Source organism: Triticum urartu, chromosome 2A, assembly GCF_056163025.1.
Source record: "Triticum urartu cultivar PI428250 chromosome 2A, HENAU_Tu73, whole genome shotgun sequence".
NCBI classification, from domain to species: Eukaryota; Viridiplantae; Streptophyta; class Magnoliopsida; order Poales; family Poaceae; genus Triticum; species Triticum urartu.
This window is the reverse complement of record NC_141874.1, coordinates 432,221,371-432,293,459: the sequence shown is the minus strand read 5'-3', so window position 1 is coordinate 432,293,459 and position 72,089 is coordinate 432,221,371. Positions and strand designations below refer to the sequence as shown.

At 43.9% G+C, this 72,089-nt stretch overlaps 1 protein-coding gene and 1 long non-coding RNA gene across 10 annotated transcripts in view; both read left to right on the top strand.

Annotated features, from left to right (window-relative positions):
- Positions 1-46,617: 46,617 nt before the first annotated feature.
- On the top strand, positions 46,618-66,984 carry LOC125537868 (oligoribonuclease). Of its 9 annotated transcripts, none has more exons than XM_048701189.2 (10): positions 46,618-46,789; positions 46,960-47,128; positions 47,896-48,006; positions 51,639-51,715; positions 56,575-56,652; positions 58,549-58,630; positions 58,737-58,792; positions 63,150-63,236; positions 63,546-63,636; positions 66,613-66,984. In XM_048701189.2, exons 2-10 carry the CDS (start codon positions 47,005-47,007, stop codon positions 66,732-66,734), a joined length of 828 nt encoding a protein of 275 aa, XP_048557146.2. In that variant the 5' UTR covers positions 46,618-46,789; positions 46,960-47,004; the 3' UTR covers positions 66,735-66,984. The 9 variants fall into 9 exon arrangements, with proteins under 9 accessions (XP_048557146.2, XP_087400174.1, XP_048557143.2 ...); XM_087544048.1 differs by having other exon boundaries at positions 63,546-63,718; XM_048701186.2 differs by having other exon boundaries at positions 63,546-63,760.
- A 2,900-nt stretch (positions 66,985-69,884) lies between these two features.
- LOC125555467 (uncharacterized) overlaps positions 69,885-72,089 on the top strand; it is a 17,416-nt gene continuing 15,211 nt past the window's right edge. Inside the window, exons 1-2 of the long non-coding RNA XR_015616664.1 lie at positions 69,885-70,032; positions 71,525-71,644. This is a non-coding gene — a long non-coding RNA (uncharacterized LOC125555467). The remainder of the gene's footprint in view (positions 70,033-71,524; positions 71,645-72,089) is intronic.

Here is a 72,089-nt window from a genome sequence, read left to right as displayed (position 1 = left end):
GTATGGGGAGTGTGCGATGATGATCATATCAATCTTGGAACCACTTCCAACACACATCGTCACTTCACCCTTAACTAGTCTCTGTTCATTCTGCAACTCCCGTTTCGAGTTACTACTCTTAGCAACTGAACTAGTATCAAATACCGAGGGGTTGCTACGAACACTAGTAAAATACACATCAATAATCTGTATATCAAATATACCTTTGTTCACTTTGCCATCCTTCTTATCCGTCAAATACTTGGGGTAGTTCCGCTTCTAGTGACCAGTCCTTTTGCAGTTAAGCACTTAGTCTCAGGCTTAGGTCCAGACTTGGGCTTCTTCACTTGAGCAGCAACTTGCTTGTCGTTCTTCTTGAAGTTCCCCTTCTTCCCTTTGCCCTTTTCTTGAAACTAGTGGTCTTGTCTACCATCAACACTTGATATTTTTCTTGATTTCTACCTTCGTCGATTTCAGCATTACGAAGAGCTTGGGAATCATTTCCGTTATCCCTTGCATATCATAATTCATCACAAAGTTCTACTAACTTGGTGATGGTGACTAGAGAATTCTGTCAATCACTATTTTATCTGGAAGATTAACTCCCACTTGATTCAAGCGATTGTAGTACCCAGACAATCTGAGGACATGCTCATTGCTTGAGCTATTCTCCTCCATCTTTTAGCTATAGAACTTGTTGGAGACTTCATATCTCTCAACTCGGGTATTTGCTTGAAATATTAACTTCAACTCCTGGAACATCTCATATTATGGTCCATGACGTTCAAAACGTCTTTGAAGTCCCGATTCTAAGCCGTTTAAGCATGGTGCACTAAACTATCAAGTAGTCATCATATTGAGCTAGCCAAATGTTCATAACATCTGTATCTGCTCCTGCAATAGGTTTGTCACCGAGCGGTGCATCAAAGACATAATTCTTCTGTGCAACAATGAGGATAAACCTCAGATCACGGATCCAATCCGCATCATTGCTACTAACATCTTTCAACTTAGTTTTCTCTAGGAACATATCAAAAACAAAACAGGGGAGCTAAACGCGAGCTATTGATCTACAACATAGATATGCTAATACTACCAGGACTAAGTTCGTGATAAATTAAATTTCAATTAATCATATTACTTCAGAACTCCCACTTAGATAGATATCCCTCCAATCCTCTAAGTGATCACGTGATCCAAATCAACTAAACCATGTCCGATCATCACGTGAGATGGAGTAGTTTCAATAGTGAACATCACTATGTTGATCATATCTACTATATGATTCACGCTCGACCTTTCGGTCTCCGTGTTCCGAGGCCATATCTTTTATATGCTAGGCTCGTCAAGTTTAACCTGAGTATTCCGCGTGTGCAACTGTTTTGCACCCGTTGTATTTGAACGTAGAGCCTATCACACCCGATCATCACGTGGTATCTCAGCACGAAGAACTTTCGCAACGGTACATACTCAGGGAGAACACTTATACTTTGATAATTTAGTGAGGGATCATCTTATAATGCTACCGTCAATCAAAGCAAGATAAGATGCATAAACGATAAACATCACATGCAATCAATATAAGTGATATGATATGGCCATTATCATCTTGAACTTGTGATCTCCATCTCTGAAGTACTGTCATGATCACCATCATCACCGGCGCGACACCTTGATCTCCATCGTAGCATCGTTGTCATCTCGCCAATCTTATGCTTCCACGACAATCGCTACCGCCTAGTGATAAAGTAAAGCATTACAGCGTGATTGCATTGCATACAATAAAGCGACAACCATATAGCTCCTGCCAGTTGCCGATAACTCGGTTACAAAACATGATCATCTCATACAATAAAATTTAGTATCATGTCTTGACCATATCACATCACAACATGCCCTGCAAAAACAAGTTAGATGTCCTCTACTTTGTTGTTGCAAGTTTTACGTGGCTGCTACGGGCTGAGCAAGAACCGTTCTTACCTACGCATCAAAACCACAACGATAGTTTGTCAAGTTGGTGCTATTTTAACCTTCGCAAGGACCGGGCGTAGCCACACTCGGTTCAACTAAAGTTGGAGAAACTGACACCTGCTAGTCACCTGTGTGCATAACACGGCGGTAAAACCAGTCTCGCGTAAGTGTACGCGTAATGTCGGTCTGGGCCGCTTCATCCAACAATACCGCTGAACCAAAGTATGACATGCTGGTAAGCAGTATGACTTATATCGCCCACAACTCACTTATGTTCTACTCGTGCATATGACATCTACGCATAAAACCTAGGCTCAGATGCCACTGTTAGGGAATGTAGTAATTTCAAAAAAAAATCCTACGCACACGCAAGATCATGGTGATGCATAGCAACGAGAGGGGAGAGTGTTGTCTACGTACCCTCGTAGACCGAAAGCGGAAGCGTTAGCACAACGCGGTTGATATAGTCGTACGTCTTCACGATCTGACCGATCCAAGTACCGAACGCACGGCACCTCCGAGTTCAACACACGTTCAGCTCGATGACGTCCCGCGAACTCCAATACAGTAGAGCTTCACGGGAGAGTTCCGTCAGCACGACGACATGGTGACGATGACGATGTCCTACCGTCGCAGGGCTTCGCCTAAGCACTGCTACGATATGATCGAGGTGGATTATGGTGGAAGGGGGCACCGCACACGGCTAAGAGATCCAAAGGATCAATTGTTATGTCTATGGGGTGCCCCCTGGCCACGTATATAAAGGAGTGGAGGAGGGGGGAGAGGGCCGGCCCCTATGGCACGCCCTGGAGGAGTCCTACTCCTACCGGGAGTAGGATTCCCCCCTTCCAACTAGTAGGAGTAGGAGTCAAGGCAAGGGAAGGGAGAAGAGAAGGAAGGAGGGGGCGCAGCCCCTCCCCCTAATCCAATTTGGACTAGGCCTTGGGGGGCGCCCAACCTCTCCTCTCTCTTTCCCCTAAAGCCCAATAAGGCTCATATACTCCCCGACGAATTCCCGTAACTCTTCGATACTCCGAAAAATACCCGAATCACTCGGAACCTTTCCGATGTCCGAATATAGTCGTCCAATATATCGATCTTTACGTCTCGACCATTTTGAGACTCCTCGTCATGTCCCCGGTCTCATCCGGGACTCCGAACTCCTTCGGTACATTAAAACATATAAACTCATAATATAACTATCATCGTAGCGTTAAGCGTGCGGACCCTACGGGTTCGAGAACTATGTAGACATGACCGAGACACATCTCCGGTCAATAACCAATAGCGGAACCTGGATGCTCATATTGGCTCCTACATATTCTACGAAGATCTTTATCGGTCAGACCGCATAACAACATACGTTGTTCCCTTTGTCATCGGTATGTTATTTGCCCGAGATTCGATCGTCGGTATCTCAATACCTAGTTCAATCTCGTTACCGGCAAGTCTCTTTACTCGTTCTATAATACATCATCTCGCAACTAACTCATTAGTTGCAATGCTTAGGTGATGTGCATTATCGAGAGGGCCCAGAGATACCTCTCCGACAATCGGAGTGACAAATCCTAATCTCGAAATACGCCAACCCAACAAGTACCTTCGGAGACACCTGTAGAGCACCTTTATAATCACCCAGTTACGTTGTGACGTTTGGTAGCACACAAAGTGTTCCTCCGGTAAACGGGAGTTGCATAATCTCATAGTCATAGGAACATGTATAAGTCATGAAGAAAGCAATAGCAACAAACTAAACGATCAAGTGCTAAGCTAACGGAATGGGTCAAGTCAATCACATCATTCTCCTAATGATGTCATCCCATTAATAAAATGACAACTCATGTCTATGGTTAGGAAACATAACCATCTTTGATCAACAGGCTAGTGAGGTAGAGGCATACTGGTGACACTCTGTTTGTCTATGTATTCACACATGTATTATGTTTCTGGTTAATACAATTCTATCATGAATAATAAACATTTATCATGAATAATAAACAATCAAATGACAACTCATGTCTATGGTTTGGAAATAAATAATAACTTTATTATTGCCTCTAGGGCATATTTCCTTCATTCCTTTGCTCATTTTCTCCTTAATAGAGGCAATCTCCTTGTCAGTCCTTTGAGCTTCTCTGATCTTATCCATCAAGGTAGACTGAATCTCCAATGTTGCTACATATCCTCTCGGAACTATCTCCAAACATAGCTCACGAAGATTTTCAGTTAACTCCCTTGGTAAATCTCCCGTCATTAAGGTGTTGACATGGCTTTTACGGCTCAACACGTCAGCTACTACGTTAGCCTTTCCGAGGTGATAATGTAATCTCATATCATAATCCTTGATGAGCTCCAACCATCTTCTCTGCCTGATATTCAACTCTTTTTGCGTGAAAATATACTTCAAACTCTTGTGATCCGTGTACACCTCACAATGGTTTCCAATGAGAAAGTGTCTCCAAGTTTTCAATGCATGCACTACGGCTGCTAACTCCAAATCATGCGTAGCATAATTTAACTCATGAGGCTTAAGCTGTCGTGAGGCATATGAAACAACTCTTCCTTCTTGCATAAGCACTACTCCAAGTCCTCGGCGTGAAGCGTCGCAATACACCTCATAATCCTTGGTCTGATCTGGCAAAATCAACACAGGTGATGTAACCAACCGTTTCTTCAACTCCTGGAAACTAGCCTCACACTCCTCAGTCCATTTGAACTTGGTATCCTTCTTCAACAACTCCGTCATAGGGTTCGCAATCTTAGAGAAATTCTCAATGAATCTCCGGTAGTATCCTGCGAGTCCTAGAAAACTCTGGATCTCTCCAACTGTTGTTGGCGCTTCCCAATTGGTCACGGTATCAACTTTAGTGGGATCTACTGCTATACCTTCTCCGGATATAACGTTTCTGAGAAATCCAACTTCCTTCAACCAAAACTCACATTTGCTAAACTTGGCATATATTTGATGTTCTCTGAGCTTTCCAAGTAGCAAACACAAATGCTCCTTATGCTCCTCTTCATTCTTTGAGTAAACCAGGATATCATCAATGAACACTATGACGAACTTATCCAGAAACTCCATAAACACCTTGTTCATCATGTTCATAAAATATGCAGGTGCGTTAGTCAGACCAAATGACATAACAATATACTCGTACATCCCATACCTGGTGGTAAAAGCCGTCTTAGGTATATCCTGTTCTCGAATCTTCAACTGGTGATATCCTGATCACAGATCGATCTTTGAAAATACCTTAGCTCCTTGCAATCGATCAAACAGATCATTGATCATCGGTAGTGGGTACTTGTTCTTGATGGTTACTTCATTCAATCCTCGATAATCAACAACCATCCTTAACGATCCATCCTTCTTCTCCACTAGAAGTACTGGCGATCCCCAAGGTGAAGAACTTGGGCGAATATATCCTTTATCCAGTAACTCCTTAATCTGCTTCTTAATCTCAATCAAATCCTTTGCGGGCATCCTATATGGTCTCTTTGATATTGGCTCTATGCCTGGCAAAAGCTCAATCAAAAACTCAATATCTCTATCCGGTGGCATGCCTAGCAATTCCTATGGAAATACATCCGAGAAATCCTTCACCACTGGTACTTCCTCTTGCACAACTCCTGTTAAACAATTTACTTGAGTCCTCTTTGGCACATGCCGGGATACATACTTGATCCTTCTTCCTTCTGGTGTTGTAAGCAAAATTGACTCACTGGCACACTCAATATTCCCTTCATACTTTGATAACCAATCCATGCCTAATATCACATCCAATCCTTGAGATTCCAATACTATTAGGTCTGAGGGAAATACGTAGTTAGCAATCCTTAATGGTAACCGATCACACCATAGACTAGCCATATACTCTACTCTAGGCGAGGTTACTAACATGGGTGACCTAAGGGCTTGGGTTGGCAGTTTATACTTATCCACAAATCCCCTTGATATGTATGAATGCGATGCACCAGTATCAAAAGAACGAGTGCAGTAAATGACTTAACCAAAAACTTACCTATTACTGCATCGGGCTGCTCTTCAACCTCCTCCACAGTAACGTGGTTCACCTGTCCCCTATTGAAAGGGTTCGGCTTCTTCCCAGAGCTTCCATTGCCATTTCCATTCTGGGATTCAGGACATTCATTAGCATAATGTCCGGTCTTCTGGCACTTAAAGCAAGTGACTTGGCTCAGGTCTTTCTTGGCTGGGGTTGATGGGTTGGTGCGGTTCTCACCGTTGCTTCCTACATTCCCATTACCATTCTTGGGTCCATTGTGATTGTGCGAGCTACCTCCTCCATGGGTATGCTGAAAATGGCCTCCCGGTCTAGGGGTAAAACGTGGCTTCTGCTGAGCTCCAGAATTGTACTTCCCTTGTCCATACTTCCGCTTGCGATTCTCAATCTGTTGCTGCTTCCCTTCAATCATGAGAGCACGATCTACTAACTCCTGGTAGTTGTTGAAGGTTTCTACCATCAACTGCATGCTCTGATACAATCTCACATCTGTCATGGATACACTCACCCAATCCACGTCTACTAGCATAGCATAGCAATAATAAGCAAACGTAGAGTAACTCCCAAAGGTTTGATAATAAATAGGTAATAGGTTCTACCTCAACTACTCCCCAAACCCACAATTTAATTAGATCCTAATCATGCAATGTGTGAGGATTGATCTAATGCAATAAAACTAGGTAGTAGGAGATATGATCAAAGTGTTACTTACCTTGCTGATGATCTGGGAAACCTAGCGATTCGAAGTAGCAAGCGGCGCACTCCGGGTACTCTATCGCAAACAAACAAGCACACAATAAGTACTCAACTAATGCATAGGTAAAACACGAGTAAGAGATCTAACCAGAAAGTTCAACTTAAGAACTCCGGTTGGCAAAAAGAATCAAAATGAATGAAGCAACGAAAGACAAACGGCAAAAGAAACAAGCTTCGTTTACTATTCTGGACCTAGGGCAATTTTTACAGTGGCAAAAACTTGTTTGAGTTGGTTAAACGGAAAGAGGGTTTCGAGACGAAACTCCAGGCGCTTGAATCTCCTGATTCCGATAAACGAGCGAAAAGTTAAACTAAAACGAACATCGGATCAGAGATCGCGATCGGAAAATCGCGAATTTAATCCGAGAAAAAGAAAAACGACGAACAGGTTAACGAACGAATGTTCATTAACAGGAACTAAACGTATTGCGCTCGCTAAACAAATAAACCGGAGAAAAAACGTATTGCGCTCGCTAAACAAATAAACCAGAGAAAAACTGATCTATTTAAAAAAACAAAAGCTAGGGTTTTCAAAAAAACGAAACGGCTTTTTCTCAAAAACCGGCCGGCGGCTACCTCGACAGCGGCGCTCTAGCGAGGCTCCGGCGGGGCGGCGGGTGGCGCGAGGCGGCGGCTCCGGGTGGCGCGGGACGGCGGCAGGCGCGAGGCGGCGGGGCGGCGGCGGCTTGCGGCGGCGCGGTAGCGGCAGGCGGCGCGGGGTGGCATGGGGTGGCGGCAGCGGCGGCTCGGGGCTCCAGGGGGGCATCCGGTGGGGTTATAAAGGGGGGCGGCCATGGCTTGGGGAAGGAGGCGACGGGCGGCGGCGGCTCCGGATCGGACTCCCGAGTCCGGCGGCTGCACGAGCGGCGAAGGCGGCGGCGGCTTGGGCCGGCCTGGCTCGGCTGGGCCCTTGGCCCAGTCGGGCGCGGTTTTTTTAAACAATTTCGCTGCGCCTAAAAAAATTCTAGAAAAATAAATAAAAATCTAAAAATTCCAAAACAAATTTTCTTCGTCTAAATAAAATATTTAGAATAGGATGAACATTTTTTTGGCTCTACATGCAATTTTTGAAAACGTGCAATTTTTCCTAAATTCAAATAAAATAGCAAATAAAACCAAAATAAAACCTTATTTGATTTTTTATTAAATCCTCAATATTTCTTTATTTTTGGGAAAGTCATTTTATACCCTCTCTCATATTTTGATAATAGAAATAATTGAAGATAAAATAAATAAAATCAAATGATCCTATTTTCAAAATTTGTGAAAAACTCAAATATGAAAATAACGAAATCCCTAACTCTCTCCGAGGGTCCTTGAGTTGTGTAGAATTTCTAGGATCCACCAAAAGCAATAAAATATGATATGCAATGATGATCTAATGTATAACATTCCAAATTGAAAATTTGGGATGTTACAAACCTACCCCCCTTAAGATGAATCTCGCCCTCGAGATTCGGGTTGGCTAGAAAATAGGTGAGGGTGGTCCTTCAGCAATTCTTCCTCTCGTTCCCAGGTGGCTTCATCCTCCGTGTGGTGGCTCCAGTGAACTTTGCAAAACCTAATAACCTTGCTGCAGGTGACTCGACTGGCATACTCTAGAATCTTGAGTGGTTTCTCCTTATAGGTCAAATCACGGTCCAACTGTATTGCTTCCAGTGGCACTGTATCTCTCAGCGGTATGTCAGCCATCTCTGCATGGCACTTCTTCAACTGGGAAACGTGGAACACGTCGTGAACTCCTGACAATCCTTCGGGCAATTCCAACTTGTAGGCTACTTCTCCCATACTGAAAGTACAACTATCCCTAGGTGGTTTTGGTAATTCATAACAACATATAGCTCATTGAGCTAATGCTATTCCAAGATGATTATTTCAGGAAAGCTCAATGATTGGCATGGCATGGATGTGAAAGTGGAACCCTCAAAATGCTAAGGACAAAGGATTGGCTCAAGCTCAAAAGCTCAAGACTCTTCATTTTATATTTTAGTGATCCAAGATCACATTGAGTCTTTAGGAAAAGCCAATACTATCAAGGAGGGATGAGGTGTTGCTTAATGAGCCTCTTGCTTCATGTGCTTAGTGATATGCTCCAAAACCCTCAACTACTTTCCCATATCCACTTATGACCTAAACCCTAAGCCAAACTCGGTCATACCGATTCTTTCTATCCGGCGCCACCGAGTTTCACTTGTCATAAGCCACTGCCAAACCCTAGCAATTCGGTTCTACCGGTAGGGATCTCGGTCTCACCGAGATGGGATTGCAAACTCTCTGTTTCCCTTTCGTAACTTTTCCGTCTCACCGAAAGAGCGAATCGGTCCCACCGAGATTGCAATGTAAATTCAGTGTTTCCTTTTTGTAACTTTTCGGTCTCACCGAAAGAGCAAATCGGTCCCACCGAGTTTGCCTGACCAACTCTCTGGTTAGCTAATTACCAAAATCGGTCTCACCGAGTTTGTGTAATCGGTCTCACCGAGATTACGTTATGCCCAAACCCTAACTATATCGGTCCTACCGAGTTGCATGTCAGTCCCACCGAAAATCTCTAATGGTCACTAGGTTTACATTTTCGGTCCGACCGAGTTTGTCGATTCGGTCCCACCGAGATTGGAAAACTGTGTGTAACGGTTGGATTTTGTGTGGAGGCTATATATACCCCTCCACCTCCTCTTCATTCGTGAGAGAGAGCTATCAGAACACATACAAAATTCCAACTCATATGTTCTGAGAGAGAACCACCTACTCATGTGTTGAGATCAAGACATTCCATTCCTACCATATGAATCTTGATCTCTAGCCTTCCCAAGTTGCTTTCCACTCAAATATTCTTTCCACCAAATCCAAATCCTATGAGAGAGAGTTGAGTGTTGGGGAGACTATCATTTGAAGCACAAGAGCAAGGAGTTCATTACCTACACACCATTTGTTACTTCTTGGAGAGTGGTGTCTCCTAGATTGGCTAGGTGTCACTTGGGAGCCTCCGACAAGATTGTGGAGTTGAACCAAGGAGTTTGTAAGGGCAAGGAGATCACCTACTTCGTGAAGATCTACCGCTAGTGAGGCAAGTCCTTTGTGGGCGATGGCCATGGTGGGATAGACAAGGTTGCTTCTTCGTGGACCCTTTGTGGGTGGTTGCTTCTTCGTGGACCCTTTGTGGGTGGTTGCTTCTTCGTGGACCCTTCGTGGACTCGCGCAACCGTTACCCTTTGTGGGTGGAGCCCTCCGTGGACTCGCGCAACCGTTACCCTTCGTGGGTTGAAGTCTCCATCAACGTGGATGTAGGATAGCACCACCTATCCGAACCACGGGAAAAACATCCATGTCTCCAATTGCGTTTGAATTCTCCAAACCCTTCCCTTTACATTCTTGCACGTTGCATGCTTTACTTTCCGCTGCCAATATACTCTTTGCATGCTTGCTTGAATTGTGTGATGATTGCTTGACTTGTCCTACAATAGCTAAAATCTGCCAAGAACTAAAATCGGGAAAAGGTTAAGTTTTTATTTGGTCAAGTAGTCTAATCACCCCCCCTCTAGACATACTTTCGATCCTACAAGTGGTATCAGAGCTTTGGTCTCCATTTGCTTTGATCTCCATAGCTTTTGGTGGTCATAGCCTTGGTTTCACAACCTAGGAGAGTATGGCGTCTAGCGAGGGGAATTATCACCGTAGAGGTCCTTACTTTGATGGTACTAATTTTGCTAGTTAGAAGCATAAAATGAAAATGCATATTCTTGGACATAACCCCGCCGTCTGGGCTATTGTGTGTGTTGGTTTGCAAGGTGACTTCTTTGATGGGAAAGAACCAAACCGTGAAGCTACCGCGGATGAGTTGAAGATGTTGCAATACAATGCTCAAGCTTGTGATATTCTCTTCAACGGATTGTGCCCCGAAGAATTCAACAAAATCAGCCGTCTTGAGAATGCAAAGGAAATTTGGGACACTTTGATTGATATGCACGAAGGTACCGACTCCGTCAAGGAATCCAAGTTGGATGTGCTTCAAAGTCAACTTGACAAGTTCAAAATGAAGGATGGTGAAGGTGTCGCTGAAATGTACTCTAGGCTTGCTCTCATCACAAATGAGATTGCCAGCTTAGGAAGTGAAGAGATGACCGATAGATTCATCATCAAGAAGATTCTAAGAGCCTTGGATGGAAAATATGATACCGTGTGCACATTGATCCAAATGATGCCCAATTACAAAGATCTCAAGCCAACGGAGGTGATTGGAAGAATTGTTGCTCATGAGATGTCACTTAAGGATAAAGAGGAACTTCACAACAAATCAAGTGGTGCCTACAAAGCCTCATGTGAAGCCCCTACATCATCAAGTGAGAAACAAGACTTCACTGAAGAATTGAGCTTAATGGTGAAGAACTTCAACAAGTTCTACAAGAGTAGAAGCAAAGATAGAGCTTCAAGTCAAGGTCCTACAATGACAAAAGATCTTCTAGTCGAGAGCGAAACTGCTACAGTTGTGGAAGACCCGGACACTATTCCAATGAGTGTACGGCTCCCTACAAGAGAAGAGAAGATTCTCCAAAAAGAAGAAGCAAAGAATCACCACCAAGAGAGAGAAGGAGTAGAGATGATCGTTATGAACGAAGATACTCACGGAGAAGCAAGGATTCGGAAAGGAAGGAAAAATCATCAAGGAGCTACACAAAACGAAGACATCAAGCTCATGTTGGTGAATGGGTATCCGGCTCCGACTCCGACAGCCACTCCGAGAGAAGTTATCACTCCGACTCCGAAGATACTCAAGATGAAGGTGTTGCCGGTCTAGCACTTGTGTCAACCAACTCCTACGACATATTTGACTCACCAAATGAAGGAATTGGAAGATGCTTCATGGCCAAAGGTCCTAAGGTAACACATCCCGAGTATGTTCATTTCAATAGTGATGAACATGACTTGTTAGGTGATGATTTGCTTGTTGACAACTCTAGTGATGAATACTATGATGAAACGTCAATTAATCATGCTAATCAAGATAAAACGAATGACAATGATAAGGAGAAGATTGAGGCTCTAACTAAAGAACTAAACACTCTTAAGTTAGCTCATGAAACTATCTTCGAAGATCATCGAGAACTTTTAAGAGCTCATGAGAAATTACGCTTTGAAAAGCTCAATCTTGAGCAAGAGCATGAGTTCTTAAAAGCAATCAATGATGATCTTCGCAAGAAAAGTTCTTCTTACATTGCCAAGCGTTTACTCTTATCCACTTACATGCCTCAAGTCAAGTCTAGTAACAAGAACAAGAAAGATTCTTCCTCTAGCAGTAACAATGATCATGCTAAATCCAATATTGTTGCTTCTAGTAGTTCTCTTGATTCCACTAATGATTCTCTTAGCCAAGTTACACTTGAGCAAGAAAATAGCTTATTGAAGGGAATTATAGAGCAAGGAGTGTACAAAAGCCTTGCCAGGAGTAAGCAATTCGAGGAAATTGTGTGCAAGCAAGGAATGCACCGGAAGAATCAAGGTGTTGGTTTTGAACGAAAGTTCAATGTCAATGGAGTTGAGTGGGAAGAAGATCAATACCCCAAGACAAAGTTTGTTCCTCAACAAGAGAAGTATGATACTTCTTTCAAGGGGACACAGGCTCAAGATGATCTTCCACCACAAGACTACAAGCAAAAAGGCAAGGACAAGCTTCAAGAGGAAATTGATGCATTTGAAGAAGCTCCTAACACCTTAGTCAAGTGGATTCCCAAGACTACTTCAAGTTCCACTTCATCAAGTACAACTACAACTCCAAGGATTCCCATCAAGATGGTGTGGATCCAAAAGAAGAAGAACTAGAGAGTTCTTGAGGGTGACTCCGCCAACATACTTCACTCTTATCATTTTGGCAAGGACAAGTGCAATCAACTTCCACATCTTGCACTAGTTCAAGGAGTCACAAACCCTCTTGTTGGTAAGACAAGGGACAAGGTAACCTAAAAGTTTTCATGGACATCATCTTGTGTGTGCATCACTCTATGTCTATGGATATCCTTGTTCGTTCCTTGTGGGACTAACCCATGTAGGTATTGAAAGTGCAATTCACTCAAATGGATAGCTCCAAGTGATCTACATCAACATTGAGCATCCACATCTTCAACATCTACATGAAGTCATCATCGACAAAACCCGAGGTTAGTTCATCCCTCTAAGGGGGATATCACATCTAGGGGGAGCTTTACTCTAAGACTTGAGCTAAAGCAACTCTAAAGATGTGAACACAACAATGCTTTATGTAAAAGTGGTAACCCCACTTGAGATTAAACGATGAGTATGACCTATGATCAAGTGTTCTCACTTGACTCCTAAGTCAATATGCTCATATATAGATGACCTTGTCATCGCAAATTGCTTGATAGATGCTAGAATTGGTTGTGCATGCCTTGTCACATATTTCATTTGCCATCTTATTGTGTGAGCATGCTGATTGCATATTTTACTCATTCGAGGACATCCACTTGTTGTTTTGATTGTTTGGTTTTATTTCCTTTTGCCAAGTGGATGGACAAGAATGCCTAAGAACCTCCTCTGGCTATCTATGCTTTTCTCGTCTCAAACTCTATTCATGCTACATCACAAAATTTGATCAAGTCAGATTCGAACCACTCTGTGTGAGGAGCGCTCGGAGTCCCCAATTCGTCATAGACTTAAACTTCCAAAACCTCTTTATGATTCTCGGTCTGACCGATACCCTACTTTCAGTCCTACCGAGATCATCAAGTTGATCTAGGTTTTCGATCTCAGTGCAACCGATTTGAACCTTTCGGTCACACCGAGTTGCAACAACTGTATACAGTTTTGCATCTTGGTGCCACCAAGTTGTTCCACTCGGTCACACCGACAGGGTCGGACTATATATAGTCACGGGCAAAAATTTGGAAATTTCCCTGAACCCCTTCGCCCGCACGATAGCCTGCTCTGCCAACGTGGTCTCTGGATCGTCTTCTCGCCGCCAACCGCCTCCAGTTGCTGGTCTCCATCACCGTCAACGGGAATTCTACCCCACCGTTGCCGCCGTTGCGAGTCTCCGCCGAACTAGGGTATGGACTTGATATTTGTGCTATTCCCCAATCCGATTCCTAGCACATTGTGATCATATTGATTCTAGCCACGTTTGATAAACTTCTATCCAGTCAATGAACTCGTAGATTAGGTTTGATTCGAAAATTCTAGGTTTAGGTTTCTGCCGAAACCATCTCGGACCCACTGAGTTGAAAAACTCGATCCCACCGATTTGGCTTATGCCATTGCACAAGTGAGACTCGGTCTGACCGAGAATTACTTATCGGTGTGACCGATTTTGGAACTTTGTGAAACCCTAGCAGTCTCGGTGCCACCGAACTGTGACTCGGTCCAACCGAGTTCACTAGTTTAGGTTCCAAAACTGCTTCGGTATCACCGAGTTTGAAAATCGGTAGATCCGAGATGATTTCAGTGGGAAACTAAAACTAAGTTTTTGGATCATTCTTTTGCAAAAATCTCTGCATTTTGTGATGCTCATCCACTCTACCTCATCTATAAACTATTCACAGGGTCAGCAGTCAGCTTGTTCATCATGTCAGACCAAAGTGATAGCCAGAACATGTCAGAAGAGCAAGTGCAGATGAGTGAGGGCACTAGTCCCTCAAGTTCTTCAGATGATGGCAGCAGGAGTACCCCAAGCAATCTGCCAAAAGCTGCCATCAGACAGAGGAAGAAGAGAACTTCAGATTCTGAGGATGAAGATTATGTGGCAGAAGAGGAAGCCACATCAAAGAGAGTTGAGCCAGCTCAAGGCACAAAGCCAGGGTTAAAGATCAAAAGGCCAGCAGGCAGGCAGCCTATGTCAAAGGCCAGAGCTTCAACTGAAAAGCCTGCACCCAAAGAGCCAGTTGTTGCTGAAGGCAAGAAGAGGAAGGAAAGGGTCAAGAAGACCGTGGCCAGAGTGCTTTGAAAGGCTTCCATCATGGAAGAGGAAGAGGAAGAAGAGGTTGCTGCACCAGCACCTAAGGCACCTAAGCTTATGGGTGATGCTATCAGGACAGGGGCTGCCACATCTAAGCCCAAAGAAGCACCCAAAGCTGCCTCCAAGCCCAAGTCTGCACCAAAGAGAAATACAAGAAGCATCCCAGCTGCTGAAAAGAACAAGGCCCCAGTGCCTGAAGCTGCAGAAGAAGATGATGAAGAGAAAGTATTCAGAAAGCTCAAGCCCAAGATCCTAGACCATAGTGATGCTCATCCTGTGGCTGAGGACATGAAGCTCAGGAGAGATTCAGGGCTCAGGAAGTGGAGAGAAGCAGATCCGTATGCTTCAAGGAGGAGGACTGCTGTTGACTACAGGTTCCACACTAAGGAACAGCAGGACTTCTATGAGATAGTGCTGCTTGATAAGAAGCCCATTGTTTGTGACATGAGATGGGTCGACTGGACCTACATGAAGGAAAATGAGGAACACTACCCTGGAGTGTATGACAGCTTCATAGCTTGTGGAGTAGCTGACTTTGTTGGGCAGAAGCTCACAAAGTGGAATGAGGAGCTTATAATGCAGTTCTACTCCACAGCACATTTTTATCCAGATGGGAGGATCACATGGATGTCTGAGGGTACAAGGTACCAATCTACAGTTGCTGAGTGGGCACAGCTCATTAATGCCCCAAAGGAGCATGATGATGACTTGGACATATATGCCAAGAAGAAGATGGACCATAACTCTATGTCCAATATGTACAAGGAAATTCCAAATGAAGCACTTGACACGTTCAAATTTGGCTCAGTGCACTATCTTCTGTCAGGGCTGCCAACCATCAATTGGATTTTGAGGCACACTCTCTTGCCCAAGTCAGGTGATCACAAGATGATCAGAGGCCATGCAATCAATTTGCTTCATGTATTTGATGTGCCACAGAAGTTCAAGGTGATGAGCCTCATAGTAGAGACTATCAAGAGGACAGCAGCAGACCAGAAGAGGAGCTGTGGATATGCCCCACAGATTCAGGAGCTCATCAACTCCAAGATGGGCACGGGCATATACTTATTGGACAAGGAACACCTGCCCATCCGTCCAGATTTTGAAGACAATCAAGTTGTGATGACTGAAAATGAACCATCGTCTGCACAAGCACAAGCAAAGAAGGAGAAGGCAAGGAAGGAGAAAGCTGCCAAGATGCCAACTCAAGAGGAGGCATCTGAGTATTTCTTGAAAACCAAACAAGAGCAGCTTGGTTACCTGATTGCATCCACCCTGCGGATTGAGAAAGGACTAGCCACCCTAACTCAGAACCAGGAAAGCTTAGAGAGAATCATGGAACAAAAGTTCTATGACTTGGATGTCAAGGTGACAGAGATTCAGACTGCAGTGGAGCAGCTCCAAGATGATATGCAGGAGAGGAAAGGGAAGACAACCACTGATGCCTTTGCCAAAGTGCCACGAGGTCCGAGGTCGTCTGCAGTGCCAGTTCCTGACACAAGAGCAACTGCCTCAGCTCCAGCCGTAGCACCAGCCCAACCTGCTCCAGCGTCTACTTCAGCTCCAACTCCAGCGTCTACTTCAGCGTCTATGAAAGCCTTCGTCCTTGGAGTGATCCGGACTCCACCACCACCTGAAGATCAAGCCTGAGCGTCGATCTAGCACTATGCATTTTCTAAGAACTTTTTGGTAACTTGTTGCCAAAGGGGGAGAAGATGTACAGATCATAGGCTTCGAGAGAGAGAGAGTGTTGCTTTTTTTTCTCTTGCTTTATTTGGTGGTCTTTCGAACTTTGTTAGCTTTTGAGTGCTTGAGATACTATGTCATTGCTTGTGAGACATTGATGATCATGTGTTTGATCATAAGCTACACTTAATGCTTGCTTAATGCTATTATCTTATCTATCTTATGTGATCATTTACTATTCTTGGTGATGAGTGCATGTATTTCATTCTTATCATTTTAAGCGCTCCACCAAGATGTATGTGACATGGAAGAGTAACCCATGACTCTAACTCCTTGTGCATTTGCAGTCCAAAGCAAATTTTAAATATGCACAAATTTAGGGGGAGCTCTTACTTGTCACATACTTCTCAAAGCGACGATATATTTCATGCTTATTATCATTTGTCGAAGCTTTGATCTATATGTTGTCATCAATTACCAAAAAGGGGGAGATTGAAAGTGCAACTATCCCTAGGTGGTTTTGGTAATTCATAACAACATATAGCTCATTGAGCTAATGCTATTCCAAGATGATTATTTCAGGAAAGCTCAATGATTGGCATGGCATGGATGTGAAAGTGGAACCCTCAAAATGCTAAGGACAAAGGATTGGCTCAAGCTCAAAAGCTCAAGACTCTTCATTTTATATTTTAGTGATCCAAGATCACATTGAGTCTTTAGGAAAAGCCAATACTATCAAGGAGGGATGAGGTGTTGCTTAATGAGCCTCTTGCTTCATGTGCTTAGTGATATGCTCCAAAACCCTCAACTACTTTCCCATATCCACTTATGACCTAAACCCTAAGCCAAACTCGGTCATACCGATTCTTTCTATCCGGCGCCACCGAGTTTCACTTGTCATAAGCCACTGCCAAACCCTAGCAATTCGGTTCTACCGATAGGGATCTCGGTCTCACCGAGATGGGATTGCAAACTCTCTGTTTCCCTTTCGTAACTTTTCGGTCTCACCGAAAGAGCGAATCGGTCCCACCGAGATTGCAATGTAAATTCAGTGTTTCCTTTTTGTAACTTTTCGGTCTCACCGAAAGAGCAAATCGGTCCCACCGAGTTTGCCTGACCAACTCTCTGGTTAGCTAATTACCAAAATCGGTCTCACCGAGTTTGTGTAATCGGTCTCACCGAGATTACGTTATGCCCAAACCCTAACCATATCGGTCCTACCGAGTTGCATGTCAGTCCCACCGAAAATCTCTAACGGTCACTAGGTTTACATTTTCGGTCCGGCCGAGTTTGTTGATTCGGTCCCTCCGAGATTGGAAAACTGTGTGTAACGGTTGGATTTTGTGTGGAGGCTATATATACCCCTCCACCTCCTCTTCATTCGTGAGAGAGAGCCATCAGAACACATACACAATTCCAACTCATATGTTCTGAGAGAGAACCACCTACTCATGTGTTGAGATCAAGACATTCCATTCCTACCATATGAATCTTGATCTCTAGCCTTCCCAAGTTGCTTTCCACTCAAATATTCTTTCCACCAAATCCAAATCCTATGAGAGAGAGTTGAGTGTTGGGGAGACTATCATTTGAAGCACAAGAGCAAGGAGTTCATTACCTACACACCATTTGTTACTTCTTGGAGAGTGGTGTCTCCTAGATTGGCTAGGTGTCACTTGGGAGCCTCCGACAAGATTGTGGAGTTGAACCAAGGAGTTTGTAAGGGCATGGAGATCGCCTAGTTCGTAAAGATCTACCGCTAGTGAGGCAAGTCCTTTGTGGGCGATGGCCATGGTGGGATAGACAAGGTTGCTTCTTCGTGGACCCTTTGTGGGTGGTTGCTTCTTCGTGGACCCTTTGTGGGTGGTTGCTTCTTCATGGACCCTTCGTGGGTGGAGCCCTTCATGGACTCGCGCAACAGTTACCCTTTGTGGGTGGAGCCCTCCGTGGACTCGCGCAACCGTTACCCTTCGTGGGTTGAAGTCTCCATCAATGTGGATGTAGGATAGCACCACCTATCCGAACCACGGGAAAAACATCCATGTCTCCAATTGCGTTTGAATTCTCCAAACCCTTCCCTTTACATTCTTGCACGTTGCATGCTTTACTTTCCGCTGCCAATATACTCTTTGCATGCTTGCTTGAATTGTGTGATGATTGCTTGACTTGTCCTACAATAGCTAAAATCTGCCAAGAACTAAAATTGGGAAAAGGTTAAGTTTTTATTTGGTCAAGTAGTCTAATCACCCCCCCCCTCTAGACATACTTTCGATCCTACACATACGTTCCAAAACATTGTATGGGCCTACAAAACATGGCGCTAACTTTCCCTTAACTCCAAAGCGCTTAACTCCTCGAAGTGGAGATACTCGAAGATAAACTTGGTATCCAACTTCGTAAACTGTCTCCTTGCGTTTTGAATCTACGTAGCTCTTCTGCCTGGACTGGGCTACCTTGAGCCTATCGCGAATCAATTTCACCTTCTGTTCAGACTCCTTAATCAGATCCGGTCCAAACAACTGACGGTCTCCAACTTCATCCCAAGACAATGGGGTCCTGCACCTCCTTCCGTACAAGGCTTCGAAAGGGATCGTCTTCAAACTGGATTGATAACTGTTGTTGTAAGAGAACTCGGCATATGGCAAATTCTCGTCCCAACTAGATCCGCAACCTAGCGCACAAGCTCTTAACATATCCTCCAAAATCTGATTGACTCGCTCGGTCTGTCCATCTGTCTGCGGATGGAAAGTTGCACTAAACTCTAGTCTGGTACCCAAAGTTTCATGCAACTAATTCCAGAACTTTGAGGTGAATTGGGTTCCTCTATCTGATACAATGCTCCTTGGAACTCTATGCAGACATACGATTCTGGTCAGGTATATCTTTGCCAACTTTGCACTGGTATAGGTAGTCTTCACTGGAATAAAATGAGCTACCTTTGTCAAACGATTGACTACAACCCATATTGAGTCATAGCCTGAACGAGTTCTGGGTAAACCCATAATAAAATCCATGCCTAACTTATCCCACTTCCATTCGGGTATCGGCAATGGCTGTAGCAATCCTGCTGGCTTCTGATGCTCTGCCTTTACTCTCTGACATACATCAGAAACTGCTACATACTCCGCAATATCCTTCTTCATTCCAGTCCACCAGAAAGTATCCTTCAAATCCAAATACATCTTGGTATTTCCTAGGTGAATCGAATATGGTGAATGATGTGCCTCTTGCAGAATTAACTTCCTAATCTCCGAATCATTAGGCACATAAACACGGTCTTCAAACCATAGGGTATTGTGCTCATCCTCACGAAATCCCTTAGCTTTTCCTTTGCTCATTTTCTCCTTAATAGAGGCAATCTCCTTGCCAGTCCTTTGAGCTTCTCTGATCTTATCCATCAAAGTAGACTGAATCTCCAATGCTGCTACATATCCTCTCGGAACTATCTCCAAACATAGCTCACGAAGATTTTTAGTTAACTCCCTTGGTAAATCTCCCGTCATTAAGGTGTTGACATGGCTTTTACGGCTCAACGCGTCAGCTACTACGTGAGCCTTTCCCGGGTGATAATGTAATCTCATATCATAATCCTTGATGAGCTCCAACCATCTTCTTTGCCTGAGATTCAACTCTTTCTGCGTGAAAATATACTTCAAACTCTTGTGATCCGTGTACACCTCACAATGGTTTCCAATGAGAAAGTGTCTCCAAGTTTTCAATGCATGGACTATGGCTGCTAACTCCAAATCATGTGTAGCATAATTTAACTCATGAGGCTTAAGATGTCGTGAGGCATATGAAACAACTCTTCCTTCTTGCATAAGCACTGCTCCAAGTCCTCGACGTGAAGCGTCGCAATACACCTCATAATCCTTGGTCTGATCTGGCAAAATCAACACAGGTGATGTAACCAACCGTTTCTTCAACTCCTGGAAACTAGCCTCACACTCCTCAGTCCATTTGAACTTGGTATCCTTCTTCAACAACTCCGTCATAGGCTTCGCAATCTTAGAGAAATTCTCAATGAATCTCCGGTAGTATCCTGCGAGTCCTAGAAAACTCTGGATCTCTCCAACTGTTGTTGGCGCTTCCCAATTGGTCACGGTATCAACTTTAGTGGGATCTACTGCTATACCTTCTCCGGATATAACGTGTCTGAGAAATCCAACTTCCTTCAACCAAAACTCACATTTGCTAAACTTGGCATATATTTGATGTTCTCTGAGCTTTCCAAGTAGCAAACACAAATGCTCCTTATGCTCCTCTTCATTCTTTGAGTAAACCAGGATATCATCAATGAACACTACGACGAACTTATCCAGAAACTCCATAAACACCTTGTTCATCATGTTCATAAAATATGCAGGTGCGTTAGTCAGACCAAATGACATAACAATATACTCGTACATCCCATACCTGGTGGTAAAAGCCGTCTTAGGTATATCCTGTTCTCGAATCTTCAACTGGTGATATCCTGATCACAGATCGATCTTTGAAAATACCTTAGCTCCTTGCAATCGATCAAACAGATCATTGATCATCGGTAGTGGGTACTTGTTCTTGATGGTTACTTCATTCAATCCTCGATAATCAACAACCATCCTTAATGATCCATCCTTCTTCTCCACTAGAAGTACTGGCGATCCCCAAGGTGAAGAACTTGGGCGAATATATCCTTTATCCAGTAACTCCTTAATCTGCTTCTTAATCTCAATCAAATCCTTTGCGGGCATCCTATATGGTCTCTTTGATATTGGCTCTATGCCTGGCAAAAGCTCAATCAAAAACTCAATATCTCTATCCGGTGGCATGCCTAGCAATTCCTATGGAAATACATCCGAGAAATCCTTCACCACTGGTACTTCCTCTTGCACAACTCCTGTTAAACAATTTACTTGAGTCCTCTTTGGCACATGCCGGGATACATACTTGATCCTTCTTCCTTCTGGCGTTGTAAGCAAAATTGACTTACTGGCACACTCAATATTCCCTACATACTTTGATAACCAATCCATGCCTAATATCACATCCAATCCTTGAGATTCCAATACTATTAGGTCTGAGGGAAATACGTAGTTAGCAATCCTTAGTGGTAACCGATCACACCATAGACTAGCCATATACTCTGCTCTAGGCGAGGTTACTAACATGGGTGACCTAAGGGCTTGGGTTGACAGGTTATACTTATCCACAAATCCCCTTGAGATGTATGAATGCGATGCACCAGTATCAAAAGAACGAGTGTAGTAAATGACTTAACCAAAAACTTACCTATTACTGCATCGGGCTGCTCTTCAACCTCCTCCACAGTAACGTGGTTCACCTGTCCCCTGTTGAAAGGGTTCGGCTTCTTCCCAGAGCTTCCATTGTCATTTCCATTATGGGATTCAGGACATTCATTAGCATAATGTCCGGTCTTGTGGCACTTAAAGCAAGTGACTTTGCTCAGGTCTTTCTTGGCTGGGGTTGATGGGTTGGTGCGGTTCTGGCCGTTGCTTCCTCCATTCCCATTACCATTCTTGGGGCCATTGTGATTGTGCGAGCTACCTCCTCCATGGGTATGCTAAGAATGTCCTCCCGGTCTAGGGCTAAAACGTGGCTTCTGCTGAGCTCCAGAATTGTACTTCCCTATTCCATACTTCCGCTTGCGATTCTCAATCTGCTGCTGCTTCCCTTCAATCATGAGAGCACGATCTACCAACTCCTGGTAGTTGTTGAAGGTTGCTACCATCAACTGCATGCTCAACTCATCATTCAATCCTTCCAGAAATTTCTCCTGCTTAGCTGCATCCGTAGCAACGTCATCTGGGGCATAACGTGCTAACTTACTGAAGTCCCCCACATACTGGCCAACTGTCCGTCCTCCTTGGCGCAAGTTGCGAAACTCTCACTTCTTCATGGCCATAGCTCCTGTTGAAACATGGGCAGTACGAAAAGCCTGCTGAAACTGGTCCCACGTGACAGTGTCGACAGGGAAAGTGGCTATGAAATTCTCCCACCATGATGTTGTGGGTCCTTCCAGCTGATGTGCGGAAAACTTCACCTTTTCCGCATCTGTGCATCCTGCCGTGGTCAACTCTCTTGCTGTCTTGCGGAGCCAATCATCTGCTACTATCGGTCGGTGCTACTGGAAAACACCGGCAGATTCAGCCTAAGAAAACGGGCTAAGTGATCAACATGTGGTGGTGGTGGTGGGTTGTTGTTGTTGTTCCCCTGATTCTGATTCTGGACTAGCAACTGCATCAACGTGTTCTGCTGCTGGATCAACTGGGTGAGCTCCGGTGGGAAGGTAAATCCGGGGTCACGTCTCGGAGGCATCTGAGGGTTTAGAAAAGATGAGATTTAAGAATAGAGGGGGTCTAAAGAGAAAACACTACCCATATGCACATGAGACAAAAGTAAACAATTCACTTCATTCAATCAATCAAACAAGGGCATACAATCGATCTAACTATCGCAAAAGTCCTCGAAGTACTATATTTACATGGTGGACTACTACTACTGATGGGGTGGTCTACTAGAAATATTCTTCGGTTGCAGACTCCATGATATCTGCTCCAGCTTCATCAACATAGTCATCATCGCTATCATCTGGGTCCGAGTCGGTGTCATCGATGATGATGTAGTCTTCCAGGCGAATCTCCTTGGGTTCTTCATCTTCTTCTACTAGTGTAGGGCCTCCCATGAATATTCCAATCTTCTCGACCAGATCGTCATTCTTTTCCACTAATACTTCGATTTCCTCTTCATAATCTTCACGTGTAGCCTTGAGTTCTTCCTCCAGTTCCTTGATTCTTGTCCTCGCCTTCTTCAGATCTATCATGTTGGCGCACATCTGGTTCTCCTAACGTCGAATGTGTTGGTTTAACTCCTGTATAAAAGCTGCAACTGATTTATCCTTCCTGGTACTGATCATCTCCCAGTGCTCATCTCGGCGCCCACAAATCTGGTAGATGGTATCCTTGAGATCATTGCGGTAAACTTCTCCAATGCATCCCATGACGATGTGAGCTGCCATGCTCTTTCCTAGATTCCAAGTTGGTGCATCAAAAGAAAACTCTATGGGCTCAGTGACTGGCATGAACGTCCTTCCTGGAACTTGAACTTGAATCATCCAGCGCTCTTCTTCAGGTAGAGTGGCGTTGTAGGTTCCGGTGAAGCTTGGTACTCCTATGTTCAGGTATCTAGTGACTTCCTTCAAGTGACGTCCAAAGGGTGTATCTTCATCCGGTTGCGTGAACTTGTTCCTTGCATCCGCCATCCTAAAAGATTAGAAAAGATGAGAGGTCAGAAGGAGAAGAGTGAGTAGTGATCTAGGTCTTTAGCTTAGTGGTCGTGTCCTATAGTTAGCGTGTGCTCTGATACCATCTTGTAGCGACCAGACCTCAAACGGTCCAATCTCTGTGCTCAGGTGTCATCCCTGGATCAGTAATGCTGACCCCACATAGTACTTGAAGGATTTATAACAGAGTAGCAATCACACACTTATTACATCGAGTGTCTCAAAAGAGAACTTATTACAATAAATATGGCCTAAGGCCATCTAATAACGATAACAGCGGAAGGCTTGGAAGATAAGTGAGTCCATCAACTCCAACGGCATCACTGAGTATAGAACCACGACCTAAGGCACCTTAATCGTCGTCTGAAAAGTCTGCAACATTAACGTTGCAGGCCGAAACGGGTCAGCACATGGAATATGCTGGCAATGTAACACATATAGAGAGTAATAAAAGAATATGGCTATTCTATATGCATATATGGCTGGTGGAAAGCTCTATGGTTACAGTTTTGCATAAAGCCAAATTTTCCCTACTGCAAAGGAATAAATTTTATTTAACTATCATGGTAGTTGTTAAACATTGAGAATGGTTGACAGCATTCTCAATCCCAATTAAGCAACATCATTAAAACCCGACAAAATTAATTAGAGTAACATGATGAGATTCACATGATAATCCAGGTACTAGATACTCAAGATGTCCATAACCGGGGACACGACTAACCATGATTAGTTTATACACTCTGCAGAGGTTTGCGCACTTTTCCCCACAAGACCCGATCCCCTCCGTTGGATTTCTCTCACTACAAGGTGTTTGAGAAATGGATGACCGAGACATAGTCTTTCAGAAGCGCTAGCACCTTACGAACGGGTAGCCGTACCAACCTACATCCCCTACATATGCTAGTCTACCACTGTAAGAGTTCGCACAACTTAGTTAACTATGCTAGAGCCCATAGTAGCTTGTGGCTGCACACGGAAGTTTCTAGCATGAATAATCTCATGATCCCATTGAGCCTGGGTGGCGGCCCAAAAGACAACAGGCAATCGCTGGAATACCCAGGTGCCTCAATCCACCCAAATGTGTGTTTAGGTTGCCACCTTAAATAAACCATTAATTAACAATCTCACATCTGTTATGGATACACTCACCCAATCCACGTCTACTAGCATAGCATAGCAATAATAAGCAAACGTAGAGTAACCCCCAAAGGTTTGATAATAAACAGGTAATAGGTTTTACCTCAACTACTCCCCAAACCCACAATTTAATTAGATCCTAATCATGCAATGTGTGAGGATTGATCTAATGCAATAAAACTGGGTAGTAGGAGATATGATCAAAGTGTTACTTACCTTGCTGATGATCCGGGAAACCTAGCGATTCGAAGTAGCAAGCGGCGCACTCCGGGTACTCTATCGCAAACAAACAAGCACACAATAAGTACTCAACTAATGCACAGGTAAAACACGAGTAAGAGATCTAACCAAAAAAGTTCAACTTAAGAACTCCGGTTGGCAAAAAGAATCAAAACGAACGAGGCAACGAAAGACAAACGGCAAAAGAAACAAGCTTCGTTTACTATTCTGGACCTAGGGCAATTTTTACAGTGGCAGAAACTTGTTTGAGTTGGTTAAACGGAAAGAGGGTTTCGAGACGAAACTCCAGGCGCTTGAATCGCCTGATTCCGATAAACGAGCGAAAAGTTAAACTAAAACGAACATCGGATCAGAGATCGCGATCGGAAAATCGCGGATTTAATCCGAGAAAAAGAAAAACGACGAACAGGTTAACGAACGAACGTTCATTAACAGGAACTAAACGAAAAGCGCGTTCGTTAAAACGAACGGACGAGCGGGCGCTCGCTAAACAAATAAAATGGAGCAAAATCGATCTATTTAAAAAAAGCTAGGGTTTTCAAAAAAACCGGAACGGCTTTTTCTCAAAAACCAGCCGGCGGCTACCTCAACAGCGGCGCTCCGGCGAGGCTCCGGCGGGGCGGCGGGTGGCGCGAGGCGGCGGGGCGGCGGCTCCGGGCGGCGTGGGGCGGCGGCAGGCGCGAGGCGGCGGGGCGGTGGCGGCTTGCGGCGGCGCGGCAGCGGTAGGCGGCGCGGGGCGGCGTGGGGTGGCGGCTCGGGGCTCCAGGTGGGGTTATAAAGGGGGGCGGCCATGGCTTGGGGAAGGGGCCGACGGGCGGCGGCGGCTCGGGATCGGACTCCCGAGTCCGGCGGCTGCACGAGCGGCGAAGGCGGCGGCAGCTTGGGCCGGCCTAGCTCGGCTTGGCCCTTGGCACAGTCGGGCAGGGTTTTTTTTAAACAATTTTGCTGCGCCTAAAAAAATTCTAGAAAAATAAATAAAAATCTAAAAATGCCAAAATAAATTTTCTCCGTCTAAATAAAATATATAGAATAGGATGAACATTTTTTGGCTCTAAATGCAATTTTTGAAAACGTGCAATTTTTCCTAAATTCATATAAAATAGCAAATAAAACCAAAATAAAACCTTATTTGATTTTTTTATTAAATCCTCAATATTTCTTTATTTTTGGGAAAGTCATTTTATTCCCTCTCTCATATTTTGATAATAGAAATAATTGAAGATAAAATAAATAAAATCAAATGATCCTATTTTCAAAATTTGAGAAAAACTCAAATTTGAAAATAATGAAATCCCCAACTCTCTCCGAGGGTCCTTGAGTTGCGTAGAATTTCTAGGATCCACCAAAAGCAATAAAATATGATATGCAATGATGATCTAATGTATAACATTCCGAATTGAAAATTTGGGATGTTACAAACCTACCCCCCTTAAGATGAATCTCGCCCTCGAGATTCGGGTTGGCTAGAAAATAGGTGAGGGTGGTCCTTCAGCAATTCTTCCTCTCGTTCCCAGGTGGCTTCATCCTCCGTGTGGTGGCTCCACTGAACTTTGCAAAACCTAATAACCTTGCTGCGGGTGACTCGACCGGCATACTCTAGAATCTTCACTGGTTTCTCCTCACAGGTCAAATCATGGTCCAACTGTATTGCTTCCAGTGGCACTGTATCTCTCAGCAGTATGTCAGCCATCTCTGCGTGGCACTTCTTCAACTGGGAAACGTGGAACACGTCGTGAACTCCTGACAATCCTTCGGGCAATTCCAACTTGTAGGCTACTTCTCCCATACGTTCCAAAACATTGTATGGGCCTACAAAACGTGGCGCTAACTTTCCCTTAACTCCAAAGCGCTTAACTCCTCGAAGTGGAGATACTCGAAGATAAACTCAGTCTCCGACTACGTAAACTGTCTCCTTGCATTTTGAATCTGCGTAGCTCTTCTGCCTGGACTGGGCTACCTTGAGCCTATCGCGAATCAATTTCACCTTCTGTTCAGACTCCTTAATCAGATCCGGTCCAAACAACTGACGGTCTCCAACTTCATCCCAAGACAATGGGGTCCTGCACCTCCTTCCGTACAAGGATTCGAAAGGGGCCATCTTCGAACTGGATTGATAACTGTTGTTGTAAGAGAACTCGGCATATGGCAAATTCTCGTCCCAACTAGATCCGTAATCTAGCGCACAAGCTCTTAACATATCCTCCAAAATCTGATTGACTTGCTCGGCCTGTCCATCTGTCTGCGGATGGAAAGCTGCACTAAACTCTAGTCTGGTACCCAAAGTTTCATGCAACTAATTCCAGAACTTTGAGGTGAATTGGGTTCCTCTATCTGATACAATGCTCCTTGGAACTCTATGCAGACATACGATTCTGGTCATGTATATCTTTGCCAACTTTGCACTGGTATAGGTAGTCTTCACTGGAATAAAATGAGCTACCTTTGTCAAACGATTGACTACAACCCATATTGAGTCATAGCCTGAACGAGTTCTGGGTAAACCCATAATAAAATCCATGCCTAACTTATCCCACTTCCATTCGGGTATCGGCAATGGCTGTAGCAATCCTGCTGGCTTCTGATGCTCTGCCTTTACTCTCTGACATACATCAGAAACTGCTACATACTCCGCAATATCCTTCTTCATTCCAGTCCACCAGAAAGTATCCTTCAAATCCAAATACATCTTGGTATTTCCTGGGTCAATCGAATATGGTGAATCATGTGCCTCTTGCAGAATTAACTTCCTAATCTTCGAATCATTAGGCACATAAACACGGTCTTCAAACCATAGGGTATTGTGCTCATCCTCACGAAATCCCTTAGCTTTTCCTTTGCTCATTTTCTCCTTAATAGAGGCAATCTCCTTGTCAGTCCTTTGAGCTTCTCTGATCTTATCCATCAAGGTAGACTGAATCTCCAATGCTGCTACATATTCTCTCGGAACTATCTCCAAACATAGCTCACGAAGATTTTCAGTTAACTCCCTTGGTAAATCTCCCGTCATTAAGGTGTTGACATGGCTTTTACGGCTCAATGCATCAGCTACTACGTTAGCCTTTCCGGGGTGATAATGTAATCTTATATCATAATCCTTGATGAGCTCCAACCATCTTCTTTGCCTGAGATTCAACTCTTTCTGCGTGAAAATATACTTCAAACTCTTGTGATCCGTGTACACCTCACAATGGTTTCCAATGAGAAAGTGTCTCCAAGTTTTCAATGCATGCACTACGGCTGCTAACTCCAAATCATGCGTAGCATAATATAACTCATGAGACTTAAGCTGTCGTGAGGCATATGAAACAACTCTTTCTTCTTGCACAAGTACTGCTCCAAGTCCTCGATGTGAAGCGTCGCAATACACCTCATAATCCTTGGTCTGATCTGGCAAAATCAACACGGGTGATGTAAACAACCGTTTCTTCAACTCCTGGAAACTTGCCTCACACTCCTCGGTCCATTTGAACTTGGTATCCTTCTTCAACAACTCCGTCATAGGCTTCGCAATCTTAGAGAAATTCTCAATGAATCTCCGGTAGTATCCTGCGAGTCCCAGAAAACTCCGGATCTCTCCAAATGTTGTTGGCGCTTCCCAATTGGTCACGGTATCAACTTTAGTGGGATCTACTGCTATACCTTCTCCGGATATAACGTGTCCGAGAAAGCCAACTTCCTTCAACCAAAACTCACATTTGCAAAACTTTAGTGGGATGATTTCCGCCGAGATTTCAAAGCTCACCACATTCCTCAAAGTGTTTTTGAGAGTAAGAGCGAGGAGTTCCGCAATCTGAAGCAAGGCAGCTTGTCTGTTTACCAATACAACATCATGTTCCAGAGGCTCGCTCGCTTCGCCAAACAAGACGCCCCTGATGAGAAGAGCATGATTTATCAATTCAGAGGTGGCCTCAGAGAAGATCAGCAACTAGCTCTTGTGCTTTTTGAGCCGACCAAGTATGATGATTTCTACAACATGGCACTTAAGCAAGAGGCCGCTCAGCTCAAGTGTGATGCATCTAAGAAGAGAGTCAGGGATGCAACTCCTCCTTCTTCTTCTTCTTCAACTCAAGTGGGAGCTAAGCAGCAAAAGTTTTGGTTGCCTCCTCCTCCTCTGTTCCGTCAGCCTTATCAGCAGAAGAGCAAAGGTGGCAATGGATCTTCCCACCCACCCAACCCAGGCTATCAGAACAAAGCTTCGTCTCATGCTCCAAGATCAAGTGCTCTGTATCACCGGCCGCTCTCAGAGGTTACGTGCAACAAGTGTCAGCAGAAGGGGCACTATGCGAACAAATGCTTCAACCAGAGGCGCCTTCCGCCTCCTCCTCCTATGAGATCTGCCAGTAATGTAGTGGTCAAGCATAATCCCAAGATCAACTTGATGAACGCAACTCAGGCAGAGGACTCTTCAGAAGTGATCATGGGTAATGTTCCTGTTAATGATATACCTACAAAAGTCCTTTTTGATACTGGTGCATTGATGTCTACTACACAACCTTCTTCTTATAGACATTGTTGGGCCTCCAAGTGCATAGGTTTGTAGGACAGTAGCAAATTTCCCTCAAGTGGATGACCTAAGGTTTATCAATCCGTAGGAGGCAAAGGATGAAGATGGTCTCTCTCAAGCAACCCTGCAACCAAATAACAAAGAGTCTCTTGTGTCCCCAACACACCCAATACAATGGTAAATTGTATAGGTGCACTAGTTCGGCGAAGAGATGGTGATTGGTATATGGATGGTAGATAATGGTTTTTGTAATCTGAAAATATAAAAACAGCAAGGTAACTAATGATAAAAGTGAGCACAAACGGTATTGCAATGTGTTGAAACAAGGCCTAGGGTTCATACTTTCGCTAGTGCAAGTTCCCTCAATAATAATAACATAATTGGATCACATAACTATCCCTCAACATGCAACAAAGAGTCACTCCAAAGTCACTAATAGCGGAGAACAAACGAAGAGATTATGGTAGGGTACGAAACCACCTCAAAGTTATTCTTTCCAATCAATCTGTTGGGCTATTCCTATAAGTGTCACAAACAGCCCTAGAGTTCGTACTCGAATAACACCTTAAGACACAAATCAATCAAAACCCTAATGTCACCTAGATACTCCAATGTCACCTCAAGTATCCGTGGGTATGATTATACGATATGCGTCACACAATCTCAGATTCATCTATTCAACCAACACATAGAACCTCAAAGAGTGCCCCAAAGTTTCTACCGGAGAATCACGACGAAAACGTGTGCCAACCCCTATGCATAGGTTCATGGGCGGAACCCGCAAGTTGGTCACCAAAACATACACCAAGTGAATCACGTGATATCCCATTGTCACCACAGATACACACGGCAAGACATACATCAAGTGTTCTCAAATCTTTAAAGACTCAATCCGATAAGATAACTTCAAAGGGGAAACTCAATCCATTACAAGAGAGTAGAGGGGGAGAGAAAACATCATAAGATCCAACTATAATAGCAAAGCTCGCGATACATCAAGATCGTATCACCTCAAGAACACGAGAGAGAGAGAGATCAAACACATAGCTACTAGTACATACCCTCAACCCTGAGGGAGAACTACTCCCTCCTCGTCATGGAGAGCACCGGGATGATGAAGATGGCCACCGGAGAGGGATTGCCCGCTCCGGCAGTGTGCCGGAACGGGTCTAGATTGGCTTTTGGTGGCTACGGAGGCTTCTGGCGGCGGAACTCCCGATCTATTGTGCTCTCGAATCTTTTTAGGGTATATGGAGATATATAGGCGGAAGAAGTACGTCAGGGTGGCCACGAGGGGCCCACGAGGGTGGAGGGCACGCCTAGGGAGGTGGGCGCGCCCCCCTACCTCGTGGCCTCCTCGAAGCTTCCTTTACGTAGACTCCAAGTCTCCCAGGTTGCTTTCCTTCCAAAAATAAGTTCCGTGAAGTTTCAGGTCAATTGGACTCCGTTTGATTTTCCTTTTCTGCGATACTCTAAAACAAGGAAAAACAGAAACTGGCACTGGGCTCTAGGTTAATAGGTTAGACCCCAAAATCATATAAAATAGCATATAAATGCATATAAAACATCCAAGGTTGATAATATAATACCATGGAACAATCAAAAATTATAGATACGTTGGAGACGTATCAGCATCCCCAAGCTTAATTCTTGCTCGTCCTCGAGTAGGTAAATGATAAAAACAGAATTTTTGATGTGGAATGCTATCTAACATATTTCTCTAGGTAATTCTTCTTTATTGTGGCATGAATGTTCAGATCCATAAGATTCAAGACAAAATTTTAATATTGACATAAAAATAATAATACTTCAAGCATACTAACCAAGTAATCATGTCTTCTCAAAATAACATGGCCAAAGAGAGCTATCCCTACAAAATCATATAGTCTGGCTATGCTCCATCTTCACGACACAAAATATTTAAATCATGCACAACCCCGATGACAAGCCAAGAAATTGTTTCATACTTTTGATGTTCTCAAACTTTTTCAATCTTCACGCAATATATGAGCGTGAGCCATGGATATAGCACTATATGTGGAATAGAATGGTGGTTGTGGAGAAGACAAAAAGGAGAAGACAATATCACATCAACTAGGCGTATCAACGGGCTATGGAGATGCCCATCAATAGATATCAATGTGAGTGAGTAGGGATTGCCATGCAACGGATGCACTAGAGCTATAAGTGTATGAAAGCTCAACAAAAGAAACTAATGGGTGTGCATCCAACTCGCTTGCTCACAAAGACCTAGGGCATTTTGAGGAAGCCCATCATTGGAATATACAAGCCAAGTTCTATAATGAAAGATTCCTACTAGTATATGAAAGTAACAACATAGGAGACTCTCTATCATGAAGATCATGGTGCTACTTTGAAGCACAAGTGTGGTAAAAGGATAGTAGCATTGCCCCTTCTCTCTTTTTCTCTCATTTTTTTATTTTTTTTATTTGGGCCTTTCTCTTTTTTATGGTATCTTTTCTCTTTTTTTTATTTGGGCTTCTTTGGCCTCTTTTATTTATTTATTTTTGTCCGGAGTCTCATCCCGACTTGTGGGGGAATCATAGTCTCCATCATCCTTTCCTCACTGGGACAATGCTCTAATAATGATGATCATCACACTTCTTTTTACTTACAACTCAGGAATTACAACTCGGTACTTAGAACAAAATATGACTCTATATGAATGCCTCCGGCGGTGTACCGGGATGTGCAATGACTCATGAGTGAGATGTATGAAAGAATTATGAATGGCGGCTTTGCTACAAATACGATGTCAACTACATGATCATGCAAAGCAGTATGACAATGATGAAGCGTGTCATAATAAACGGAACGGTGGTAAGTTGCATGGCAATATATCTCGGGATGGCTATGGAAATGCCATAATAGGTAGGTATGGTGTCTGTTTTGAGGAAGGTAAATGGTGGGTTTATGGTACCGGCGAAATTTGCCCGGTACTAGAGAGGCTAGCAATGGTGGAAGGGTGAGAGTGCGTATAATCCATGGACTCAACATTAGTCATAAAGAACTCACATACTTATTGCAAAAATCTATTAGTTATCGAAACAAAGTACTACGCGCATGCTCCTAGGGGGGTAGACATAGGAAAGCAAAACAAGCATAACTTTAAGATTTTAAGCGCATAGAAAGGAAACTTGATATTATTGCAATTCCTACAAGCATATGTTCCTCCTAATAATAATTTTCAGTAGTATCATGAATGAATTCAACAATATAACTATCACATAAAGCATTCTTTTCATGATCTATAAGCATAGAATTTTTATTACTCTCCACATAAGCAAGATTCTTCTCATTCGGAATAGTGGGAGTATCATAAGAGACTCGAATACTATAAATTGTTTCCACATTAAAAGAGTAATGTTCAGAAAAAGGATAATCATAATCATGACAAGTTTTATAAATATAATCACTACTTTTTATAGCATAAGTATCATGACAATAATCATCATAGGTAGGAGGCATGCTATCATCATTATAAATTTGCATGTCAAAACTTGGGAGACTAAAAATATTGTCATTAAACATAGCTTCCCCAAGCTTGGGACAAACATTAATTGCAGCAAATATATTCTCAAAAACATCATCTTCATCAAACATAGCATCCCCAAGCTTGGGCCTTTTCATATCATAAGCATAATCACTCTCATCATTAATAGTATGGATAGCACCAATAGTATAGCAATTATCATGTTCTTCCAAGCAAGTGCCAAAAAGATTTTCAAGATCATAAGAAGTATCATTATCTTCCACAATTATATTTTCATGAGGCACAATAGTAATGGGAGCAGCATTATTTGGGGAAGATATCTTTTTACCTCTCTTCCATTTTCTCTTCTTCTTCTTCTTCATGACATCATGTGTGGGTTCAATCGTCTTTTTGGAGCTCCTTATTAATGAGATTGGTTGAATAGGAGGCTCCTCCTCGTTACCTGATTCATCATAAGAAATAATAGGAGGATATTGGGAAGTCTCTTCCCTTTCATTAGTATTCTCTTCATCTTCTATTTGTTTTCTTTTCTTTATGTAGTTGGCAATATAAGGATTTTCAATGCAATTTACTGCACAATACATATAAATTTCCTCTAGATCAAAATGAAGAACTCTATCAAGGGCAAGATTTGGAATATCCTTAGTTATACGTTTCATTTCTTTGTAGCCCATAAGCAAACTAAGTTCATTATAATGTGCAAGGGAAATCAAGTCATCACAATTTTTGGACACGATTAGATCATGGAACAATTTGCATGGGATAGCTAAATGACCCTGTTCATTGCAAAGTCCACAAGTACGGCCAAGAAAATTTAAATTTTCAGCACAATCATCTAGTATTTCTTGCAACAATTTAGTTTCTAAGTACTTATGCTTCTTGCAATATCTATATTCCCTTTTTGGTGTGTACTTACAAACCCAATGCACTCCACAAAAATTGACATGTTTATAGGAGACATTTTCATCATAACTAGTGCAATCATCATTAGTATCATGGATATTCAAAGAATTCGTACTAACAACATTGCAATCATGCTCATCATTCACATATTTTATGCCAAGCATTCTATGTAATTCTTCTTCTAGTATTTGAGCACAATTTTTCTTTCCATCATACTCACGAAAGATATTAAAAAGATGAAGCGTATGAGGTAGACTCAATTCCATTTTTTATATAGTTTTCTTTTATAGACTAAACTAGTGATAAAACAAGAAACTAAAAGACTCGATTGCAAGATCTAAAGATATACCTTCAAGCACTCACCTCCCCGACAACGGCGCCAGAAAAGAGCTTGATGTCTACTACACAACCTTCTTCTTGTAGACGTTGTTGGGCCTCCAAGTGCAGAGGTTTGTAGGACAGTAGCACATTTCCCTCAAGTTGATGACCTAAGGTTTATCAATCCGTAGGAGGCGTAGGATGAAGATGGTCTCTCTCAAGCAACCCTGCAACCAAATAACAAAGAGTCTCTTGTGTCCCCAACACACCCAATACAATGGTAAATTGTATAGGTGCACTAGTTCGGCGAAGAGATGGTGATTGGTATATGGATGGTAGATGATGGTTTTTGTAATCTGAAAATATAAAAACAGCAAGGTAACTAATGATAAAAGTGAGCACAAACGGTATTGCAATGTGTTGAAACAAGGCCTAGGGTTCATACTTTCGCTAGTGCAAGTTCCCTCAACAATAATAACATAATTGGATCACATAACTATCCCTCAACATGTAACAAAGAGTCACTCCAAAGTCACTAATAGCGGAGAACAAACGAAGAGATTATGGTAGGGTACGAAACCACCTCAAAGTTATTCTTTCCAATCAATCCGTTGGGCTATTCCTATAAGTGTCACAAACAGCCCTAGAGTTCGTACTAGAATAACACCTTAAGACACAAATCAAGCAAAACCCTAATGTCACCTAGATATTCCAATGTCACCTCAAGTATCCGTGGGTATGATTATACGATATGCGTCACACAATCTCAGATTCATCTATTCAACCAACACATAGAACCTCAAAGAGTGCCCCAAAGTTTCTACCGGAGAATCACGACGAAAACGTGTGCCAACCCCTATGCATAGGTTCATGGGAAGAACCCGCAAGTTGGTCACCAAAACATACATCAAGTGAAGATACGCACGGCAAGACATACATCAAGTGTTCTCAAATCTTTAAAGACTCAATCCGATAAGATAACTTCAAAGGGGAAACTCAATCCATTACAAGAGAGTAGAGGGGGAGAGAAAACATCATAAGATCCAATTATAATAGCAAAGCTCGCGATACATCAAGATCGTATCACCTCAAGAACACGAGAGAGAGAGATCAAACACATAGCTACTGGTACATACCCTCAGCCCCGAGGGAGAACTACTCCCTCCTCGTCATGGAGAGCACCGGGATGATGAAGATGGCCACCGGAGAGGGATTGCCCCCTCTGGCAGGGTGCCTGAATGGGTCTAGATTGGCTTTCGGTGGCTACGGAGGCTTCTGGCGGTGGAACTCCCGATCTATTGTGCTCTCGAATGTTCTTAGGGTATATGGAGATATATAGGCGGAAGAAGTACGTCAGGGGGGCCACAAGGGGCCCACGAGGGTGGAGGGCGCGCCCAGGGGGTGGGCGCGCCCCCCTACCTCGTGGCCTCCTCGAAGCTTCCTTGACGTAGACTCCAAGTCTCCCGGTTGCTTTCCTTCCAAAAATAAGTTCCGTGAAGTTTCAGGTCAATTGGACTCCGTTTGATTTTCCTTTTCTGCGATACTCTAAAATAAGGAAAAACAGAAACTAACATTGGGCTCTAGGTTCATAGGTTAGTCCCAAAGATCATATAAAATAGCATATAAATGCATATAAAACATCTAAGGTTGATAATATAAAGCATGGAACAATCAAAAATTATAGATACGTTGGAGATGTATCATGCATCGCATTGTTTCATTTCAAGACCATTTGCATCTAAGCATGAGTTGCCTTTCCAAGATTTGCCTAGGCAATTATCAGTTGTCTCTCTGGGTAAATTCATGAACGCAAGCTATATGGTTCTGGATGTTTCTACCAAGATGGGCGACCATAAATTTCTGTCCTCTCCAATTGTTCTGGGTAACTCGGATATTGATCTAATTCTTGGCATGGACTGGCTTTCTAAGCACAAGGCTCAGCTTGATTGTGCTGCCAGGCAGATTCAATTGACACACTTGTCTGATGATGTGATCATCTATGCCGCTCGTGATGATACCATTCGACTGTTTTCTCTCAATGAGAAGGGCGAGTTGAATACCATCTCTCAGATTCCAGTCGTTTGTGAATATCAAGATGTCTTTCCAGAAGAGCTTCCCGGAATGCCTCCTTGCCGGCCAGTTGAATTCGTCATTGATCTTGAGCCTGGCACGGAACCTGTTTGCAAACGTCCTTAAAAACTTGGACCAGAAGAGTTGAAGGAGCTGAAGAAACAACTCGATATACAAGAGCGTATGGGTCTGTTCCGACCGAGTTCTTCTCCATGGGGTTGTGGTGTTCTTTTTGTCAAGAAGAAGGGTGGCACGGACCGACTTTGTGTCGACTACCGCCCATTGAACAAGAAGACCATAAAGAACAAGTACCCACTTCCCAACATCAATGAGCTATTCGAACAACTCAAAGGTGCTCAAGTATTCTCCAAGCTTGACCTCTGTATGGGCTATCATCAGATTCGCATTCATGAACAAGATATCCCCAAGACAGCATTCAGAACAAGCTATGGTTCCTATGAATACACTGTCATGTCTTTCGGCCTTGTAAATGCTCCTCCAACGTTGTCTCGCATGATGAACTTCATCTTCAACCCCTACACAAATGATTTCGTCTTGGTGTATCTCGATGATTTTTTGGTTTTTCCAAGAACAAGGAGGATCATGCCAAGCATTTGAGATTGGTGCTGGACAAACTCAGAGAACATCAGTTCTATGCGAAGTTTTCAAAGTGTGAGTTTTGGCTCGATGAGGTTCTCTACCTTGGGCATATCATCTCCGCCAAGGGCATAGCTGTTAATCCTGAGAAGGTGTCTGCAATTGTGAATTGGGAACCGCCTCAGAATGTGAAGTAGCTCCACAACTTTCTTGGGAATTGAGAATTTCTCTAAGATTGCAAAGCCTCTTTCCAACCTCCTCCAGAAGCATGTGAAGTATGTCTGGACGCCTGAATGTGACATCGCTTTCAACACCCTCAAAGAGAAGTTAGTCACAGCTCCAGTTCTGACTCCTCCTGATGAATCCAAACCATTCGAGGTTTTCTGTGATGCTTCCCTGCAAGGTCTCGGTGTTGTGTTAATGCAAGAGAAGAAAGTTGTGGTCTATACCTCTCGCCAGTTGAAGCCCAATGAAAAGAACTACCCCACTCATGACCTCGAGTTGGCGGCAGTGGTCCATGCTCTTTTAACATGGAGACATCTCTTGTTGGGAAGGAAAGTGGACATCTTCACTGATCATAAGAGCCTCAAGTACATCTTCACTCAGCCCAACCTCAACCTCAGGCAAACTCGTTGGGTCGAAATGATTCAAGAGTATAATCTGAGTATTAAATATACTCCAGGAAAGGCCAATGTCATTGCATACGCTTTGAGCAGGAAGGCTTACTGCAATAGTTTGATTCTCAAGCCTTTCCAACCGGACCTTTGTGAAGCTTTCCGCAAACTTAATCTCCAAGTTGTTCCTCAAGGATTCCTTGCCAACCTCCAAGTCTCTCCTACTTTGGAAGATCAAATTCGTGAGGCTCAACTTCTTGATGCAATGGTGAAGAAGGTGAAGAATGGTATTGCCAAGAGTCAACCCAAGTACAAGTGCTATCGCCTTGATGACAAAGATACTCTATTCTTCGAGGATCGAATTGTTGTTCCTAAAGGTGACCTTCGTAAAGTCATTATGAACGAGGCTCACAATTCACTCCTATCTATTCATCCTGGAAGTACAAAGATGTACCATGACCTCAAGCAGTCGTATTGGTGGACTCGAATGAAGCGAGAGATTGCTTAGTTCGTGAATGAATGTGATGTCTGCAGAAGAGTGAAAGCAGAACACCAATGACCAGCTGGCAGAGCTATATACCTCCAGGATTGTCTCTTTGCACGACATTCCGCAGTTGATATCTTCAGATCGTGGAAGCATCTTCACCTCTAAGTTCTGGGACTCCTTCCAAAAGGCTATGGACACCAACATTCGCTTCAGCACAGCCTTCCATCCTCAAACTAGTGGACAAGTCGAGCGAGTTAGTCAAATTCTTGAAGATATGCTCAGGGCTTGTGTCATTTCTTTTAGTATGAAGTGGGAAGATTGTCTTCCATATGCCGAGTTCTCCTACAACAACAGCTTCCAAGCGAGTTCGGGCAAGGCCCCATTCAAGATTCTCTATGGCAGAAAGTGTCGTACTCCTCTTAACTAGTCAGAGACTGGTGAACGCCAACTTCTTGGCAATGACTTAATCACAGAGGCTGAAGAAATGTGTAAAGTCATTCGTGAAAATCTCAAAGCCGCGCAATCGCGCCAGAAGAGTTACTATGATAGCAAGCATCGTGACTTGGCTTTCGAGATAGGAGACCATGTCTACCTCCACGTCTCTCCAATGAAAGGTACTCATTGCTTCGGTATCAAAGGGAAGCTTGCCCCTAGATACGTGGGTCCTTTCAAGATCATTGGCAAAAGAGGCGATCTCACCTATCAACTTGAGCTTCAATTCAACTTTGCAAACGTGCACGACGTGTTTCACGTGTCTCAGCTTCGCAAGTGTTTCAAGACTCCTGACCGCACCATCAACTTCGAAGAGATTGATCTCCAAGAAGACATGTCTTATCATGAGCATCCCGTTGCTATCCTTGAAGAAACTGAGCGCAAGACTCGCAACAAGTCTATCAAATTCCTGAAAGTGAAGTGGTCACATCATTCCGACCGAGAAGCCACCTGGGAACGCGAGGACCACCTTTGTTCCGAATATCCGGAGTTCTTTCAATCCTAGATCTCAGGACGAGATCCTTTCGTAGTGGTGGAGTGTTGTAACACCCCGTATGTAACTTGCCATATTTGTATTCCAACTCTTGCCATTTTCGGCTCTAAGTTATGATATTCCCTCGTGGTTGGGTTTCGTCTTCGTTTTGCATTTTGTTCATGTCATGCATATCATATCATGTCATCATGTGCATCGCATTCGCATACGTGTTTGTCTCATGCATCCGAGCATTTTCCCCGTTGTCCGTTTTGCAATCCGGCACTCCTACGTCCTCCGGCGTCCTATTTTGCCTCTTTTCGTGTGCGGGTGTTAAACATTCTCGGAATGGACCGAGATTTGCCAAGCGGCCTTGGTACACCACCGGTAGACCGCTTGTCAAGTTTCGTGCCATTTGGAGTCCGTTTGATACTCCAACGGTTAACCGAGGAACCATAAATGCATCGTGGGTGTTACACTAGCATATGCAGATATGGCCTCGAAACACTGGAGACCGAGAGGTCGAGCGTGAATCATATAGTAGATATGATCAACATAGTGATGTTCACCATTGAAAACTACTCCATCTCACGTGATGATCGGACATGGTTTAGTTGATTTGGATCACGTGGTCATTTAGATGACTAGGGGGATGTCTATCTAAGTGGGAGTTCTTAAGTAATATGATTAATTGAACCTTAATTTATCATGAACTTAGTCCTGATAGTATTTGCATATCTATGTTGTAGATCAATAGCTTGCGATGTAGCTCCCTATTTATTTTTTGATATGTTCCTAGAGAAAAACTATGTTGAAAGATGATAGTAGCAATGATGCAGACTAGGTCCGTGATCTGAGGATTATCCTCATTGCTGCACAGAAGAATTATGTCCTTGATGCATCGCTAGGTGACAGACCTATTGCAGGAGCAGATGCAGACGTTATGAACGTTTGACAAGCTCGGTATGATGACTACTTGATAGTTTAGTGCACCATGCTTTACGGCTTAGAACTGGGACTTCAAAAATGTTTTGAACGCCATGGATCATAGAAGATGTTCCAAGAGTTGAAATTGTTATCTCATACTCATGCCCGTGTCAAGAGGTATAGAGACCTCTGCCAGTACTTTGCCTACAAGATGGAGGAGAATAACTCAGCTAGTGAGCATGTGCTCAGAATGTCTGAGTACTACAATGACTTGAATCAAGTGGGAGTTAATCTTCCAGATAAGATAGTGATTGACAAAGTTCTCCAATCACTATCACCAAGTTACTAGAACTTCGTGATAAACTATGATATGCAAGGGTTAACAAAAACGATTCTGAAGCTCTTCGTGATGCTGAAATCGACGAAGGTAGAAATCAAGAAAAGCATCAAGTGTTGATGGTTGACAAGACCACTAGTTTCAAGAAAAGGGCAAAAGGAAGAAGGGGAACTTCAAGAAGAATGGCAAGCAAGTTCTCACTCCCATGAAGAAGCCCAAAGCTAGACCCAAGCCTGAAACTGAGTACTTCTACTGCAAAGGAAATGGTCACTGGAAGTGGAACTGCCCTAGATACTTGGCGGATAAGAAGGATGGCAAAGTGAACAAAGATATATTTGATAAACATGTTATTGATGTGTACTTTACTAGTGTTTATAGCAAAACCCTCGGTATTTGATACTAGTTCAGTTACTAAGAGTAGTAACTCGAAACGGGAGTTGCAAAATAAACAAAGACTAGTTGAGGACGAGGTGACGATGTGTGTTGGAAATGATTCCAAGGTTGATAACATCACCATCTCACACTCCCTTTACCTTCTGGATTAGTGTTGAACCTAAAATAAATGTTATTTGGTGTTTGCGTTGAGTATAATATGATTGGATCGTGTTTATTGTAATACAGATATTCATTTAAGTCAAAGAATAATTGTTATTCTGTTTACATGAATAAAACTTTCTGTGGTCATACACCCAAGGTGAATGGTTTATTGAATCTCGATCGTAGTGATACACATATTCATAATATTGAAGCCAAAAGATGCAAAGTTAATAACGATAGTGAAACTTATTTGTGGCACTGCCGTTTAGGTCATATTGGTGTAAAAGCATGAAGAAAATCCATGCTGGTGGGCTTTTGGAATCACTTGATATTTGCGAACCATGCCTCATGGGCAAGATGGCTAAGACTCCGTTCTCCGGAACAATGGAGCGAGCAACAGACTTGTTGGAAATAATACATACTGATGTATGCAGTCCGATGAGTGTTGAGGCTCGCGGCAGGTATCATTATTTTTTGACCTTCACAAATGATTTGAGCAGATATGTGTATATCTTCTTGATGAAACATAAATCTGAAACATTTGAAAAAGTTCAAATAATTTCAGAGTGAAGTGGAAAATCATCGTAACAAGAAAATAAAGTTTCTACGATCTGATCATGGAGGAGAATATTTGAGTTACGAGTTTGGTCTTCATTTGAAACAATGTGGAATAGTTTCGCAACTCACGCCACCTGGAACACCACATCGTAATGGTGTGTCTGAACATCGTAACTGTACTTTATTAGATATGGTGCAATCTATGATGTCTCTTACCGATTTACCACTATCGTTTTGGGGTTATGCACTAGAGACAACTGCATTCACGTTAAATAGGGCACCATCTAAATCCGATGAGACGACACCATATGAACTGTGGTTTGGCAAGAAACCAAAGTTGTCGTTTCTTAAAGTTTGGGGTTGCGATGCTTATGTGAAAAAGTTTCATCCTGATAAGCTCAAACCCAAATCGGAGAAATGTGTCTTCATAGGATACCCAAAGGAGATAGTTGGGTACACCTTCTATCGCAAATCCGAAGGCAAGACATTCGTTGCTAAGAATGGATCCTTTCTAGAGAAGGAGTTTCTCTTGAAAGAAGTGAGTGGGAGGAAAGTAGAACTTGATGAGGTAATTGTACCTGCTGCCTTATTGGAAAGTAGTTCATCACAGAAATCAGTTCCAGTGATTCCTACACCAATTTGTGAGGAAGCTAATGATGATGATCATGAAACTTCAGAGCAAGTTACTACCGAACCTCATAGGTCAACCAGAGTACGGTCTGCACCAGAGTGGTACGGTAATCCTGTTCTGAAAGTCATGTTACTAGACCATGACGAACCTACGAACTATGAGGAAGCGATGATGAGCCCAGATTCCGCAAAATGGCTTGAGGCCATGAAATCTGAGATGGGATCCATGTATGAGAACAAAGTATGGACTTTGATTGACTTGCCTGATGATCGGTGAGTCATTAAGAATAAATGAATCTTCAAGCTGAAGAAGGACACTGATAGTAGTGTTACTATCTACAAAGCTCGAATTGTCGCAAAATGTTTTCAACAAGATCAAGGTGTTGACTACGATGAGATTTTCTCACTCGTATAGATGCTTAAAAGTCTGTCTGAATCATGTTAGCAGTTGCCACATTTTATGAAATTTGGCAAATGGGTGTCAAAATTGCATTCCTTCATGGATTTATTAAAGAAGAATTGTATATGATGCAACCAGAAGGTTTTGTCAATCCTAAAGGTGCTAACAAAGTGAGCAAGCTCCAGTGATCCATCTATGGACTGGTGCAAGCATCTCGGAGTTGGAATATATGCTTTGATAAAGTGATCAAAGCATATGGTTTTATACAGACTTGCGGTGAAGCCTGTATTTACAAGAAAGTGAGTGGGAGCACTACAACATTTCTGATAAGTATATGTGAATGACATATTCTTGATCGAAAATAATGTAGAATTTTCTGGAAAGCATAAAGGAATGTTTGAAAGGAGTTTTTCAAAGAAAGACCTCAGTGAAGCTACTTACATATTGAGCATCAAGATCTATAGAGATAGATCAAGACGTTTGATATATTTTCAATGAGTACATACCTTGACAAGATTTTGAAGTAGTTCAAAATGGAACAGTCAAAGAAGGAGTTCTTACCTGTATTGCAAGGTGTGAAGTTGAGTAAAGACTCAAAACCCGACACGGCAGAAAAAAGAAAGAGAATGAAAAGTCATTCCCTATGCCTCAATCATAGGTTCTACAAAGTATGCTATGCTGTGTACCAGACCTATTGTGTACCTCACCGTAAGTTTGGCAAGAGGGTACAATAGTGATCCAGGAGTGGATCACTGGACAGCGGTCAAAAATATCCTTAGTGGAATAAGGAAATGTTTCTCGGTTATGGAGGTGACAAAGAGTTCGTCGTAAAGATTTACGTTGATGCAAGCTTTGACACCGATCTGGATGACTCTAAGTCTCGATCGATACATATTGAAAGTGGGAGCAACTAGCTAGAGTAGCTCCGTGCAAAGCATTGTAGACATAGAAATTTTGTAAAATACATACGGCTCTGAATGTGGCAGACCCGTTGACTAAATTTCTCTCACAAGCAAAACATGATCACTCTTTGGGTGTTAATCACATAGCGATGTGAACTAGATTATCGACTCTAGTAAACCCTTTGGGTGTTAGTCACATGGAGATGTGAACTAATCACATAAAGATGTGAACTATTAGTGTTAAATCACATGACGATGTGAACTAGATTATTGACTCTAGTGCAAGTGGGAGACTGAAGGAAATATGCCCTAGAGGCAATAATAAAGTTGTTATTTATATTTCCTTACATCATGATACATGTTTATTATTCATGCTAGAATTGTATTAACTGGAAACTTAGTACATGTGTGAATACATAGACAAATAGAGTGTCACTAGTATGCCTCTACTTGACTAGCTCGTAAATCAAAGATGGTTAAGTTTCATAGCCATGGACAAAGAGTTGTCATTTGATAATTGGGATCACATCATTAGAGAATGATGTGATTGACTTGACCCATCCGTTAGCTTAGCACGATGATCGTTATAGTTTCATTGATACTGCTTTCTTCATGACTTATACATGTTCCTCAAACTATGAGATTATGCAACTCCCGAATACCGGAGGAACACCTTGTGTGCTATCAAACGTCACAACGTAATTGGGCGATTATAAAGATGCTCTACAGGTGTCTCCAATGGTGTTTGTTGAGTTGGCATAGATCAAGATTAGGATTTGTCACTCCGTGTATCGGGGAGGTATCTTTGGGCCCTCTCGGTAATGTACATCACTATAAGCCTTGAAAGCATTGTGACTAATGAGTTAGTTGCGGGATGATGCATTACGGAACGAGTAAAGAGACTTGCCGGTAACGAGATTGAACTAGGTATGAGGATACCGACGATTGAATCTCGGGCAAGTAACATACCGATGACAAAAGGGAACAACGTATGTTGTTATGCGGTTTGACCGATAAAGATCTTCGTAGAATATGTAGGAGCCAATATGAGCATCCAGGTTCTGCTATTGGTTATTGACCGGAGATGAGTCCGGGTCATGTCTACATAGTTCTCGAACCCGTAGGGTCCGTACGCTTAACGTTCTGTGACGATTTGTATTATGAGTTATGTGATTTGATGAGCGAAGTTTGTTCGGAGTCCCGGATGAGATCAGGGACATGACGAGGAGTCTCTAAATGGTCGAGACGTAAAGATCGATATATTGGAAGGCTATATTCGGACATCAGAAAGGTTCCGAGTGATTCGGGTATTTTTCGGAGTACCGGAGAGTTATGGGAATTCATATTGGGCCTTAATGGGCCATACGTGAAAGGAGAGAAAGGCCTCAAGGGTGGCCGCGCCCCTTCCCCATGGACCGGTCCGAATTGGACTAGGGAAAGGGGGCGCCCCCTTCCTTCCTTCTCCTTCTCCCTTCCCTTTTTCCTATTCCATGAAGGAGGTGGAATCCTACTAGGACTAGGGAGTCCTAGTAGGACTCCACACTTTGGGCGCGCCCTATAAGGGCCGGCCTCCTCCTCCCTCCATCCTTTATATACGTGGCCAGGGGGCACCCCATAGACACACAAGTTGATCATTGATCTCTTAGCCATGTGTGGTGCCCCCTCCATCATAATCCACCTCGATCATATTGTAGCGGTGCTTAGGCGAAGCCTTGTTCTGGTAGCATCATCATCACCCTCATCACGCCGTCATGCTGACGAAACTCTTCCTTGACACTCTGCTGGATCGTGAGTTCGTGGGACGTCACCGAGCCGAACGTGTGCAGATCGCGGAGGTGCCGTACCTTCGGTGCTAGGATCGGTCGATCGTGAAGACGTATGACTACATCAACTGTGTTGTCATAACGCTTCCGCTTACGGTCTACGAGGGTACATGGACAAACACTCTTCCCTCTCATTGCTATGCATCACCATGATCTTGCGTGTGCGTAGAATTTTTTTTGAAATTACTACGTTCCCCAACAGTTCGGAGTCCCGGATGGGATCCGAGATATCACGAAGAGCTCTAGAATGGTCCGAAGGTAAAGATTTATATATGGGAAGTCCTATTTTGGCCATCGAAAAAGTTCGGGGGCAATGACGATAAGTGTACCGGAGGCACCGAAGGGTTCCGGGGTCCACCAGCCCCGGGGACCACACATGAGCTGTAAAGGGGGCGGTCTGGACTAGTTGGGCCACACGCACCAGCCCTCGAAAAGGCCCATGCGTGCCTAGGGCTAAGGGGAAACCCTAGATGGGGCGCCCCCCTTGACTTGGGGGGCAAGCCACCCCCCAGGGGTGCCGCCCCCTTGGAGGAGGGGCCAAGGGCCGGCGCCCCCCCTCATCCCTATATACAGTGGGGAGGTGGAAGGGCACCCAGACGCCTCCACTCTTGCCCTATGTCGCTCCCAACTTCTCCCACCTCTCCTCCGGTACGCGCTTGGTGAAGCCTTGCCGGAATTCCGCTGTTGCCACCACCACCATACCGCCGTGCTGATTCCTATCTCATATACCTCCTTTCTCTCGCTTGCTGGATCAAGGAGAGGACGCCATCGAGCTGAACATGTGCAAATCTCGGAGGTGCCGTCAGTTCGGCACTAGATGGGATTGGATCGCGATTGGATTGTGAAGAGTATGACTAGATCAACCGCGTTATGACGCTAATACTTTTGATCTACAAGGGTATTGTAGACACACTCCCCTCTTATTGCTATACATCCCCTAGATTAGATTTTGGTTTTCGTAGGATTTTTTTTTATTTTTATGCTTCCTTTCTCGTCACTATGTACATTCCCTCCTTCCTTTTCTCTTTTCCTTCCTTCTTTGTATTTTCTTTTATTGATTAAAATCAACCTTACTGTTCTATGTCTTATTAATAACTTACCAAAAAAAACAATAGCTTTTTGGGTAAGTCATTAGGTGAAACTAAATAAGTGGTTAACAATAAGATGTCAAATAAATCATGGTGATTGTGTAAGAAAACTTGCTAAATGAGTTCATATCAAGTACTTCCTTCGTTTCTAAATATTTGTCTTTTTAGAGATTTTAAATGATGACTACATACGAAGCAAAATAAATGAATCTACACTCTAAAATATGTCTATATACATCCGTATGTGGTGACTATTTGAAATCTCTAAAAAGACAAATATTTAAGAACGAAGGGAGTAATTAGTATATTTATCAATAAGATGACAGGTAAATCATGATGATTGCTACAAGAACTTACTCTTTGTGCCAAATAACAGTAAGATTTTAGCACATCAACGTAAGAAAAATAGATATGTTGTCTACTTGCGCCCAAATACCGGGAATCATCGTCTTTTTGCCCTTCCGTACGCCGCTTGCATCCCGTTGTGTAGAAATTAGGTCTTGTAATCAATTCTTCCTCCAACTACGGCGGCGGCCACTGCGGCGGCGGCGGGGCCCATAGATCCGAAGCAACCGCCGCGGTACGTGTAGACCACCTCCCAATCCAGTCAGGGATTTGCTAAGAAGTGAACCATCCTTGAAGCTTCAGTTGCTCTATCCATACTAGTTGTCGGCTGTCGAACCTGGCATGTTCTTTCCCCAATTCCACCAAGAAATTTCTGTTTAGTTGATCAGCACCGGAACGCCGCAGGTTTTACGCGGGTTTATCTTGAATCTGGGGAGGATTTGGGAGAGGATGGCTAATCTTGCCAACATGTTTGCTGTCCTTGACCTGGATGGCGAGGACGATCGAAAGGAAGTGGAACAACCGACATCCAGCAAGCCAGAAGCTGCTGCCGCCGCCGCCCCCAGGAAACCCGGTAAGGGCGCACTTTTTCTTTCGCTTCCTCACAGGATGGATTGGGATTGTGTGCTCCTGTTAGTCCGTGGTATAAGATTTGCTTTACTCATCGCGAGGTTTGGCAGGACATTGTTGAATGCGCCCTTACTCCTGGATCAAAATGTAGTAGTGTAACAATAATGTGTTAGGTATAATGTTTTGATTCTTTTTCCATAGAAATCAGGTCCGGTCCTGCACCACTAACCTTTAGTACTTGAAAAAAACTCAACGGAATATTCCAACTCACCGATTTAACAAAATATATTAAAGCTGTTTGCTTGGTTGGAGCATGAGTTCCGAGCCTTCTTGCCATTTGCATGTGCAGCATGTGTATCAAGTATTTCTTTTGTGTTAAAACCTGATCACTTCACTAAATCATGTTCGTGATGCTCCGAATACACTAAATCTTTAGGAGGAATCATTTTGTGTAGTGTGCACAAAGTTGTATCATTCAGTATCCAAATGAACCTACCAGGCAAAGCGACATAATGGACAACTAGTGCATATCTCTTCACAATCAGGATTCAGGAACGCCCATTTTTTCTCTTGGATCATGGATGGAATCAAGTAACTCCATCTTCATCTTGCCCCTACATGATAAATAATTGAACGATGCAGTGGCATTATAACTTAAGTTCTGCCTTGTTATTACTTTAAAAGAGAACTAAATGCTATAATTTTTCCCTTTTATTACGTTTTAATTATTCTCATTTCTTCTTATGAGATTCAAAAATCACATCCTTGCAGATAGTGGCATGATGAATAACAAAATGATTGTAAATTACGATGGGGATAAACTTGGTTCATTGTCAAGTGAATACAAGATGCCATTGGTGTGGATTGACTTGGAAATGACCGGTGAGACTGTCTTCCTTCATATTGTATATTGTATGTTCCATATTATATTGAAATGTTTAATTTAATAGGCTTAATGCAATTTAGTCCTCAACTTCAATCAATGTTCAGACCAATTATTCTGCACATGTGTGTGAACAGAAGTGTTATGGCCCAGGGGTGCTTCACTTAACTAGAAGCCGGCCCAAGTAGGCCGGCCCGAGGCTCCCTAGGCCGGTTTACGCCCTGGCCCATCATCCTGGCCCACAAGCCCTATAGAAGGAAGACTCGGAAGCCTTGATGTGCAAGACAAGGAGCCGGAGTCCAGGAGGACCCCTTCATCGACATAGCCGACTAGGATATTGTAAACCCTACGGCCCCAATATTCTATAAGCCGAGGCAGGGCTAGTATTAAAGAACTCAATCCCTTGATCATCCCTGTACTTTGTACGCCCAATCACAATAACGCAACATGAGCAGGAGTAGGGTTTTACCTCTATCATGAGGGCATAAACCCGGGTAAACTCGTCCCCTATTTCCCATCCGATCTACTCGCCTAGCCAGGATACCCTATCGAGGGATCTGCCGGAAATAACTTCGATAGTGGTGGCCCATACAGGTCCCGCAGGGCGAACTCAGAGACCAGATGGGATCTTCGATTGACGGCAACATCTTCACAGCGGGGCAGATCTTTGCTCTCGGCGCGATGTGCTACGTCGCCGACTCGACAGGCCACCTTGGCCAAGTCGAGACCTTCGCTGCAGGCCGAGTCGTCCATGTCGGCAACCTAGAGTCCGTCGTCGATTCTTGCGACAAGCTCATTCTCCAGGGCTTGGCATCGTGCCTGGCATAGGAGTGGCCAGCACAAATTTTCAACCCACCCACCTCCCACACCGTCGCCAACATCGACACGCTCCACACCGTCATCGAAGAACCCGGCGACACCGAGGAGCTTGAGGACCTCGACAAGGAGATGGGCGACTCAGCTAAGAGCTGCTCGGAAGCAATCCCATCTGCACCGCCTTTTCGCTCGTGGCAGACAACCTCCACTTATGCCTGCTACATGGTGGACTCCCGTGCCCACGACGTCGAGGCCGAGGAAGAGGATGAGATCGATGATGACTGGGTCAACACGCCAATCACGGTTAACAACCCCGCCAGCGTCAAGCTTGAGGAGTGGAGAAAGAAGCTCCAGGCAGCCCTCAAGAAGCAGAAGGAGGAGAAAGAGCGTATGTATCGGCGGCAAAACTACCTGTGATAATCCGCAGAGATGCTTAGAGGAGAACGGACGAACGCAGCCGGGTTGGCGCTCTAGAGCCGGGCATTGAACAACGCCCTCAACGCCTCGACATCTCCCGAGCTTCTCGCCTTCCGCACGCTGGCTAAGAACACGCAGGCGGTGGTTGGAGAGCTCCGAAACATCACACTTCCCGCCAACCACCTAGATTGGGAGAGGTTTGAGCAGGTGGTGGAACTCCTGAAGATGACAGTGGTTTAGCAAAACGTCTATTCTAGATCTAAGAGCACGACGGGCACCACTAGCGATATTCACAACAATACTGCAAGTTCGACATCCAGGGTGAAGAATCATGCGATCTTCCCGCATAGACCGGATCAGCTGATCCACAGCCACAACAACCGCCAACTGGTAAATCAGAGGACGACCTCTCGCTTCAATGCGCAAATCTGCCAGCCTCCTGGAGAAACCGAGAGGCAGCGCGTGGCGTGGCTTAGCGAGAATGCCAGGCGGCCAGGCCGACAACTCTTCAACGAGTATGGCCGTGCCATCGGCAGAGACGACAAACGTGAGGTCGTCACTGCATTTTGGAGTGATATCGGCTTGCAACCTCTATAACCCACGTGCTTCGCGGATGATATTGTCAATTACAAGTTCCTGAAAAACTTTCATTTGTGCCTCATTGATAAATATAAAGGAGAGCAGAACCCAGAGCTGTGGTTGACTGATTACATCACCGTGGTTCAGCTAGCCAATGGGGATTTTATTTCCATTCCATCAAGTACCTGTCAATCACGCTAAAAGGATCGGCCCGGCCCTGGTTAAATACTTTGCCGTCCAAGTAGATCTATGTCTGGAACGACATGCAGGAGGAGTTCATCGTCAACTTCCGAGGTACCTACCAGAGGCTGGCGAGGCGAATGACCTTAATATTATTATCCAGGAAGACGGTGAGCTGGTTCGCCAGTACCTTGCTTGATGGCTAAAGGAAAAGAATGACGTCGTAGACATCACCGACGCTGAGGCCATAACAACATTCAAAGTCGGTTGTCGAGACGAGCAGCTAACCCATGATATAGGGACATTGGATGAGCCCTGGCCTTAAGAGGCTGGATGCCCTGCTCCAGGACTACCATCATCACCCCAACCATGTTCAACCCCTGCAAGGTGAGGCTCCACACTGCCTTGTGGGGCCGGGTTACTTCCTTCGTGTTAGCCGGTGTGTGCTTGACGCACTAGGCGCCATGCTAAAGGCTTCGACGAGACCGATCCAAAGAGGTACCCTGAACTTTAACATCCAGGATATAGAACCAACCTTCTTGCCACTTGTTTGATTCAGCCAGAGTCCGTCGAGATATTCGGAGTCGGACTTCTTGGTGAGGTCCGAAGTCTGGCTTGGTCCCTGGTTGGGCTGTACGTCATTTGAAGTTATACAAAGTGTTCGGTGGGAAATCAGCTCGCGGGAGCTGGCTTGGCGCGAAAACATTTCCAGGGAGGTCGACTATCTTCATCAGCAAATCACGACCAGAGGTGGTCGTCCTCCCAATGGATGAGCCGACTTCATGGAGCTTGCTGGCCATGGGAGGTTGGCTAGGTCGGAGAACGAGTTCCGATCTCGATGAGCTTCAAGAAGACGGCATTCAAGATTGACCCTGTCCACTAAGCAACCAAGCTCGGAGACCGGTTCAGGGGTTACTGACGGTGTTACAGCCCAGGAGTGCCCCACTTCACTGGAAGTCGGCCCAAGTAGGCCAGCCCGAGGCCCCGTAGGTTGGTTTACGCCCTGGGCCATCATCCTGGCCCACGGGTCCTATAGAAGGAAGACCCGGAAGCCTTGACGTACAAGACAAGGAAGCCGGAGTCCAGGAGGACCCCTCCGCCGACGTACCTGACAAGGATCTTGTAAAACCTAGGGCCCCGATATTCTATATAAGCCAGGGCTATGTGTTACCAGTTTAATAAGTTAGTAAGGCCAGTTTACTGAGTACTAACATCTGCCATTCAACCAAGACTGATGCAAACACAACAAGTAAACCTTTGCGGTTTCTAATTTGTTCAACATGTTCTTTTGTTCAAGTTTTGCAACTTATAGTTTACTACGTTAAAATGAAAAAAGATGCATGAGAACAGTTGGTTGGAAGTCATTTACAGTGCATGATATCTACTCTGCCCGAAGCAATGTACGACCCATTACTGATTTCCTTGGTATCATATGTCAAGAATAATCTTCTTTTGCTGTTTTCTGATGTGAACTGCGCCTTGTGGGCATTTCATTTCATTTCTTGTTATTGTTCTCCTCTAACTGATGTGTGGTATGTCAAACTGAAATTCTGTTGCTTCTGTCGGAACTCGTATTATCAATTTTACACAATGTCAACACTCTGACTAACATGCCGGATGCTGGTTTCTGATTGTTTAGGTTTGGATATCAGAAAAGACCGCATACTGGAGATTGCTTGTATTATAACAGATGGTAAACTTACCAAACGGATAGAGGTGAGTTTTAAACTAATGCTACGTACAATGTTATGAAGTTGTGGTACATATTTCTTGGCTTCGTGTTTTGGAAGTGAGTAGCTTCCACAACTTATGATATGCTAGTTTTCTCGATTCAGTAACACCTTTGTCGTGGTACTTATTTCTTGACCTTGAGTTTGGAAGTGAGTAGTTTCTTATAGACTACTCTGCCTCATTGTTATTGAAGCTGCTTCCATTGCTACCTCATTGAGTATGTGGATAAGGCACACTAATCTGTGGTCCTTAATGAGTTGTTCCAAGCTCGTTATCATTGAAGTAGTTCAAAACAGTTAAATAAGATTGCCAATCGCATCAGGACTATGTAAGTGCCAAGTTAATTTGTTTTTGAAGAGTCAATGAGAAGGAAACACTATTAGATGATGGGTCAATTCTTATTATACGTATATTTTGTAAAATTAGGCCCCGTTCGGTTCGTGGGAATACGAAACACAGGAACGAGAGAAAACATAGGAATGGAGAAGGAATGTAGGCGTGAAACGCTGGAAGTAAAGAACACAAGAAAGTTGTCAGAATGGGCGTTCGGGTGACCATAGGAAAGCACTGCATGAACAGTAGCCTACAGGATTTTTAAAATTAGCTACACGGGTTAAACAAGGCAGCTTTACCTCCAACACTCTCACCTCACACGTTACGCATCTGGTTTTTTTAATCCTACTGATTCTAACAGTGACTGCCGGAGCGCCTCGCCTCGGTCTTCGTGGGAAAAATGAGCTCTACGCGGATGTTAGAATTCGAATTCCTCTAGAATGGGCATCGAAGGAGCTAGTTTCCTCTGGATTAATGTATGTATTCCTGCATTCCGAACGCTACAGGGGAAAGTAAACCTGTGTGAATAGTGTTCCTTCAAAATTCCTGTACAAAACCTACGAACCGAACAGGGCCTTAGGCTTTCTCGCCAACCTTCTAGTCTCTCCTACCTTAGAAGATCAGATTCACCAAGCCCAGCTTCTTGATGCTATGGTGAAAAAGGTGAAGATTGGGATTGCCAAGAGCCAACCCAAGTACAAGTGCTACCGTCTTGATGACAAGAATACTCTATTCTTCGAGGATTGTATTGTTGTACTCAAAGGTGACCTCGGTAAAGTGATCATGAACGAGGCTCACAATTCTCTACTCTCCATCCACCCTGAGAGCACGAAGATGTATCAGGACCTCAAGCAAGCTTATTGGTGGACTCGAATGAAGCGCGAGATTACTCAGTTCGTGAATGAATGTGATGTCTGCAGAAGAGTGAAGGCAGAACACCAAAGGCCAGCAGGTCTCCTCCAACCTCTTGTCATTTCAGAATGGAAGTTTGACCACATTGAGATGGACTTCGTGACTGGGTTTCCAAAGTCCAAGCGTGACAATGATGCTATATTCGTTGTCATCAACAAACTCACTAAAGTGACTCATTTTCTGCCTATCAAAGAGTCGATCACTGCAGCTCAATTGGTGGAACTCTATACCTCTTATATTGTCTCTCTGCACGGTATTCCACAAGTGATCTCTTCAGACCGTGGCAGCATCTTTACCTCAAAGTTTTGGAATTCTTTTCAGAAGGCCATGGGCACCAACATCCGCTTCAGCACAGCTTTCCATCCTCAAACTAGCGGTCAAGTCGAGCGTGTCAACCAGATTCTTGAAGATATGCTCAGGGCTTGTGTGATCTCTTTCGGCATGAAGTGGACGGATTGTCTTCCTTATGCTGAATTCTCGTACAACAACAATTTTCAAGCAAGTTCGGGCAAGGCCTCATTTGAAATTCTGTATTGCAGTAAGTGCCGTACCCCTCTCAATTGGTCTGAAACTGGTGAACGTCAGCTTTTGGGTAATGACTTAATCACGGAGGCAGAAGAAATGTGTAAAGTCATTCGTGATAACCTCAAAGCAGCCCAATCCTGTCAGAAGAGCTATTATGATAGTAAGCACCGTGATTTGGCTTTCGAGATCGGAGATCATGTTTACCTCCGCGTCTCTCCTATGAAAGGTACTCGTCGCTTCGGTATCAAAGGGAAGCTTGCCCCCAGATACGTGGGACCTTTCAAGATTGTCAGCAAGAGAGGCGACCTCGCCTATCAACTCGAGCTTTCTTCAAACTTTGCAAATGTTCATGACGTGTTCCATGTCTCTCAGCTTCGAAAGTGCTTCAAGACTCCTGACCGCACCGTCAACTTTGAGGACATTGAGCTCCAAGATGATCTCTCTTATCGTGAGCATCCAGTTGCTATTCTTGAAGAGACTGAACGCAAGACTCGCAACAAGTTAATCAAATTTCTCAAAGTCAAGTGGTCACACCATTCCGACCGTGAAGCTACCTGGGAACGCGAGGATCACCTCCGTTCTGAGTACCCGTCGTTCTTTCAGTCCTAGATCTCGGGACGAGATCCTTTCGTAGTGGTGGAGTGTTGTAACACCCCGGATGTAACTTTCCCAATTTGTACTCAAACTCTTGCCTTTTCCGGCGTTAAGTTATTTATTTTCTCGGGTTCGGGTTTTTGTCTCCATGTGTTGTTATCGTTGTCATGCATCTTATATCATGTCATCATGTGCATTGCATTTGCATACGTGTTCATCTCATGCATTCGAGCATTTTCCCCGTTGTCCGTTTTGCATTCCGGCGCTTTGTTCTCCTCCGGTGGTCATTTCTACCTTTCTTTCGTGTGTGGGGATTAAACATTTCCGGATTGGACCGAGACTTGCCAAGCGGCCTTGGTTTACTACCGGTAGACCGCCTGTCAAGTTTCGTATCATTTGAACTTCGTTTGATACTCCAACGGTTAACCGAGGGACCGAAAAGGTCTCGTGTGTTGCAGCCCACCACCCCTCCAATTTGGCCCAAACCCCACCAAAACCCTCTCCATCATTTAGAGCGTTCGATCACGATCGCGTGGCCGAAAACCGCACCTCATTTGGACTCTCCTAGCTCCCTCTATGCCTATAAATAGACCCCTCCGAAATTCGAATCTCCTTCTTCCCCGAAACCCTAAAATTCGTCCCCGCGCCGGCCGGACACGTCCGTCCGGGCCGGACATAGCCGCCGCCCCAATCGGGAGCTGCCACGTGGCGCCACCCGGACCACATCCCCGCCGCCGCTGCGCCGGCGCCGTGCCGCCGCAGCTCCACCGCACGCCGCCCGGTCGGTCCCCGCCGCCACCGCGCCGGCACCGCGCCGCCTCGGCATCCGCGCCGCTCGCCGCCTCCCCCCACGCCGGATCTGGCCCCGGCTCCGGTCTCCTCTCCACTCCGGCGACGTCCGCGACGAGCTCCGGCCAGCTACAGTGCTCCTCCGGCGATCCTCGGTTCGCGTGCCGATCCAGATCTAGGACGAACCCTAGGGGTTGACCTCTCAATTTTTCCTAAGTCTGCAGTTCAAGTGCTTATGTTCATAGCCTCGTAACTTTGCATCCATAGCTCCGATTCATGTATATAGCATATCAAAATGTTCATCTCAGAGAGTACATCATTTCATTCCATTGCATCATTTTCCTTTGAGTTCATCTTGATGCCCGAAATGTTGTTAGAAGAGGGCTACTTGAGTTAATTGTCAGATCTGCTGCTCCATTTAGGTTTTTGTCATTTTTTCCATGATTAATGTATGCATGTTATGCCCTGATGCTCTACATATGTTTTGTTAAGGGTTTTGCCATCTTTTCAGAGGTGCAACCCATGTATTTTTGTGATGTGTGTGGTGACTAGCATAAGCTTGCAAAGTGGTGCACTTGTTAATTCTGTTTTCAGGGACTTAGTAATTCCACTAAGTTCTTAAGCTGTTTATCTCATGTTGTCATATGTTCATGTTGTTTCCTAGTGATCCGTGCCTCTTTTGAGGATGATCAGTAAGGATGTTTTGTTAATATTGTAATACTCTATCCATTCATGTCTTTGTTTGCAATTATGGAGCACCCTAGCTTGAGTCAATCGAGCTCTATTTTTGCTACTTTGTGAATCTGGGCAGATTGTCAACTTGTTTGCAATTTTGCCGATGATGTCGTAGTTGATCCGTGCATGCTATGCTATTATTCTTGCCATGTCTAGCTTGCATTTTGTGCCTTCTTAATGGGTGTATGCTTAGCTTGTCATGACTTGCACCGTAGTGAGTGCATCGAGCTCGTAAACATGCCTACTTGAGTTATGTTTCAGCATGTGCCAGTTTTCACTAAGTCTCTGGCCTGATTATGTTTTTGCTATGTTCACATGCTTGCAATTGTATTTTCTGATCCCTTTTGGCTCAAAGTCACTAAGGGACTTTTGTTAAGCTCTTTGAGTAGCTTCATGCCATGCTTTTCTTTCCCATGTTCAGGTCCTGTAGCATGTGGTTTTGTTGCTCCGAAGAGTGCTATCTGATCTGAAATTCCAGACAAGTGTTAATTTCATTAAGTCTGAGATCTGTTTGTCATATGCATTTTTGCCATGCTTGTTTGAACCTGTTAATGGATGAATTGACCGTAGCTCAGTGCTAGACTTTTGTTAAGCATCTTGAATGCATCCCTGCCATGTATTTTTATGCCATGTGGTGCTGTAGCATGTTCATCTCATTGCATTTAGATGGCTACTTGCTGTAAATCGCAGATCGGTGTCATATTTGAATCGCTTGCCATTTCCAAACCGTAACTCCGATTCCGGCGTTCTTTATATCGTTTTCAAGCGATTTCATCTCATCTTTCCAGTGGCACCTTTGGATCTCCAAGTTGAGGTCAGGTTCTTGCATTTCCTGTCATATCTTGCATATGCATCCCGCATCGCATCCCGCATAGCATATCATCATTGCTTCGTATTGTTTGTTCCTTGCACGTGGTTGATTGTGTCTTTGTTGCTTGTTTGTCTTGTTTGGGTAGAGCCGGAAGACGAGTTCGCTAACGAGGAGCCCGTTGAGTTTGCTTTCGAGGATCCAGTCAACTCTGACAACTGTGCAGGCAAGATGATCATACCCTCGAAATCACTAATATCTTTGCTATGCTAGTTTGCTCGCTCTTTTGCTATGCCAGTGCTACGATGACTACCACTTGCTTTCAAGCCTCCTAAATTGCCATGTCAACCTCTAACCCACCATGTCCTAGCAAACCGTTGTTTGGCTATGTTACCGCTTTGCTCAACCCCTCTTATAGCGTTGCTAGTTGCAGGTGAAGATTGGAGGTTGTTCCTTGTTGGAACATTTATTTACTTGTTGGGATATCATTATATTATCTTGTTATCTTAATACATCTATACACTTGGTAAAGGGTGGAAGGCTCGGCCTCTCGCCTAGTGTTTTGTTTCACTCTTGCCGCCCTAGTTTCCGTCATATCGGTGTTATGTTTTCGGATTTTGCGTTCCTTACGCGGTTGGGTTATAATGGGAACCCGTTGATAGTTCGCCTTGATTAAAGCTTTTCCAGCAATGCCCAACCTTGGTTTTACCATTCGCCACCTAGCCTCTTTTTCCCTTGGGTTTCCGGAGCTCGAGGGTCATCTTATTTAACCCCCCCCAGGCCAGTGCTCCTCTGAGTGTTGGTCCGAACTGAGCTGCCTGCGGGGCCACCTCGGGGAAACTTGAGGGTTGGTTTTACTCGTAGCTAGTCTCATCTGAGTGTGCCCTAAGAACGAGATATGTGCAGCTCCTATCGGGATTTGTCGGCACATTCGGGCGGTGTTGCTGGTCTTGTTTTAACCTGTCGAAGTGTCTTGAAGAACCGAGATACCGAGTCTGATCGGAACGTCTTGGGAGGAGGTCTATTCCTTCGTTGACCGTGAGAGCTTGTCATGGGCTAAGTTGGGACTCCCCTGCAGGGATTTGAACTTTCGAAAGCCGTGCCCGCGGTTATGGGCAGATGGGAATTTGTTAATGTCCAGTTGTAGATAACTTGAACCTTAACTTAATTAAAATGAATCAACTGAGTGTGTTACCCTGATGGCCTCTTCTCGGCGGAGTCCGGGAAGCGGACACGGTGTTGGAGTAATGTTTGCGCAGGATTTGCTCTCTAGTTTCTCGCTCGCGCTTTGCCTCCTCTTCTCGCTCTCTTTTGCGAACAGGATAGCCACCATATTTGCTAGTCACTTGCTGCAGCTCCACATATATATTTTACCTTGCCTTACGTATAAGCTTAAATGGTCTTGATCGCGAGGGTGCGAGATTGCTGAGTCCCTGTGGTTCACAGATTACTATTACACCAGATGCAGGGCCTGATGATTCCGCTCCAGGAGACGCGCTTGAGCTCAAGTGGGAGTTCGACGAGGACTCTCAACATTACTATGTTTCCTTTCCCGATAATCAGTAGTGGTGCCCAGTTGGGGGTGATTGGGACCGTGACACATGTTGGGTTCTCTTTTATTTTGGCGCCGTAGTCGGGCCATGAGTGTTTGGATGATGTAATGTTATTTATGTACTTGATTGATGTGGCGAGTGTAAGCCAACTATGTTATCTCCCCTTTATTGTTCATATTACATGGGATGTTGTGAAGATTGTCTAACTTGCGACATATGCCTTCAATGCGATTATGTCTCTAAGTCGTGCCTCAACACGTGGGAGCTATAGTCGCATCGAGGGTGTTACAGTAGCGAACTGATATGCCATCAGCTTCTGATGTTTACTTTGCATAATCTTTTCTTATTCTAAGAATCCCCTTGCAACCTTAAATGATCATGTTGTTTGGCAAATTCACCCTGTAAAACAATCACCACTGACTCTGGCTATGTACTTATGTCATACTTACATTGTGTTTGGGCATCTGAGGTTACGGCGGCAATTTGTTGCTTTGTCATTTCTTTGTCGCTGTTTGTATGACATCGCAAGACATAGTGCTTAACATAGCTATTATTACCTTCTTTTGCAGGGTCCTGATTTGGTTATAAGACAGAGCAAGGAATGCTTAGACAACATGAATGAATGGTGTAAAACCCATCATGGTGCCAGTGGTAAATACCTTATAGTATTACAAAGTGACATGTCAATGTAATCTCTTGCTCGTGTAACCAATTTAGGACTTGCTAATTTAATCTTTTGCTCTTGTGACCACTTTAGGACTGACAGAACAAGTACTGCAGAGTGACATTTCTGAGTGTGATGCTGAGAAACAGGTATTTTAGTCCTTTTTTCGGTAGCCTGACCTCTTTGAAAGGGCTCATATAATTAAAGCACATTCTACTTGAAACCTTGGAAAGAAAATTGCTAATAGGTATTGTTAATATGTACTCCCTCCGTTCCTAGATATAAGGTGTATAGATTTTTGAGAAAAAGTTAAGATATGGTGTATTGGATTAGTAGAATGTGGTGTATTGGATTGTTAATAGGTACTGTTAATATATGGTGTATTGGATTAGTTGACAAATTTACCCTTTCACAAGCTACAGCCAACGCGCATCACCTTCCTAGAAAAAAGGAGATGGCACAGCCCATCCCGTCTGTTTTGTGCATGCATGTAGGTTAGTTATGAAAGAAAGATTAGACATGGTGCATATCCAGCCGGCCCTTAGTTTTAGGGAAAAAGAAACCTTGTTCCATCTTTTTCTTCCTTCGTTCGTGTGAACATATCCGTCAGTCTCTTGTACTTTGTTTGCATGGAGAATCAACACGGCAAGGACGTGAACTCCCATCCCATGGAGCTGGCCACCTCTCATCGCATGCAGCCGGCCACCTCCCTTCTCAACGAAGAGATCAAGCCGACAGACTCCATTCTCATGGACCGGGAGGAGGTAAAACCTATGACCTCGGTTCCATTGAACAAAGATCAGATGAAGCCGGCGATTGTGCCATGCTTAATGTGTCTTCAAGTGACCGAAACAACGAACGACTTAGTGATGAATTGGCTCACGGACTTGGCTTCCTACAAGTGTTTCGGCTGCGGCGAGACTCGAGTTTTGTTCGAGCCGCCCTTAAAAGAGTTTTCAAGGAGCAGCTTCGAGTATAAAGGTAGAGATGATAAAGATAATGGCAGCGACCCGGACGTCGGATTGAAGATTAGAGAGTTTTTTTTTTTGAACGGTCACCGGGGGGGAGAGGATCCCCACCTGAATATATTGCTCAAAAAGCTGCCAAAGCCAAGAGTCACCCCTTAAGCTTTGGTTGATCCAGTTTATAAGGGAAACCGGATCAAAAACCTAAACAAGTTGACCCGTTTATGAGGGAAACCGGGCCGAAAACCGTACATGTAACAAGGTTACAGAAGATGAGGAAAAAAATTGCCACCCAGGAGAAGGCATGACCTAACTAGCAGGCAGAAAGACAAACATCACGAGAGACACATGTAGATGTGGGGTGCTGTCGAGGGATCACAATATCAAGACTCTGCAAACAACCTAATGCACCGCACCAGCGTGCATACCGAGCCCCACGGCACAACAGAGGATCATCCATAATCAACGAGTGTCATACCTTAACACGAACCTTGACTGGGAGATCCGCCACGGGCGGTCGAAACGATTAGCAGGTTGGGGAGGCATCATAGCGTCATCATTGAGCAAAGGTGAATCAAGACAACACCAAGAGCCCGAAGCTCGCCACAGCACAACGGCAACCATGGGAGGGTCTTGAGCATGCACAACAGGACAGAGACCACGTGAAGGACAACCGAAGAGAAACACATGAAGAAGAAAGCACACCACCGTCGGCCCCAAGCTGGCCGCACCACCGCCACCAAACGCACCACCCTCAACCACGCGCGGCAACAGGAGCCGTTGTTTGGGCCTCCAAGATGACGCCTCCAAGGAGGTAGTGCTGTCGAAGACACAACACCATCATCCGATCCGGCGAGCCCGATCTTAGGTTTTCACCCGGTGACAACAAAGCAAAGTACCATAGGTGCTGGAGCTCCACGGCGGCACCTCCTGCGAGGAAGACGACGTCCATAGACGCCATTGCCGTCGGCATCAACATAGTCGAAGCAAGGTTCTCACCTGAAGTTTGAGCACATCCTACAGCAAGACGGCCTGTACCATGCCGAAGCAGATCCAGAGCTCGAAGACCACGCCTCTGAAAAGGTGTACGACGCCGTGGTGGCGCCGTCGTGGTCAGCTCACACAGTGAGCAGGGATTTCTCCCAGAGCACCGCCGCACAGACCCGATTCAGCCTCACCAATCCACAGCCAGAGCCGGCACAACTCCTCTAGCCCACAAAGGCGCCGGTTGGCGGCACACCGAGGACTGGATCTGGGCAGGGGAGGCCCAAAATCGCCGCCACCGGATACCACTGAGCATCGCTGTCTGCCGGGACGACCAGCACGAGACGACGAGAGCGCCGCAGGCCGCGCCTCCACAGGTCTCGGCGCCCACAGTGCCGCTGCAGGCCATCAGCACTGGCGCAAGGAGGTGGTCGAGGGGGGAGTGCGATTTGGAAATGCGGGAAGACGATGAAGAGGGAGGCAAGAGCTGGCACACGGAGAGACTGCAGAACGGTAGCTGCAAAGCTGAGCGGCGGTGCCCCAAGAGCACCGCGCGCGAGCTCAGCAAGGCAAGCCGGCGCGACCGCACCAGGTCGCAGAGCGCTGCCAGGAGGACGGGCCGCGGGAGTCGTCCGAGCCTTGAAGACGCCACCCTTCGACCGCAGCAGAGCTCCAACTCGCCACATCCGGCCGACGCGCCACCCTCGTGGCCACGACCGGCCGTCGACGTCCGAAGAGCTCACAGGGCCGCCGCCCCAGATCCAAACGTCCGCTGGTCGCACGGGACCAGCCGGATGGCCCCTTTCCGTTTCGAAACAGGGGGGCCGCCACCACCGCGGCCTAAGCCGCCGGCGGCGGCGGCGAGGAGGCGGCTGAGCGGGAGGGCCGGCGGCGGCGCTAGGTTTTGCACCCCCGGGTCGCCCAACTCAGGAGCGATGCGGGGGGGGGGGGCATATGCCGATTTTGATTAGAGAGTTTGTGAAAAGCAAGTATGGGGCGTCAGCCATTTAAGAGTTGATCGGTAGCATGAGTAGTACTCCTAATACCATGATGAACAACACATTTAATTTATTCAATGGCATAAATAAGTGTATGCTCATTAACATGTGCATGCTCAAAGTCTTGTGAAATTGTATGAATACATCCGGCTCACACATCGAGTACGACAAAAACTTTATTAATGCTTGAACCGGCATCGAGTACATCGGGAACACATTCAAAGTGGAGGTATGACAAAAAAAATCATGCTACCGATCAACTCTTACATGTTTGGTGTCTCGTACTTGCTTTTCACAAACTCTCTAATCTTCAATCCGGCATCTGAGCCGCTGTCATTGTCTTCATTGTTGCTGCCTTTATACTCGGAGCTGCTCCTTGAAAATTCTTTTGAGTGCGTCTCGAACAAAACTCGAGTCTCGCTGCAGCCGGAACACTTGTAGGAAGCCATGTCCGTGAGCCAATTCATTACTAAGTCGTTCGTTGTCCCGGGCACTTGAAGACACATGAAGCATGGCACAGTCGCCAGCTTCATCTGATCTTTGTCCAATGGAACTGAGGTCATAGGCTTTACCTCCTCCTTGTCTATGGAAACGGAGTCTGCCGGCTTGATCTCCTTGTCGTTGAGAAGGGAGGTCGCCGGCTGCATGGGATGAGAGGTGGCCGTCTCCATGGGATGGGAGTTCGCGTCCTTGCCATGTTGATTCTCCATAGGAAGAGAGATGGCCGAATATGTTCACACGATTGAAAGAAGAAGAAAATGGAACAAGATTTCTTTTTTCCCCTAAAACTAAGGCCGGCTGGATATGCACCATGTCTAATCTTTCCTAACTAACCTACACGCATGCACAAAACAGACGGGATGTGCTGTGCCATCTCCTTTTTTCTAGAAGGTAATGCACACTGTAGCTAGTGGAAGGGTCAAATTGTCAACTAATGCAATACACCATATAATCTGAACTTTTTCTCAAAGATTTGTACACCTTATATCTTAGGAACTGAGGGAGTATGTGTTTGCCTACCTTCCCAACATCCCTAGTTAAAGGAAACCTTCTAACACGACTGTTCATTTGTTTATTTCAAACAAAATGCATTATTTTGTAATTCCTACACCAATTTTTTCCTAGATTATATGTTTAGTGTTAGGGAAAGGCTGCGTACAATAGACCCGAAGCGGTTGGACCCTTTCCCGGACCCTCCGCAAGCGGGAGCTACATGCACCGGGCTGCCCTTTTTATTATATGTTTAGTGTTACACTGGGTTGTTCTCTGTGCATGTGTGTTCTCAAAGTTAACCGCCTAGGTGGTGCTAGGCAACTCCATGCCGCGTCACCCGCCTATCCGATTTATCCTGCCAGTGATTAGGCACTAGTTGCTGCTCTGCTCGCCTTGGTCAATACTAGCGTGTGATGCTGGCATGCTGCTAGTCTATTGTGTACAAGTATTTTGTTGTTCCCTTCTAATTATTGCCAGTATTATATTTCTCGGAAATGTCCTTATCTGCTTCTTTGATGTTTCTTTATCCACCGTAATGAAAATTTTCTTGTGTTAGCTATTTTCAGGTGCTAGACTTTGTTAGGAGGTATATTGGTTCGGCGACTCCATTGATTGCTGGGAATTCTATCTATACAGATTTACTATTTTTGAAGGTTAGCAAGAGAAAAAAACTCCCTTAGCTATCTGCTAAAAATGAAATGGTTCATACAATTTTATCATGTCCTCACTTCTCTAGATGTTTCAGGTGACCTTTAGATTGTTTGGCATATTTATTACGATTGATGCTCCTGATTTGTACATATACCGAATACATTATTTAACTGTCGATAAAAAATACATTTATTTAGTCTCCAGTAGATATTATTGTGAAAAAATAGTCCAGTATCCTTGCATGTGGATTGAGTAGGACTTCAGTTTTACTTTGCAACTTTTTTGCTGACACCTGTGTTTTTTATATCTAGGAGTATATGCCACAGCTTGCAGGCATATTCCCTCATGTGATAGTTGATGTGAGCAGCATAACGGCTCTGTGCATCCGCTGGTTCCCCAAGGGTAAATTATTCTTCAGTATTTCTCAATGCAGTGTTGCAGAATTTGATTGTGGTGTGTTCTCATCAGTTACCAGATTATACAAGTATGGTATTGCTAGTGGACTCAACCAAATCTATTTTTTCAGGTTGACTTTTGTAAACAAATAAATTAATGTATTTTGCATATTCCACCCTGATAGAATACTGGTATTTTCACATAGGAAAAAAATTCTCTAGTTGAATTAAAAAGTTCCATAACTTATAATCTTTTTAGTTATATAACCTGTCGCTAGGCTCTGAGGCCACCTGCTATGCAATGGCGTATATGCCAAAACATAAAGATCTGCAGATCACAATTATTGAGCATTCTATTGAGATTTGTAGTCGATATTAGTTGATTTTTTTAGTGTCTGTAATTCAAAACAGAACATGAATCTTGATTTCATCCCCGCCGGAGTCCCATTGGGGACTCAAAACCCAACAAAATGCATTCTAGAGGTTGATTTATTGTGAAATCATTCCGTTTTGGTATTTATTTTCATTAATGTGCCAAATGCCGACAATGTACTGTGAGGTAGCTTGTATGCCTATATTTTGAAAATAAAGTTGGTCTGAAACATATCTTGCTAATTTCGAAAAATATTGCTAGGTGGTGTAAAATTTGAACAGATTTTGAGTGTTCGCAAATTGCAATGATGTTTTGGTTTGATTTAATCGGTTTGAAGATATTCCTGTGGCTGGCAGAGAACTCACGATTACATAGGGGCAGACTTAAAGATCAGCTAGTGAGGTTGGGAACATACTTGAGTGCTATTGGACTATAAGGCTTTCATCCAATTCGGGCGTATTTCCTCCTGATTATACTTGTTGGTTATTCGATAGTGGTTTGGAAACTGAAATTGGTTCAAATCTTTTGCTTTATTTATAAAACGGGACGAAAGCCTTTTTCGGTAAATTGGTTCAAATTGACCTTATGTGTTTCGCCGTCTTCACAACCGCTGATTACCAAAGCAGAGCAGACCTAGTATATTTTAATTTCATTTTGGAATATGCATGGAATACTTGTGAAATTCTCCACATGACAAGGCTTTGTTTATTTTTTTATTGAGGTAAATACACCACGGGTCATAGAACTTGCACGCAATGGTTACTTTGATGCACAAAGTTGCAAAATACGTGTTTGTAGTCATTAAACTTGTGAGACCGTTCAAATACAGTCACCCACCCCGTACGCGGGCGTATCCATCTACGCCAGCATGGCACGGGCCACTGTCAATGACACATGGACGCGTTATTACACAAAACCCTTGCTTCTTTTTCTTTTTGTGCAAAAAAAGTCAACCACCGATGGGACCTAACTCTCTGGATGAGGGATAATTTATCTAAAAAAAGTATGACGACCAGGTCTCAAACCCTTGACCTAATGCTAGAACAATACACGTCCCAGCCACTGCACCACATGTATGTATAGAACCATTATGGATAACTACATTTAATGTACAAAAACAGAAACACTCATGGAGCAGAAATGGTCTGCGGTCCACGCGACCTATTTTGCATTTTGTTTATTTTTACAAAAGTTTGTAGACAGTATGTAAATTATAATGCCAATAATAAGATAACTTTCAAATATTGTTCATGTATTATTCTTAAATAATACTTATAAATTATAAAAATGTTTGTATAAAAATAACAGAAATAATTTTTAAAATATTCATAATTCAAAAAATGTGCATCTTTTAGAAATATTCATAATTAAAAAAATGTCGTATCGTTAAACCTATTCGTGTTATTTTAGAAATTCATGGATCATAAAAAATTGTTCATGTATTATTTCCAAATAACATTTATGAATAATAAAAATATTATTATTATTATAATACTAATAATTTTTAAAATTAAATTCATAAACTATTTTAATTATACAATCATTTCAATAATTATATGCACATTTTGTAGAGTTCAATGTTTGTATAGTTTACAATATTCATAATTTAAAATCTAAACTGTTGGTATGAATATTAATCGTGTATAATATTTAAATTATAATTTTGTTGATATAAGTCATTAGTAAAACAAGTTAATATTTATATTACATTAAATAAATATTTTTTATTTTAAAAATATTTAAACTTTATAAAAGATTATTTGTGCAATTCAAAATATGTACATGCGTTAAAAAAATGTTTAAACACTGTAAACAATATTTATGTTAACTAAAAAATGTACATTGCATTAAAAAAATGTTGACACATTATATATATATATATATATATATATATATTCGTGCAGTTTACACAATGTACAATTATGTTCGCATAGTTCAAAAAACTGTTCGCGTAGCTTTTTTAATGCACGAACATATTTTGAATTACACAAACATTTTTTTACAATGTTTAAACAGTTTTTAAAATGGCACGTATTTACATAGAACAAGAGTGATAAAAAACATATACATTATTTGTCCACAAACTACATCACATGTCGCAGTTGCCTGGTGGTTAGCTTATGCGCGAGTGAATCACCATGTCATAGGTTCGAACCCGCCGGTTGCACAGGTTATTAGATAGATTTCTTCATTAAATTTTTTCAGTCTGCGTTGATAAAATGTACAAGGTTGTCGTGCTAATTAATCATTAGGTACTGTTGTTGTGGTGGTTGTCCAAACGAGCCACCCAGTAATACGTCATGGGATCGAAATCCCTCCACTGTTTTTTTATTTGAGGGGCTTCCTATGTAAATAAAAGAAGAGCTGAGGGCTTTTCTACAAAAAACTATCATACAAGAACATTTACAGCGGCTTACAGCGGGCCCATGTCATGCTGGCAACTACGAATACGCATACATACGGTGAAAGTGACTGTATTTGAACGACCTCGCAAGTTTAGTGACCACAAACACGTATTTTGCAACTTTGTGCACCAAAGTGACTGTCATGTGCAAGTTCTAAGACCTTTGATGTATTTACCTCTTTTTTATTTGATTTGACTGTTCACAGAAAGAAAGCAAGCTCCAAGAAAGGAGAAAAACCACAGGGCACTGGACGACATCAGAGAGAGCATCATGGAGCTGCAGTACTACAAGGAGAACATCTTCAAATCGCGGCAATCTAAGCATTAGCCTGTTGGGATTCATTAGCTCTCTTGATTGTTGGGATGAAAACGTTCCCTGGTGTATGATCCTTCCATAGATTTGATGATGCTTAAATGGCCATGTGCCTTTGGGGTAACGCCAAGATTGTAGTCACATAGGGCCTGTGTGGTTGGTGACCAACTTTGCCATGGCTTGCCACTTGTTTTTGTCACACTGGCAAAAGTGCTCCCTATCCCACTTTACTATTTGTTTTAGGGAAATCAGTGTTTCACAGCTAGGAGATCTTCTATAATTTTAGTCCGAAAAAAATTAAACACATTTTTAATACAAATTATTTCAAACACATATTGAAACTAATAATGTACTGCCATTTTGCCAACTCCCATCTTTTTAAATGTTGAGTTTAATTATGAAAAATGCATTTTTGTTGACTTAGGGGCATCCGCACCAATCCGCCACGCATGAAACAGGGGATTGCCCTTTCGATGACCGAAATTGGGGCAACGATCTGTCAGGGTTTGCCTCGTCTTCGTCATTGGGAATGACTTGCTTGGCATCGAACAACTGTCGTGGCCTAACAAATTTTGCAAACATTCTCCGGTCAACCGCCTCCCACACGTTGCTTGGCATCGAACAACTGTTGTGGCCTAACAAATTTTGCAAACATTCTCCGGTCAACCGCCTCCCACACAGTGGCGGAGCTTGAAAGAAAAAGTTGGGCGGGCCGAGCTAAAGAAAAAGCACAATTTTTTAGGCATTGCATTACTCAGTATTCCATACCTTTTGTTCTCATTGAATTTCACCTTCTATGTTTAATAAAGAAGTTACAGGCAAGATGATCTTCATACACAATTGGTTCCGAATTAAGGCTTAAGAAGTTCACTATCAAAATGAAGCAAATTTGAGCATTATGGTAAGTATAGATCAACCACAAAAATTCATGTCAATTGCCCAAACTACACAATCACGATCTGAACACACCAAAGTGGAGTAATATCTTCTTCCTACAAAATTTCTCAGAAAAGTGTATATCATATTCTATTTATACCCCTGTTCAAGAATTCATCCGATTAACCAGTTAACTTGTCGACCCTACTCGTAGGGTCACCGAGTAGTCGATTAACTGATTAATCACCCGAGTAATTGATTAAATGGCCAATTAACTTGCCGATTAGCCTATTAATCCCCTACTTCCCAGCCAACCGAGCAGCTACCAGTTAACAATTTCCTCAACAATGATATATACTCATCTTTTCTAAAAAATAGTAAAATATACATCATCTTCTAGTACAAAAAATCATCTTCTCTGAACAATCACGCATAACAATTTCAGGACATGTTGTGTTCTGGAGGTATGTATAGATATGCACAAATAGATTAAGAAGTCAAGACTCAAGAGCGTATTCAGAAATCTCAGCATCCGCTAATTATCCTACAATTGAAATACAAAGAAAGTTCGACGAGAGAGAAGGTAGAGCAGGAGATGAAGGAGCTCCGGCGACGCTGATTTTCTTGAGCCCCATGTCGTGCGCGTGAGAGAGAGGATACTTGGTCATAGGCGGCCGGCGACTAGGGATGGCGGTGAGCTTGAGCAAAGGCAGAGGCGGCTGGGGCAGAACAGGGGCAGAGGTGAGGACGACCAGAGGCTTTGACGGAGCGGCGACCGGGGCAATGGCGACCACGTGGTGGCGGAGGAGAAGCGCTATGGTGGACTGGGCTGAATACGCTACAAAGGAGCATAGGATAAAAAATAACATGAAAAATTCTGGGCGGGCCACGGCCCGGTTTAGCCCCAACGAAGCTCCGCCCCTGCTCCCACACGTTGATTATCTGGTCCTGTAGGTTGATCCGCCCACTTCATCTTGAATCTAACATGTTAACCTATTGATATATTTTGTTTTGATCTCATCAAGCATGATTTCTGCCATGCAACCTTTTTTAGAGCTTCACTAATGTGACCGACATTACTGAAGAATTTGGACGCGGCTAGCCAGGGCCGCTGCGCTCGATCGTTTTTCCGAGCGCACCCTCCACGTACGGGCTGAATAGAATAGCTAGATCACTTCTCCGCGCGCGATGCATGCGTAGCTAGCAATCACTAGCAATCACATCCAGCGTCCTCACCCATCACACATCCATCCATCAGCAGCAGCTAAGCCAACACGTACGCGTGGATTGCAAAGTTGCTCATGTCTAGCACTTAGCATGTGCTAGTTTGCTGCTTTCTACTTTGCTTCTTGAACGTGTGTGACTGCTCATGATGCCTATCTCGCTGTCCGTCCGTCGTCAAATACCTTGTCGACCGATCCGATCCGTCCACATACAGTGCCTAGCCCTACCTCTCCGGCCGATTTGTCCGCGTACAGTGCCGAGCGCTACCTCACCATCCGTCCGCGTATAGCGCCAAGCGTTACCTCACCGTCCGATCCGTCCGCGTACAGTGCCGAGTGCTACCTCGCCGTTCGATCCGTCCACGTACGGTGCCGAGCGTTACCTCACCATCCGATCCGTCCACATACAGTGCCAAGCGCTACCTCGTCATCAGATCCGTCTACACACGGTTCACTGGCACCGTTGTCTGGAACCAGGGCGACCGATCTAACGGCGCCGAGACGGACTACGTTCCCCGGGTCCGTTCTGTTCGGGGTGTGTACGGAATCATGTCCCTCGCGACCACCTCTACAATGAACACTACTGCAAGCGACATGTGGCTCTTGCGACGACCACCACTACTACCTCAAAATGAAACGGAGCCACACCCCCTAGAACCAAGGCATCACCTTATTGTGTATCGTTGTGTGACCCTCATATATATCAAGCAAGTTCATTAGAATGGAATGCCTCCTTCATCGTCCAGTCCGCGTTGCTGACCTACGACAAGTCAGCCTCAGTCTTTCACGCACATCGGTCTCAAAGTTAACTCCTTGGCCTCGGAAACTGGTCAGGTTTCCTAGCTGGTGGGATCCATTGGTGCGGCCATAGAGTGCGGCCATAAATTAGTCCTCACCATAGAAATCGCCGCTATTTTTCAGACAGTTTTTGCTTTTGACATATCCCACACAACAGGAGGTACCCTGTTATTTTAGATATCCTTTTCGATTAGATGTTTTTGTTTGTTCGTTTCATTCACATATCATGCATGCTTTCTAACACATTGTTATTAAAAAAACCAGCGGCTCCATCAACCAACACCGCTAGACGTAAGCATGGTCGAATGAATCGAAATTCAAACCGTGGCACAGGTGTAGAAGAGCGCACAAGAGACGAAGTTGATGAAGTTAAAGAAGCAAGGCAAGCAAAACGGCCGAAGAAAGGCACAAACGAGGTAATTCTAAAAGTACAAGCGACTGGAGTTGCATTGTATGATAGAGGGATTGCTTAGTCCACAACTGTAGTTGCCTAAAAATATAGATACTTATTTTGTGAAGGTGTGCGTGGGGGGCGAGACGTAGGTGGAGGGCGGCAAGGTATGTGATATGAGGTGTGTTGGGGGGGGGAGACGAACATGGAGGACAGCGAGGCAAGGGAGAGAAAGTGTGTGGGGAGGAAGAAGGTGGAGGGTAGTGCCCAGGGTTGTGACTAGAGTTGCACAAAATGTCAGAAGGAGTTGCCTAGGAGTGGATTAGAAGTGTCCCGATTTTCCATGTTTTTCTATTTGTCGAGTGGAGTTGCCTAGTAACAATCTTTTTGTAAGTGCTTTTTTGCGATAGGAATTTGCACAAATAGACACGAAGAGTTTCCTGAATACAGTACTAGAAATTGGACAAGTTATTGTGTGTGTGTGTGGAGGGGGGGGGGGGTGTCATCGCAGTTGCATAAGATATTATAAAGAGTTCCCCAATAATGGATCAGAAGTTGCATAGTTGTACGACGTGATTGGTTCTTTCCTGTAGAACGAAGACATCATCCGCATCATCCTACTTGTGAAAAGGGGTTAGTTAGGAATAGAGCAACTTTGAAGTAGAATAGAGCAACTTCAGGCCATAAATTACAAAGCACCATAAATATAACACGATGTGATTTGGGAAGAACTACCACACAACAAAAGCAATAAAAACGCAAAAAATAAGGTACCATGGTTTCCCTACACAATTTGGATATTTTTTGTACATAATAAAAAGATAACATAGTTGCACCTGATCAATCATACAATTTCCTAAAAACATTATCCAATTGCCCAATTGTCATGAGTAGAAACATTAACAAGACCATAGTTTGACCAATTTCTAAAGGTTTTAGATGCCTGCAATTAAGTTGATGTCATACCTGGAATTAGGTTTTAGATAGCAGCCTTGGATTGCATGCGTTGGTAGGGCCGGAGCTCGCCTGCCGGCGGGGTCGCACAACGAGCCGGCAGCGAAGAACACCTTCATCGACATGATGGCATCCCCCATTCAATCTAGTGCACATCATGTGTTGTGAGAAAAAACCTTCTACAATCCTGGTTCATCTCCAAGGTGTGAGCACGGCTATTCCTTGTAACTTTTTATGAGCGCACACTATATGCTTGATCAATTGTCTCTATGGTTCGAATAAGGGGCCTTGTCCAGATGCATGTCATATGTGCAACTTGCTATGCTAATGCTCTTATGTCTACAATTGCATACTACTACTAGTATGCAAAGGAGAATTGAGAAACCTCATATATTTGACTAAAGTTGAGACACTTATTTTGAGATGGAGGGATTATAACCCATCCGGAAACTTGTGAAGATGCAAAACTATTGAAACAATTTTGTACAAACCTCATATGATTTTGCCTTTCAAATTGGATGCATTGTTGCCAGCTACTGATCGTGGGGGTGTTCTCGTGCCAGGGTGCAGGTTGTCGGGCGGCGGCCCATGTGCAACTACCGAAAGAGCATGCTGGCGGTGAGTGTCTCTAAGAGAAAAGGTGGAGAGGATGTTGCATCTCAAGGGGGACTCACTAAATGAAGGTGAGCATGGATGATGCCCATTTTCCCCCATCAAATCCGTACAAATTCGTTGGAGAGTAAGAGGGATTGGTACATGGGAGGCATTTTCCCCATCAAATTCGTTGGGAAATTATGTACGCAACATTCTAGGCCATTATGTGGATTATAGGGAGGATCGAGAGGCAACCAGGGACATTTTTATTTAAATCACCGAGACAACTTTTTGCGGACAATAGATAGGCAATTATATGAATTATGGGGACAAAGCAGTTGCTTGGATTTGCTAGAAGAGTTGCATCGTATCATAATGCAGATGCTTGATTTGGTTAGGATAGTTGCTTGGATTTGTTAGGACAATTTTGCATTGTGTTTCTTGGTAATGCAGTTTCTTGGATTTGCTAGGAGAGTTGCTTGGTTTTGCTAGGATAATTGCTTGGTTTTGTAGAATAGTTTTGCATTTTGTTTT

Coding starts and splice junctions, on each gene's coding strand:
- LOC125537868 (XM_048701186.2), top strand. CDS start 47,005: ATGGCTAATCTTGCCAACATGTTTGCTGTCCTTGACCTGGATGGCGAG. Junction 47,129..47,895: donor CGCCGCCCCCAGGAAACCCG/GTAAGGGCGCAC, acceptor ACATCCTTGCAG/ATAGTGGCATGATGAATAAC. Junction 48,007..51,638: donor GATTGACTTGGAAATGACCG/GTGAGACTGTCT, acceptor CTGATTGTTTAG/GTTTGGATATCAGAAAAGAC.